The following is a 51,198-nucleotide window of genomic DNA, read 5'->3' as shown; positions in this document are numbered from 1 at the left end:
TAAAGGATATATTTACGATAAACATTAAAATAATACGATTTTTGCATAATAAACACCACTCAAACATCTTGGAATAAAACTATAATTCGCAACACGTGCCACTTAAATTTTACATGCATCGGATTCAGTATTAAATTACCTTTCCAGGGATGTGCACCAATATGTGCGCATTTGGAAGGAATTCCCAGCAGAACGCTTCAAAGATGGCGAATATGTTCGCTCCGATAGCTCAGTGGGTTAGCGCACGACTTCGTGAACGAAGAAGCTTCAAGAACACACGGTGCTGGTTCGACTCTTGGAATATGCGTTTGAGCAACGCATTCTAAGAACTGCTCTCCATTCAGCGGCACCTAATGGATGGAATAATTCCCAGCCAACACTTCAACAATCGGAAACTTCACTCTGTCAATCTCGGTTATCGGGCCTGCGTCAGTGATTCAAAGCCTCTACAAGTATGTTAAACAGCCAGGATTAAGCTCAGCAAGAAGCTTTCCCAGTCCGAGGATAAAGATCACATCAATCAATCAATCAATCAAAATCTAATAAATACTAACTAACTTTGATGAAACTTTAATATGGTCACCAAAATGATCTCCACACTTGAACCTTTAGCCTAAGCGATTTCAGGCTGTCCAAAAAATAAGTTTTAACCTGCGGCTTCACGATATTTCTGGCGTTGCTATCCCCAAGCAGCAGCATGTTAGGTTTCCCAACTGAAGATTTTGCGTGGAGAGTAGCACATTTTCGGTCTCCGACACTGCAAACATAACGAAGTGGCTTTGTCCTTTGTCCATGAAAGGATCTTCCATGGGGTGAACTGTATCGATGCATGACTTTCAAGCAAATTGGTAGAGAATACAAGTATGTATAGTGGTAGGCTACTGTAATTTCTTTATTTTACTGACAATCAACTAACCAGCAGGTTATTTTTAAAAGAAATAAATGTCGCTGTGTTAGTGTCGGTTAATATCACATTAAGCCAAAGACATTACGCTTAAAACTTATCAGAATTCTTATTGTAGGTTAGGCTACAAGGCTGTTAAAAACCAAAGCGTTTCGAAAATAATTAAAAACCTCAGTCACATTTTGTCAAAACATGCACAACAGTCCGATTAAACACAAGTTTACAGCTACGATCTAAAAAAAAGTCTACCTTTTTCCAAACTGAAAAGAATTTATAATTTATGAAACTAAACAATGATTATATGAGAGTAATTAAAGCATTATTAATTCATCCAAAAAACTTCCCATGCTTGACTAGCACACTATAAACCAAAAATTGGCGATAGCCTTACTAAGATTCTGCTGTTTAATAAATGTTGTTCAACAAAATGTGTTTAACAACTATACGACTAAACTAATTGACATTAAAAGTAGCCTACAACTCTGTCCATCAAATCTTAATAAATTTTAGAAACAAAACTGGTATTGCTTGCTTCATCAAAAACTAATTCTAGGATTTCAAGGAACACTATTTACGGCATAGGCCTACCAAGTTTGAAGTTAATGCAATTGTCCTTGAAAATATAAAGTCTAAAGTGCTGAAGCTGTAACGTTGGTGGGGTAGCAATGGAGTCTCAGTGACTGAAAACAAACACAGAGTTTTATTATACACAAATTCAACAAAGAAAAGAGTAAAACTGATGAAAAACGTGAGATTTCACAAAAGTAATCAGCAAATTAATGTAGGCATGGAAAAATGGACTAATAAAGACAACTTTTTTATAATGCACTTGAAAGAGTTTTACATCATCAAAAGATTTTGTAAAGCTTTCAAACTTATGAAGAACTTTGATAACGGTATGCTAATTCGTATATCAAAGCGCTGTCAATCAAGAAAAAAAAGCATACAACATCCTGGAATTTGGTATTCATTTCACCACATGCAAATTAACTTCTTAATTTATTTTTTATTTTTAAAAATATATCCTCTATTTTAAACCGTTATCTTGATCCATGGGGGAACTGCTTTAGATTACCTCTGCGCCGGTACTCGCTTCAATACGCCATATTGTGCAAGCTGGCGTCAGTGGTCTGATAGCGGAACAGTGGCGTATATTCAGGGTGTTCAAGGTGTGCACTGCACACCCCAAGAAATCCAGAAAAAAAGAAAATTTCCATCGGTTGTCGATGTTCTTTACTTTCATGATATTCTAACATCTTGCTGCATGCTGATTGCTTTCTTTTCAATTGCAAAACTCGTCCCCTTCTAATTTTAATACTCCAACGTTTGAGGTCATTGCCTTTAATTTTTTTCGGTCACTACCTTTAAGCTGGGTGTGCACTGACACCTTGGCGAGTGCTATTTAAAATAAACAATTAAGAAAAATGACGTCACAAGGCAGCGAAAACAGCAATGGTTTTAGGTCAGCCAGGCTGTGCACTCGCTGATCTGCACACCTTGGCGCGTCATTGGGGGAATCCCAGGCAATAGCAAGTTTTAGCTTGTTGGATTAGAGTTTGAGCTATGGTTTGAGGTGATCAGAGTTGGAAACAAGATAAGATAAAATGTTTTTTATGCACCAAGTGCCAGTAAATTAGGACTAGCTTGTCTGAATCTGCAACAAAGCTTAAGGCAACAGCCAATATCATTGATGCACCATTCTAAAATTATTACTTTTGTCAAAAGTGGAAGATTTGACGTTGCGTTTATTGCACATACACATTGTGCTATATCCAGAAATCCAGGTCATGTAGTACATAAGTAGCTGAAATACACCCACCAACTATAATTTTGATACCAATTTGTTTTCTAAGCAACATTATTAACCATCCAGTAGTAACAAGCCAAAAGGGAGGCTAAAAGTATAACTGACCCCACCCCCGTCAATGTTTTGCATGAAATCACAAAGATTTAAACAGGCTAATGGCAATGCTTGTTCAGTAACCTTATTTAGGCTGTTTTGGCCTGTCTAACACTAACCTTTCGTTATAGCACTGCATATGTTGGTGGTAAACGCAACGCCAAATCTTCCACTTTTGACAAAAGTAGCAATTTGCTGTTATCATATCTCACAAACCTGACGTGATGGGATAAATCTGAGGTCAGATTCGGATTCAGCACCCCAAAGTTACCCTAAATCAGTTCTCAAAGCCCATGCAAAAAACAAAATGTTTTTTTTGTTGACCAGTGTTATCGAGTTGCTTTGCTATTGTTTTTTATTTTAACTTTCACCTGTTTGTTTTTAATTCGCTTGTACATTTCTCAAGGTGTTGCAACTGAACTGAAGTATGTGACTTTAGAAATGCAACTTAATGTTTGATATTAAGTCTCATTCAATAGGCGCTGTCAAATAAATATCTATTTTGTATTCTTCTCCATTCCGACAACATTATTTTTGTCAATTCTGTTCATGTTCAGAAGTTGTGCTGAAAATACTCTCAGAACGCACCAAATTCAATGTTAATTTTAAAAATTTACTGAGGGAGGCCCCCCAGACCCCCCGCTGTTGCTTTGCCGTCACTGAACACCCTGTCAAAGTGGTCACGGTACGCCACTGTAGCGGAATGGTAATCACACTGGTCTAGCACACTGGAGATTCTTGGTTCGACTCCTCTCTAACGCGCTTGTAGGTTATCATTTCATTTATTTTGCAATTAGTTAATTTATGGTTAGCAACGTTTTTTAAAGGGGTCAAAGTTAAGGGGATATGATTAGAGTGTTAGAACGGGAGCAGGGGCTCCGAGAGGGGGGAAGTCGGTTTGAGTGGTGTTTATTATGCAAAAATTGTATTATTTTAATGTTTATCGTAAATATATCCTCCATCTTTGAAGCGTTCTGCTGGGAGTTCCTTCTAAATGCGCACCTATTGGTGCACATCCCTGGAAAGGTAATTTAATACTGAATCCGATGCATGTAAAATTTAAGTGGCACGTGTTGCGGATTATAGTTTTATTCCAAGATGTTTGAGTGGTGTTTATTATGCAAAAATCGTATTATTTTAATGTTTATCGTAAATATATCCTCCATCTTTGAAGCGTTCTGCTGGGAGTTCCTTCTAAATGCGCACCTATTGGTGCACATCCCTGGAAAGATAATTAAATACTGAATCCGATGCATGTAAAATTTAAGTGGCACGTGTTGCGGATTATAGTTTTATTCCAAGATGTTTGAGTGGTGTTTATTATGCAAAAATCGTATTATTTTAATGTTTATCGTAAATATATCTTCCATCTTTGAAGCGTTCTGCTGGGAGTTCTTTCCAAATGCGCACCTATTGGTGCACATCCCTGGAAAGGTAATTTAATACTGAATCCGATGCATGTAAAATTTAAGTGACACGTATTGCGGATTATAGTTTTATTTAAGATTTTTCGAATGTATGTCTAGTCGCATTTTATGCCTCGCACTTATTCACGGATAACTTTTTTTAGGCGGAAAGCTGAAAAATTATTCTGCCAGAATGACGGTGGTCAAATGTGCTGCAGTTTTCTCATTTCTAATCGGATTTTAACAATTTTGTTATCAAAAACAGAGTGAAACTGTCCACCAGGCATTTGATAATTGAAGTAACTTGCGTTCTTTCGGTGACTATAGGTGTAATTTTACTATCATTGGAAAGCACAATACTGCATCTACCCGATTATTGGTTGCAAGTTCCGGTTCCTTAGGCATTTTATTACTGTAATACCAAAACTTAGCCTACTCCTAATCTAATTTTATAACCTACCTTGCCTTATCAATATTACTCGGAGATCAAAACCAGTCATTGTGAAGTAAGACTTGAACTAAATTGCGCTGATTAGTGTAGAAGTAGGTACTCCCATCCATTCTTAGTGAAGAATTCACCTTTGTTACGCTAATTCAATGTCATCAATCGTTGAAGCAATGTAAAAATCCAAAGCTTTTCTGCTTACATGGAAGCTAAGGGATACCGTATTAACATTTTCTAGATGCACTCTAGAATGCGCTGGAAATTGTATTCTTCCAACAATTGTTCAATGTCAATGCTATGCAATGACGTCAGGGTTATAAATGTTTAAGCCAAGGATTCAACCTATTTCATCACCAAAACACTTCCTACCCCGATTTCGGGTCCACGTCTTTTAGGCGCAGACAGTTAGGCGCTGGTCAAATAGGCGCGTACACTGTGGCGTCTGGATATTTAGGTGTGGAGCACTGTGGCGCCCGTTCAGTTAGGTGTTATTCCTAGTAAAATCTGCAGATTGTATCAGCTTGGCAGGTAGGGCAATGCTTTTCACACAAAATTTTTACATTGAACAGAAAAATATTTTGTTTTGTTAATGCGCCTGTGGAGATGAGGTGCGAGACAACACTCTACTACTATTGATATTAGCACATCTCCACAGGACATTTGCTATGCATCCTGAACACAGGTTGCAGCCAGATGGAACCTTACTTATCTGTTATCTTTCGCAATTACTTCTACTCGGGATAGATTGGTCGTGTGGCGAGTATGTGTGAGACAACGCTCTACTACATGAATACATTTCTATAAGGCATATGAACCCTAGCTACAAGTTGCAAGCATAATGGTGCGACTTTGCTCGTTATTTAACCTAGTCGGGGTTTTGACGGAAAACTAAGTTACGGTACTCTTCACTCAAGCCTACCATCCGCTTGAATATAGGCTACGGTATATTTTTGACTGATGTTTAGTGTAGTTATATATTATTTGACTCACTAAAAGTGAACTCAGTCATGTTCGGAAGCTTGAATAATTTACTGATAAAGCTTTCGCTGACGCAAACCTGAACTAACAACAAATAAATGCCAAACATGCGCATTCAAATACAATATATATATTTTTCTGTTCAATGTAACATTTTGTCTGAAAAGCATTGCCCTACCTGCCAAGCTGATACAATCTGCAGACTTTACCAGAATTAGCACCTAAATGAACGAGTGCCACAGTACTCCGCACCTAAATATCCATATGCCACAGTGTGCGCGCCTATTTGACCGGCGCCTAAAATACTTGCTCCCCCGATTTCAGGGTACGAAATGGGGGTAGCCTACAAAGTGTTCAGGGGACGAAATAGGTTGCATCCAATAATCCCTAGGTGTATATAGATTGCTTACAGTATTCTTTAGCTCAGTCCGCCCCACGCAATAGCTCAGTTGGTTTAGAGAGTGACTTCGTGAACGAAGAAGCTTCAAGATCAAGCGACGCTGGTTCGACTGGGGTGCGTCATGGATTTCTCGTATTAGCATGCTACATTTTTAAAAGTGACAACGGCTTGCATTTTTGTACTATATAGACTAGCGGCTGAAGTAGCGATGCTACTTTTCCTAATGTAGTGGAGAAGTGCTACTTTTGCTTCAGTCGTATTTCCACTACCTGCTACTTTCCAATTTAAAGTGGAAAAGATGAATGATTTTTAGAGATGTTTGATGGAAACACTTGCTCTAGCCCAGGGGTACTCAACTGGCGGACCACGGTCCGAATTCAGACCTTCTGGGTGTTGATGGTGGACCTTGAGCTTTTGGAAGAATAACCTCATTGCCACGTTTCAGGGCTTCTTTAAACATATTTCTACTGGGACTTGGGAGACCACCGTCATTCTGGCAGAATAGTTTTTCCGCTTTCTGCCTAAAAAAGTTATCCGTGAATACGTGCGAGGCATACACTGCGACATGACATACTTTCGAAAAATCTTCGAATAAAACTTTATTCCGCAACACGTACCACTTAAATTTTGCATGCATCAGATTCTGTATTAAATTACCTTTCCAGAGATGTTCATCAATAGGTGGGCATTTGGGAGGAACATCCAGCAAAACGGTTCAAAGATGGAGGATATATTTACGATATTCAAGAAAATAATACGATTTTGCATAAAAACCACATCTCCAAACATCTTCAATAAAACTATATTCCGCAACACGTGCCACTTAAATTGTGCATGCATCGGATTCAGTATTAAATTACCTTTCCAGAGATGTGCATCAATAGGTGGGCATTTGGGAGGAACATCCAGCAGAATAGTTAAAACATGGAGGATATTCTTAAAATATACATGAAAATAATACGATTTTGCATAAAAAACACATCTCTAAACATTTTCGAATAGAACTATATTCCGCAACACGTGCCACTTAAATTTTGCATGCATCGGATTCAGTATTAAATTACCTTTCCAGAGATGTGCATCAATAGGTGGGCATTTGGGAGGAACGTCCAGCAGAACGGTTCAAATATGGAGAATATTTTTACGATATTCAAGAAAATAATACATTTTGCATAAAAAACACATCTCCGAACCGAACATCTTCGAATAGAACTATATTCCGCAACACGTGCCACTTAAATTTTGCATGCATCGGATTCAATATTAAATTACCTTTCCAGGGATGTGCATCAATAGGTGGGCATTTGGGAGGAACGTTCAGCAGAACGGTTCAAAAATGGAGGATTTTTTTACGATATTCAAAGAAATAATAGATTTTGCATAAAAACCACATCTCCAAACATCTTCGAATAGAACAACATTCCGCAACACGTGCCACTTAAATTTTGCATGCATCGGATTAAGTATTAAATTACCTTTCCAGAGATGTGCATCAATAGGTGGGCATTTAAAAGGAACGTCCAGCAGAACGGTTCAAAAATAGAGGATACATTTATAATATTTAAGAAAACAATACGATTTTTGCATAAAAAACACATCTCCAAACATCTTCAAATAAAACTTTATTCCGCAACACGTGCCACTTAAATTTTGCATGCATCGGATTCAGTATTATATTACCTTTCCAGAGATGTGCATCAATAAGTGGGCATTTGGGAGGAACGTCCAGAAGAATGGTTCAAAGATGGAGGATATATTTACGATATTCAAGAAAATAATAGATTTTGCATAAAAACACATCTCCAAACATCTTCGAATAGAACTATATTCCGCAACACGTGCCACTTAAATTTTGCATGCATCGGATTCAGTATTAAATTACCTTTCCAGGGATGTGCATCAATAGGTGGGCATTTGGGAGGAACGTCCAGCAGAACGGTTCAAATATGGAGAATATTTTTACGATATTCAAGAAAATAATAGATTTTGCATAAAAAACACATCTCCGAACCGAACATCTTCGAATAGAACTATATTCCGCAACACGTGCCACTTAAATTTTGCATGCATCGGATTCAATATTAAATTACCTTTCCAGGGATGTGCATCAATAGGTGGGCATTTGGGAGGAACGTTCAGCAGAACGGTTCAAAAATGGAGGATTTTTTTACGATATTCAAAAAAATAATAGATTTTGCATAAAGACCACATCTCCAAACATCTTCGAATAGAACAACATTCCGCAACACGTGCCACTTAAATTTTGCATGCATCGGATTAAGTATTAAATTACCTTTCCAGAGATGTGCATCAATAGGTGGGCATTTAAAAGGAACGTCCAGCAGAACGGTTCAAATATAGAGGATACATTTATAATATTTAAGAAAACAATACGATTTTGCATAAAAAACACATCTCCAAACATCTTCAAATAAAACTTTATTCCGCAACACGTGCCACTTAAATTTTGCATGCATCGGATTCAGTATTATATTACCTTTCCAGAGATGTGCATCAATAAGTGGGCATTTGGGAGGAACGTCCAGCAGAATGGTTCAAAGATGGAGGATATATTTACGATATTCAAGAAAATAATACATTTTGCATAAAAAACACATCTCCAAACATCTTCGAATAGAACTATATTCCGCAACACGTGCCACTTAAATTTTGCATGCATCGGATTCAGTATTAAATTACCTTTCCAAAGATGTGCATCAATAGGTGGGCATTTGGGAGGAACGTCCAGCAGAACGGTTCAAAGATGGACGATACATTTATAATATTCAAGAAAATAATACGATTTTTGCATAAAAAACACATCTCCGAACATCTTCGAATAGAACAACATTCCGCAACACGTGCCACTTAAATTTTGCATGCATCGGATTAAGTATTAAATTACCTTTCCAGGGATGTGCATCAATAGGTGGGCATTTGGGAGGAACGTTCAGCAGAACGGTTCAAAAATAGAAGATATTTTTACGATATTCATTGAAGCACTGTGACGTGACATCCATATCGAAATACGTCACATTTCGTTAGTGCATTTCTTGCGTGGCACAAAAAGTAGGCTTGATGAGAAAAGAAGCGAAGAAGTCTTACTAATGTTACCAATGTATGATTCTATTCAGGTGAATATTATTTGTTATAGCTTTATATTAAAACGTTTCTCAATAGTAAAGAACTCTCACTTTGTTATAATTGCAAAATGGTGATTCATACCAGAAATACAAATTTTTTACATTTACCCAAAGCTCTAGTTTTGTGTTTAGCTATAGAAACACTGGCCTGTGCAAATCCAAATAACAAAGACAAAAAATTTAACTCTTAAAGATGCACACGGACTTGAATATAACCATAAACTCGAAAGTGTCATTGCTTATTTAGATGAGGGAAAGGAGAATGGCCATCATATCAGCTATTGCATCGAAAAATACGCGGTTTGGAAATTCAATGACAAATTAGTTCGATCCATTTCATACAGTGATAAGGTAAAAAAAATACAAGGTTGCGAATAGGCCTACATGTATTTATATTATTTTCTTGAATATCGTAAAAATATCCTCTATTTTTAGGCCGTTCTGCTGGACGTTCCTCCCAAATGCCCACCTATTGATGCACATCTCTAGAAAGGTAATTTAATACTGAATCCGATGCATGCAAAATTTAAATAGCACGTGTTGCGGAATATAGTACTAATCGAAGATGTTTGGAAAAGTGTCAATTATGCAAAAGTCGTATTACTTTCTTGAATATCGTAAATATATCCTCCATCTTTGAACCGTTCTGCTAGACATTTCTCCCAAATACCCACCTATTGATGCACATCCCTGGAAAGGTAATTTGATACTGAATCCGATGCATGCAAAATTTAAGTGGCACGTGTTGCGAAATGTTGTTCTATTCGAAGATGTTCGGAGATGTGTTTTTTATGCAAAATCTATTATTTTCTTGAATATCGTAAAAAAATCCTCCATCTTTGAACCGTTCTGCTGGACGTTCCTCCCAAATGCCCACCTATTGATGCACATCTCTGGAAAGGTAGTTTAATACTGAATCCGATGCATGCAAAATTTAAGTGGCACGTGTTGCAGAATATAATTCTATTCGAAGATGTTTGGAGATGTGTTTTTTATGCAAAATGTATTATTTTCTTGAATGTCGTAAATATATCCTCCATCTTTGAACCATTCTGCTGGACGTTCCTCCCAAATGCCCACCTATTGATGCACATCCCTGGAAAGGTAATTTAATATTGAATCCGATGCATGCAAAATTTAAGTGGCACGTGTTGCGGAATATAGTTCTATTCGAAGATGTTCGGTTCGGAGATGTGTTTTTTATGCAAAAATCGTATTATTTTCTTGAATATCGTAAAAATATTCTCCATATTTGAAACGTTCTGCTGGACGTTCCTCCCAAATGCCCACCTATTGATGCACATCCCTGGAAAGGTAATTTAATACTAAATCCGATGCATGCAAAATTTAAGTGGCACGTGTTGCGGAATGTTGTTCTATTCGAAGATGTTTGGAGATGTGTTTTTTATGCAAAATGTATTATTTTCTTAAATATCGTAAAAAAATCCTCCATATTTGAACCGTTCTGCTGAACGTTCCTCCCAAATGCCCACCTATTGATGCACATCCCTGGAAAGGTAATTTAATATTGAATCCGATGCATGCAAAATTTAAGTGGCACGTGTTGCGGAATATAGTTCTATTCGAAGATGTTCGGTTCGGAGATGTGTTTTTTATGCAAAATCGTATTATTTTCTTGAATATCGTAAAAATATTCTCCATATTTGAAACGTTCTGCTGGACGTTCCTCCCAAATGCCCACCTATTGATGCACATCCCTGGAAAGGTAATTTAATACTAAATCCGATGCATGCAAAATTTAAGTGGCACGTGTTGCGGAATATAGTTCTATTCGAAGATGTTTGGAGATGTGGTTTTTATGCAAAATCTATTATTTTCTTGAATATCGCAAAAACATCCTCCATCTTTGAACCGTTCTGCTGGACGTTCCTCCCAAATGCCTACCTATTGATGCACATCCCTGGAAAGGTAATTTAATACTGTATCCGATGCATGCAAAATTTAATTGGCACGTGTTGCGGAATAAAGTTTTATTCGAAGATGTTTGGAGATGTGTTTTGTGTTTTTTATGCAAAATCGTATTATTTTCTTGAATATCGTAAAAATTTCCTCCATCTTTGAACCGTTCTGCTGGACGTTCCTCCCAAATGCCCACCTATTGATGCACATCCCTGGAAAGGTAATTCAATACTGAATCCGATGCATGCAAAATTTAAGTGGCACGTGTTGCGGAATATAGTTCTATTCGAAGATGTTCGGAGATGTGTTTTTTATGCAAAATCGTTTTATTTTCTTGAATATCGTAAAAATATCCTCCATCTTTGAACCGTTCTGCTGGATGTTCCTCCTAAATGCCCACCTATTGAAGCACATGCCTGGAAAGGTAATTTAATACTCTATCCGATGCATGCAAAATTTAAGTGGCACGTGTTGCGAAATATAGTTCTATTCGAAGAAGTTCGGAGATGTGTTTTTTATGCAAAATCTATTATTTTCTTGAATATCGTAAAAATATCCTCCATCTTTGAACCGTTCTGCTGGACGTTCCTTCCAAATGCCCACCTATTGATGCACATCCTTGGAAAGTTAATTTAATACTGAATCCGATGCATGCAAAATTTAAGTGGCACGTGTTGCGGAATATAGTTTTATTTAAGATTTTTCGATGGTATGTCGTGTCGCTCTTTATGACTCGCACTTATTCACGGATAACTTTTTTAGGTGGAAAGCGGAAAAACTATTCTGCCAGAATGATACCATTCTGGCAGAATAGTTTATAGAATGGTATAGAATGGTAAATGGTAATAGAGAATGGTAAAATATTCAACTTGTCAAACTGGACCTTTGTTAAGATTAGTTGAGTAACCCTGCTCTAGCCTAAACACTCACTGCTTTTGCCTGGAACTTGTTCTTTATAATTGCGTTAAAATAGCAGTGTAAATAAATGTACTGGAAGTTGATATCATTTGTTTTCATGGTTATATTGGCTTCACAATGTACTTGAATAGAGTTTTCTGGTAGCGCATAAATACTTTTTGTCTGAGTAGCAGTAGCATGTTACTTTTTATTGATTGGTAGGAGGTAGCAGGAGCGCGCTTATTTCAAAGTAGCAAATATCTACCTTTACTGCCAATAATGACTTGTTATGACACCTTTTGCAAGGTGCTCTATATTATAACTTCAGATTGGCCAGGCAGCAAATGAGGGAACAGGCAAGTTGGCTAATATCTCAAGCACCCTGTAAAGTGTAATTAGGTTTGAAATGTACATACTGTTGCTCTGGTTTTTCATATTAACATTTGTTTTAGGTTGATTTGTTTTATATGAGATTTATTTATACATATGAAATAATGAAATTTTAGTGTACTGGTAAGCACATAAAGAGAATAAATCTGTATTATATGGCTTTAAATTTCCCAAATTATTTCAGCTTGACTTTTAGGGCCATGAGTTGGGGGATCTGTGTTTTCAAACTGGTTCTATTGGTTACCTTGTGGAAAGGAGGTAAGAGTTTTATTTGTTTGGTGTTGTAAAAAAGTTTTTATTTAATGTCAGTGGTTGCTTTTTGCATTGCAATCAACCCGGCTTAGTTCAGGCTTTTTGTTTTGATTGATTGATTGAATCTTTATCCTCGGACTGGGAAAGCTTCTTGCAGAGCTTAATCCTAGCAGTTTCGCATACTTGTAGAGCAGGGGCGGGCAACTTCTCCAGTCGGCGGGCCTGATATGGGAAAATGAAGTACTTGGCGGGCCGGATTCATGAATCGCTACATTAATCGCGTATTTATCTACCTCATCATCATCATCATCGGCCATGCCTGAATAAGGCGTCGGCTACCGTGAGTCTCCACAACGATCGATTGTCTATACTTCTAATTAGGTTTTCAAAATTTTGGTTTGTCCATGTTGAAAGATTTTTGAAGATTTCCAAACGTGGACGTCCCCAGTGCCTCTGACCAGGAAATTGCCCCATCATTGCTGAGTGTTCAATTCCGTGTTTGCGGTAGACAACTAGACATACCCGATAAATGTCATTTGCCTTTTTTTGATAATTGTGATGAGGACACCAGGGGTGCACCCAGAGCGTCTCCACACTTCTTCGTTAGTGATTTTATCCATCCAGTTAACTCCCATCATTCTACGAATGAACCAAATTTTCAGCACTGTTGATCTTCTTCTCTATCTTCGGGCATACAGTCCAGGATTCACAGCCATATAGCAGAACTGACCAAATGTACACATGTAAAATTCTTATTCTAGTGTTTAGAGAGATTGAATTAGATTTCAGTATTTTGTCCATTTTGATACCGTAAGTCATTGAGAGTCATTGTGACAAGTCATTGAGACAATGTCAGTCTTCGAAATTAGCATATTTCTACTTCGGCAAAAACGTTGCCGAGGCCAAACGGCAAAAGTTGAAATTGCCTCGGCAATTGCTGTGAACGTTTATTATGAAAAAATTGTAGGCTACCACAACATGTAAAGCGAGAAGCGAAAAATATGATAGAGTAGTCTATCAAGACCGCATTGTTTGATTTGTTGTGATGTAATAATACCAAAAGTAGCGATAAAGCGAACAACGCGATACCCACGCTGTTACGATAATTCATGTTAAATAACTCACGGGGGGGGGGAAGTATGTTAATTTTGGGTTGATTTAATGTTCGAGTCGGCACAAATCGATTTAATTTTCCCGACCGGTTGTATTGCGTAACAACAATGACGACGACGACGGCGTCATTTCTTAAGACGCTTGAAGCTTAAGCTTGAAGATGCAAAACTGCTCGTTCATGAATGCGCGATGTCATATGATCGGAAGCATTACTTTTCTTTACTGCCGAAGTACCATTTATCCAATTTTGTACTACTTGTTTAACTGGGCCCCGTAGCTTTTCTAATTCCGATTTGTTTCCGTCATAAAATTCTTTACAATTTTGCAAAATACTACACTAACTTTTCCTGCTGTCCCCTCTGTTTCATAACCTAAAGCAGGTAAATTCCACTTTTTAACTGTATCTTCCTTTACCATGATTTATATTGGCAATGACAGTGGTAAAGAACAAGCATTCGATGAAAGAATAACTTATTGCGTAACAATTAAGCCAGTATTTATAAGGTTGCAAACTTTTTTTATAGTTCACATGAGCATTGTCAGCGCATAAAATTGCACCTATTGTTGTTGCGCAACCAGACATCTATCACAAACTGCAATTAACAAAGCTCACTCTAAAGGTTAACGCGTTAACCTATTACTTACATGTATTCGACGTCTGTTGATGTTGTGTGGTTTGTTGTGAAAGCGGCGCGATCGTTTCTGATACAGCTGGACGAGATAACGAAAAGCGAAGCGCGATAAGGAGTAAATGCTTACAATAATTTGACGTCTACTGGCGTTGAATCAATGCAAATAGGGTGATATTTCTATAAAAGATTCAATTCTTCCAGCTGGGCACGTGTCTAAGCGTCAGCGAAGTAGAAAGTAACCCAAATAAAAACATCAAGCAATAGTAAGATTGAATCAACCTCCTAGTCTGGTGTGGTCTAAGAAAATTAGGGTTATTTTTGTGATCTTGTGGTCCTTACAAGCGCTCGTGTGGCCTCGGCATTTTTATTGCCGAGGCTAATGTGCCATTCATGCATCTGCCTCGGCAGTTGCCGATTGCCGAGGCTAATTTCGAAGACTGCAATGTGGACTATGAAAGTCGTCAACAAGCTCTTTGCTGGACTCTGGCTGCATGTCTGACGTAGAAACCGTCAGCAAAGACTGCACGTGAACATCAGTAAGATTGGATCGCAGCGAGCTTTGTCTTGTTATAGTCACAGTGTAATGTTGTAATGTTTGCTCGCAAATGCATGTAGACCCGAACAGAACAAGTAATTTCATGGCCAATTGGCCTCAGGTTGGCAAGCTTGGACTCATTCAGTGATGCATAAAATTTGTCAATGCTTTTAGATTGGAATAGGCCTATCTCTTTCAGGGTAGAGTCACACTGCAAATCAATCAATTCCAGCTGTAGAGCTTGAGACTGGAAGAGATTCTTACAAAAGACAAAGAAAAAGGATGGAAGGACACGTTTATGACGAAACATAACATGCTTGTCACTTGACTAAAAACCGAAAACAAAGAATAACTAACAGTCACTATTATTTGACGTAGTAAACAAGTAGTGGGGGATTGCAGCAGAGTGTGGCCTCGGGCCACATTTTCATGCAAAGACTGGAAACTGTTTGCTGGCCGTGTCCGGGCCGTATGTTGCCCACCCCTGTTGTAGAGGCTTTGAATCACTGACGCAGGCCCGGTCACTGAGATTGACAGAGTGAAGTTTCCGATTGTTGAAGTCATGTTACCGGTGGATTTATTCCATTCATTAGATGCCACTGAATGGAGAGCAGTCCTTAACGTGTGTTTGTCAAGCGCACACCTCGAGAGTCGAACCAGCGCCGCTTGATCTTGAAGCTTCATCGTTCCAGAAGTGATGCGCTAATAGCCCTGATAGCTCAATTGGTTAGCGCGTCACTTCTGGAACAAAGAAACTTCAAGACGAAGCGGCGTTGGTTCGACTCTTGGAGTGTGGGCTTGAGCCATAGGCGCCGACTCCAGGGAGGCGGGGGGCGGTGCCCCCCCGTGAATTTGGCTCGGGGTGGCTGCCCCCCCGCAAATTATTTAAAAAAAATCCTAAATCAAATGTTTCTAAGTTCAGATTTGCGTTAATTTGACCTTCATTGCGGATCGATCTCAATTAAAAGATCTACCTGTTGCAACAAGAGCGCTGCTCCTAAGATAACAAAAGAAACAGAAGTACGGTAGCTGATAAACGATAGCATGGTGCCGTTGAAGCATAGTAATGATTGAAAAACGCTTTTCTTGATTTCTTCCGCTTTGTTTTTTTTGGGAGTGTCAATAACGAGGTGCGGTTTGCTGTTTGCTCAGTTTAGTATCTATGCGTATTAAGAGCTAAAGTTCAAAGTGACCAGCATATAATAATTTGAAGTAGCCTACAGGCCTCGAAATTCGTTTTTGTTGACGGCGGACAAACGTGTCCGGTCGGAGCAGCTATCTCGGCGGACAAATTAAGTCTCACGGCGGACAAACCAGTTTTAGCCGTCGATCGTCATGCTTAATCACTTTATCTTGATAATAATTCTTCGTCATTTCAGAACTATAACTACGGTTTTAGAAGGTTTTTTAAAAATTCAGTAAAGTCACTCTGAAAGGCTTTCATCAGCCAACGACTTGCGCTTGAAGAGTCAAAGCGTGGTGTAGCTGGTCAATACGTCACATAACTGCTTGACTTCCACCGAACGAGGTCGTGTGGCTTATTACGTCACAATGCTCTGGGCAGGAGTCGGAAAATTTCTACACCAACGCTACTATTTTCTGCTGTGCAAAGTTTCACAGGCTTTTTTCTTTTAAAAGTTTATTTTTGCGTGTCATGTGAGCAAAAGTGAATTTTCCTTGAGTCTTTTCTTTCTTACTGTAATACCCAAACTTAACAAATTTTATTGCATCTTGCTGTAATAGCCTACCGTATAATCTAATTTAGTATAACTAACCTTGCCTATAATTATTACTCGGAGATCAAAGCCAGACATTGCGATGTAAAACTTGAATTAAATTTAGCATGATTAGTGTAGAACTGTAGAAGTACCTGTACTCCTATCGATTCTTAGCGAAGAATTCACCTTTGTTACTCTGATTCAATGTCATCAATCGTTGAAGCAATGTAAAAATCGAAAGTTTTTCTCCTTGAATGGAAGCTAAGGGATACAGTATTCACATTTTCTCGATGCGCGCTAGAATGCGCTGGAAAATAAATCATCGCAAAAATTGTTCATGCTATGCAATGACGATTTGTATCGCTAGTTCCTGTGTTATTTCTCGGCGAACAAATATGACCGATCTAGATGGTAGTTCCCGCGGACATCACATGCTGTGACGGTGGACATGTCCGATGTCCGCCGTGAATTTCGAGACCTGAGCCTACATTATAAAGCTTGGCGATATATATACAATGGCAGATAGACGCAAACAAACATCAATGCTGACAAACAAACATCAGCATTTTGAATGTAACCAATCAGTCGGCTAGAAAGTTTGCCCCCCCGGCAATTTTCAAAACCCGGCGCCTATGGCTTGAGCAACGCATTCTAAGGACTGCTTTCCATTCAGCTTTTCATTTAATGGATGGAATAGTTCCCCCGGCAACATGACTTCAACAATCGGAAACTTTACTGTCAATATCAGTGACCGGGCCTGCGTCAGTGATTCAAAGCCTCTACAAGTATGCGAAACTGCCAGGATTAAGCTCTGCATTGAAGCTTTCCCAGTCCGAGGATAAAAATTCAATCAATCAACCAACTGAGCTATCGGGGCGGGGCTATTGTTTCCAATGTGGTGCATTTAAGCCTGGAGCACAAATTTTTATAAATTTTGTTTTATTTTTATTACGTAACTAACTAACTATATATATTTAATTGGAGAACACCAGTTGTTTAATGTCAGTTGCCCTTAGATTCTCATCTATATTGTTAAGTGCTAAGCTAGTCAGAAGTACTGAGCAGTTTTTTCTTTCTTTTTGATAAATCGAATATTTAACCGCTGTATTTTGTTCAGATGTAGATAAAATTACTGTATTATATAATTCAATTGTTATTCTTGAAGAGGATATCATATGATGTCGAAAACGTTCGATGTGAAATTTGTTTCAATGTAATTTTCGTTTTCTGAAAATGTTAAAATGCATGTAAATATGATGAATCCGGCTGCGTTACTCTGCTTCATGCGCTTAAGCCTAAGGTTTTTTTATTGGTCATTTATCGGTCATTGACCAATTTTTTAGCAAACTGTCCGAAAAAATAAAGTCAATTCGGTCAAAATGTCTGAAAAAAACGTTTCTCAGCAAACCTTAATGTTGTAGCTAGTCAGGAAGTGCAAATTTTGGTTTGTATCAGCTACTTGAAAGGAAATATTTTCATCAGAAAAAATTGACCGAAATAAATGAAAAATGACCGAGTTTTTTCAAGTCATTTTGGACAAATGACCGAAAAGTCTCAGCAAAAAAAAAAACCCAGGCTTAAGCTACATAATAATGACCAATTGATAATATTCCATAAGGATTGCAGGACTGCACGTCATTACCATCTTGCTTACATGCCTTCAATTAATATTTCACTGTCAGTGGGTGGGACAATGTCAGGAAGTTATTGACTTGATAGCTTCCTGAATGCTTATTTTCATTCTCTATATATATATCATTGGTTCTCAACGGGGGCGGTACCGCTCCCCAGGGGGCGTTTTGATTTTTTAGGGGGGCGGTATCAAGCCTTAAAGCAGCCGGCGGCCATGACCGCTAAGTAGTGTTTGAATGACCGCCGGTGCTACCTCCTCAGTCGGCCAATTTGGCCGCCGGTTTCTTCTAGCCAATTATTTAATTGGCTAGGGGATTAACTGTCGAAAATATGTAGTATCAAAGAGTGGTGCAGGGAACAAGTCTTTTAGGCGCAGACAGTTAGACGCGGGTCAAATAGGCGCGCACACTGTGGCGTCAGGATATTTAGGTGCGAAGCACTGTGACGCTCGTTCATTTAGGTGCTATTCCTAGTAAAGTCTGCAGATTGTATCAGCTTGGCAGGTAGGGCAATGCTTTTCACACAAATTGTTATATTGAACAAAAAATATGTTGTTTTGTTAATGCGCGACTGCGCGTGCATTTACTTGTTGTTAGTGTTGGCTTCAATGAGTGAAGCTGCTTTGTCCGGTAATGCTTTTCACACAAAATGTTATATTGAACAGAAAAATATACATATTGTTTTTTTAATGGGCGTGTTCGGCATTTACTTATTGTTAGTCCAGGTTTGCGTCGGCGACAGCTTTATCAATAAATTATTCAAGTTTCCGAACATGACTGAGTTCACTTTCAGTTAAGTCAAATAATAACTACACTAAACAGTAAACATCAGTAAAAAATATGCCGTAGCCTATATTCAAGCGGGTGGTAGGCTTGAGTGAAGACTGAAGAGTAACTTAGTTTTCCGTCAAAACCCCAACTAGGTTTTGCCAAAGCTGAGTTGATACTATCTGCAGACTTTACTAGGAATAGCACCTAAATGAACGGGCGCCACAGTGCTCCGCACCTAAATATCCTGACGCCACAGTGTGCGCGCCTATTTGACCGGCGCCTAACTGTCTGCGCCTAAAAGACGTGGACCCGTGGTGCAGAATTAGGTCAGCGCGTCATAGTCACCACTGTTGTATTGTGCGGAAACATTTGCTATTGCATGCAAAATATCCAGCTGCGATCACCAGCTATAAGTCTTGTTTGCAATTCCCGACGTTTATTTTAACAAAGTGTTAATCTGAAGTGCTAATTTACATCGGCTGGCAATATTGTCGTTTTTATGTCGATTCAATGTTGTCGGACATTGAATCGTTGGTAAAAAGGAGAACTACCCAGACAACAAAACTCGTCATTTTTACCCTGATTTAACGACTGCAAACGTAGAATCAATGTAAAAATTACGGATTTTGTTGTCTGGGTTAGGTTAGTTGACATCCGAGGAGAAAACACGTGTCTTCAGAGTTGAGAAATGTTTCTGCTGTGGGTTAGTGACTTCACACTCTCAATGGTGACATCATAATGGCAGGCCTCGAAATTCGTTTTTGTTGACGGCGGACAAACGTGTCCGGTCTGAGCAGCTATCTCGGCGGACAAATTAAATCTCACGGCGGACACACCAGTTTTAATGTCAATCGTAATGCTTAATCACTTTATCTTGATATTTCTTCGCCATTTGAGAAGTATAACTAATAGCTATACGGTTTTAGAAGGCTTTTTAAAAAATCAGTAAAGTCACTCTGAAAGGCTTTCATCAGACCAACGACGTATGCTTGAAGAGTCAAAGCGCCGTGTATCTGATTAACTTCCATCAAACGAGGTCGTGTGGCAGACTGTGGTTGTATAAAAAAAAACAATGCTCTGGGCACGAGTCGGGAAACTTCTACACTAACGCTACTATTTTCTGCTGTGCAAAGTTTCACTAGGCTTTTTTTAGGTTTATTTTTGCGTGTCATGTGAGCGAAAGTGAAATTTCCCTGGGCTTTTTCTAAGTTGTAATACCAAAACTTAACAAATTTTGCTGCATCTTGTTGTCAACTCTTGTTGAAAATCTTGTTGACATCTTGTCAACATCTTGTTGAAACTTGTTTTAAAGGTATGTACATTGTACAGTCTGTGGATGTCAAAGAAACAAGCAGTATAGTGCAGATATGATAAGCCTATAAAATTTTGGTACTTTGTTCAGGAGAGAAAGAAAGAGATCCTGTGTTCATGCTATTAAGCATCAGCCATGTCCTGGACGACAAGACTGCTGAGTGACTGGTGATTTCCTGCCCTCCAATCTATCTTGAAAAGATCTGCTCATATGCCGATGATGAGCATCAGCCATGAACAAAATCATGTTGGGGTGCATTTTCATGAAGGAGGAAACAAAAATTTTGAAGATTTGGGTGGATGTGGAACGGCTGGGCTTTTGAACAAGACACTCACAGCTTGCATTCAGTCCATGGGAGCAGTAGTTGAACTTGCCACCTACCTTCAAACCAATCATGGTATTGATTATCTGCTTTCAGGAAGATTGTGTGCAAGTGTTCTAAGTGCAAGTGATGTATAATCGCCAAGTCAGGTTTTTCATTTTAAGAAAAAAAAATTTTTTGTTTCAAAGTTCTAAAGATCCACATTTTCAACTGCTTCAAATTTTTATTTTTTGTCCTGAAAACACCAGGAATGGCATTTTAGAGCATATAAAAGTGCAAAATTTTCTGGGGGGGCATGCCCCCAGACCCCCCTAGAAGGCTCGCGCCTTCGGCGCTCGTCCGTTCCTGCCACTCTATGACGTCACATTTAACATCATTATTTGCAGCACCCCCATGAGCAAAAGGCACGAGCCGCCACTGGTAATAGCCTACTCATATTTCTAATTTTGTAACAAACCTTTCCTTATTAATATTACTCGTCGGAGATCAAAGCCAGACATTGTGACATAAGACTTGAACTAAGTGGCGCATGATTAGTGTAGAAGTACCGGTACTCCCATTTGTTACGATGATTCAATGTCATCAATCGTTGAAGCAACGTAAAAATCGAAAGTTTTCCTGCTTGAATGGAAGCTGAGGGATACAATACGGTATTCACATTTTCTAGATGCGTGCTAGAATGCGAGAGAAATTGTATTCTCGCAACAATTGTTCGTGCTATGCAATGACGATTTGCATCGCTAGCTCTTGTGTTATTTCTGGCGGACAAATATGACCGATCTAGAGGGTACTTCGCGCGGACATCACATGCTGTGACGGCGGACATGTCCGCGGTGTCCGCCGTGAATTTCGAGGCCTGTAATGGTATAAATGGTCAAGTTTTACGAAAGACGGTATGCAGTTGAAACAATTCACTAAGCAGCGAGCAGTTGAAACAATTTAGGGTCGTTAGTTAATTCCGCAATACTGGATTACAATCCCGATAAAGCAGTTATTGCGTGGTACAACGATTCTATAGCAGGACCTCGCCTAGACTTCAACAACACTAAGTAATCATTTTGGCATTGTAGCAAGTTTAATTCTATTTACTTGTGCTATCGTTATTTGTATTTTGGCCTCCAAGCGTGCCAATTTGGTCGCCGAGAAGGAGCTCTCGGTAGGCCACGATGGCTGCCGGAAAAAAACACGAGTTTTAAGGCCTGCGGTATGATTACCTCGGCTTAAGGGGGGGGGGGCGTTTTGATCATTAGGAGGCATTTTTTAACCCATCTACCGCCCAGCGTAACAATTTCGTCAAAGAGATCGTATCTTCGTGATAGCATTTCCTGATGGAAAAGGGATTCAGCTGTGTTGTTCTGCTACATACCAAACAGCGAAACCCACTTGACATATCCATAAGAGGTGATCTTCGAATGTTTCTCACTGGCTTTACACCGGATGTGAAGAAATTGGCACTTTCTCACCAAGCCCATGGTTCACACTGACTACCGCTAGGCCTATACTGTTTTCATGCTTGCAAATATATGTTTGCTTTTCATCAAATATAGTTACAACAGGGGGATCATCAGAAGGTCCTTAAGTAGCTATATTAGATGTAATTCGCTCTGCTTGACTTTTTGCTTGGCATTGAGCACTTTTTGTAGTATTAATAGCATTTATTGTTTTATATTCGCTTTTCGTAATGAATCGTTATTGTTGGGGGGGCGGTAAAATTTTGCCAGTTCATGAAAGGGGCGTCGGGCCAAAAAAGGTTGAGAAACACTGCTCTATGTTGATGTAGTGGCAATGTATAAACAAAATGAAAAATACAACTATTTTAATTTGTAATACATTTCTTGTTTGCTGAAGTCACTAATTTTCACAGCATCATGTAAGTAGGCTAAATGGGTTATAGAGCGATCCCTTTTCAGTTCAACTCGAGGCTACAATTTTAGCTTTATTTAAGTTGGGGCTTGCAAACCAAAAACCAAGTTTTGTTTTTCTTTCACTTCTTTGTTTGAACTTTCTTTGCTACTCCCGGGGTCGAGGAGCTCTGCCTTTTACTACCCTTGGGCAGTGGCGGAGACTCCGTCTAGATGTTTGGTGTCGAGCAGGTGTCGAGCAGTCACTGAATTGATTAGTCATCCGGTTCACATAGACCACTCACACCATTTGGCGCAGCTACAAAAGGTGTTGTCTGCAGTTTGTTCTTCCTTGCCACCCTCACAGATCGCGGATGAGCCATCTCCATATTTGTGCATGGAGCGGAATAGTTCGTAGCCAGTATGCAGGTGGTTGAGTCGCACCCAGGCCTTCCTTGGCAAATGCATTTTGGTTGGGTGGAGGCCGGTGTGAGAGATGAAACTAGGGATGGTAGACTGTCCCTAGATGAAACTTTGAAGTCTTGAGTTCTTCTTCCACCTCGAGCTCCATTGGTGGTCTGCCCAGGTAGCTGCACTGATGGATCGGTCTTCAGTGGTTTTCATCAGGAGTTATGCGGCACATACAAATACAGTACATGTCTCGATATCAGTAGCCGGGTTTGCTCGCTTACAGACTCTCATAGAGACTTGAGTGGAGAAAGTATTTGGGGTTCGTAGCGTGGCGAGAAAGAGACAGGATGGCTTCTGAGACAGGATAGCTTCTTCGTGACGAAGCTCAGCTGGTTGGATGCCTGCAAGGACAGGGAGATTGTCCGAATGTCCGATGGTGTCGGATGTAGGTCACAGGCATCCTGTTTATGGCAGTGCCAATCTGATGGCAGTGGGCACTGCGGCTCAACAGGGGCACGGTTCCTTTCACTTGTCTTAGTGTGCAGTGATATTGACCATGACGAATCGCAAAATGAAAACTTAGTGATATGGTAGATTGGTCGTGGGAGAAGTTACTGTATAGCCTCGTATGGAACGGAAACCTCAAGAATGTTGTGAAGCCATCGCATAGTTTTGGTTGAAATTCTATACATTGTGACAACTCCAGTGTAGCTGATCATTCTAATTCTAAGTATGGCAAAAATCATGTGCAATATGCATTTTAACCACCTTTGTCACTTTTATAAGCCGTTTCTTTTATTTAACTGACTAATTGCTGACTTAATTAACAGAATTCACTGACTAATTGCAACATTGGAATTTAACCCATCTGTCACTTTGTGCATACCGTATGTGTAGCTTGTACTCACTCTTTCATTATTCTTATACCAATCCATGTTATGTTTTATGTGTATGTTATTGTATATTTTAAATATCAGTTTTGCGTTTATTTTTGTGATTGTTTCATCCGTTCATTGACGTTATTAACCACAAACCTTTCACTTCAGCTAAAGAAGTGCAAAAATATTTTAACTTGAAAAGTTCGGTTTTTACAACATGACATATGTGGCATGTCACTACCAACCATGCGATGACATTAGTCACTTTTAGTATTTGTGTGCTGGCATGACTGAAGTGAATTGCTGAGTTTGTAAAACATCTCACCATTGACTAAAGATTAACAACGAAAGAATTCTAATTATAATTATATTTTTGATTTTTAGTGCTTTTTTCGAAAGCCCTCTTGTAGTGACTAGTGGGTGACCATCAACCAATCTTCTATTTCAGGACATTGCGGCCGGGAGCAGCAGGTACTGGCACCCAAGTACATAGTGTCAGGGGAGTCTGTCGAGCTGCCTTGCACCCTTCCTGCCATCAACGATCTCTTGAAGTGGAAGTTTCAAGCAAACGGATCAAATATTGTTGTTGATGTCGCCCAGTACTTCCCGGGAGGTCTCACTACCATATTCGGCCAATTCGATCTCCCACCGTAAGCACGAGATTGTTGTTTTACCTCAAGGCTTGATAACTTTTTGGTTTTGTTAGTTTGGCAGTCATCATGGTTACAGACTGTCACTGTCGCACTTCATTGATGGTTATGATCATCTTCAGCATGGAGCATTATGACGCTTTGGTGAATGCTAAACTTTACTTGAACGCATTTTTAAAGATGTCATTATCTTTTTAGTTGTTGCTGTGTATAACTAGATACACCAATGCACGGTGTGTCAATGAAAAAGTGAAATACAAATAAAAGAATAGCTTCAATATCTTAGACTTTAATTTTCACTCATCGTTTATGCAATCTCTAGTCGCTAGAGACTATATATAATATACATAAACGATGAAGCAGCTGCAATTGCGCATGACGTCACGCAAATTAGAAACAAGACTATAGTCTTGTTTAGAAGCAAGACCTAGACTCTAGTCTAGTGCAACATTTTTATTTCTAATTTGCAGAGTCTAGCGCAACATTTTTGTTTCTAATTTGCGTGACATCATCCGCAATTGTACTTGTAGCTGCTTTCAACCAGCAGGTTGTTTGAGGCCGTGGCCATTGACCGTGACGATCCAGTTCACAGTGGTATCTCTCTCTTTCGTTCTCTGTATGTCACGCCATTAATTCTTTTGTGATGACGTCATTCAAGGCTTTGTTGTTCACTTAGTTGGTGAAATGTTGTTTCGTCTTTGGCTCATGTGGTTGTGTGAAATACAAGATCTTGTTCCTGTGCTATGGAGGGCTATGTGCAATTGTGCGCCTTCACAATTAGTTTTGTTACATCACAATCCATGTCTTTATAACAAATCCTGGCATCAATGTATCAAACTCAGGCACATTGTGGTCAGAGTGAGAGCAAAAGCAAAGGGTGGTTGTTTTTTGTTCATACAAGTTGGCATGCTCATTTAAAAGATCAATGTAGTGTCCAACAAGTCGCTGGTGAATATAATGAATTATATTATAAGAAACAACCTCACACGGTCAATCTCTAGACCTACGTCAGTGGTTTTAGCTTCCACAAGTATGCAAAACTGGCCAGGATTAAGCCCTCAGTGGTGCTTGCGCAGTTAGAGGATAAAGATACCAACATTTTAACTTAGGTGTTTCAAGGTTTCGTTTCCAGTTTCTCACATGCAGAGCCTGCCATGGCTAAGTATGCGCATGTTCACTCGGTGTTGGCGAACCTGCGGCTAATCTTAAGGTTTGCGTGCCTAGTAATGTGAGATTTTAATATGCAACGTCTATTGTCTTGGAGTTGAAAGTAAACACAAGTGAAGAAGAAGACCTTTTCTCCTCACATTAATTGTCATATAAGGTCAATGCGTGGGCTTAGTGACTGGTTGTTCAGTGCACACATCATAGTCCACACCCCTGCTGGTTGAATGTCGTTGTGTAAAACTTTGCAGTTGTTTACGCTTCATCAAACACTGAAAGGTTTGTAATTACAGGCCTGGTTAGCCTGAAGGTCCATTGGTGATGGTCGGTGGCCGCCATGTTGCGCAGGAATTGTCGTCTAATTGTTCGACGCCCCGCATTGCCCAAGGAAAATTTTTCTGCTCATTATGCTGACATCTCACAACTCAGACAGCAAATCAATCGTTTTTTACATTGATTCAACGTCTGCAATGTAAAAACGATTGATTCGCTATCTAATGGCTGCTCCTATCCTACGCTGATTTCTTGTTGTTTGAAGGTAACTGCACCTTCTTTGTGTCCAGCTTTCACCTGCTGTTGTGGCAAAAGCGTTTGTTTGCATCGAATCAATGGTCCACAACGTCATAACCTCATCTTGACGTTTTATGGTTCCGTTATGGTTGAAAAATGTGAGCAAGATGGCGACTAAGTTGAATCTGTCGGTAGCCACTTTAACAAGTCGAAATTCTGCCACTGAAATTGATTAGAATGCAACCGCCAACCAATCAGAACATGTTATAAGAGGCTACCGTCCAATTGTGATCCTTCTCGCACTCATCCAGAGAGTTAATGCTTGTTTTAAACTTTATTTGGTAATTACAGAAGAAAAAGAGCAATAGCAGTAGTGGGAATCGAACCCGCGTCAATGAAATGACTACTTTCTAGCCCTAACCCTAACCCCTAAGCCAACCAGCTGACAAAAAATCCATCACTTAATTTGCTTTCTATCATCTTCTTTTCGCCATTTTTTACGTCACTTAAACCGTAGCTTGTGATTGGTTGGCGGTTTCATTCTACTCGGTCACCCACGATTGATTCAACGTTTTCAAACGCCAAAGCAATATCAAAATAATTTGTTTTGCTAGCCAGAGAAGAGCACTGATGAAGGATGATGCAAGCAACATTTTGCAAAACTAATCTCATTTTGCTCCTAAGCAAATTGTTTGTCATCGTCTCTTTGATTTAGTGATTGATATGACGTCATAGCCAGGAGGGTTATATGAAGCATCGGTCTGTTGTCATTTTGACAGATGACATCACAAACATCGCGGCTATAGCGATTCATGAAATAGTAGCCTGCTGGTTGCTTGAGAGGTTTTGGGGTGAACCACGTTCGCTTGGAGTTAAGTTACACACTGGATGGTCAGACTATGTGCTGGTTGTTTTGTGATGTTTGCGGCTGAGTTGATATTTATTACTTTTAAATTCGACTTTTTGATTCCATCTGACACTCTAACTCAGTGGTTCTTAAACTGGGGGGCGCGCCCCCCTTGGGGGGCGTGTGAAGCTCACAAGGGGGGCGCAAAAACTTGAAAAAACTCTGCATGAATTATGACTAAACATGTCTTCACAACTACGCAGGAAAGTCGATTGTTGAAGATGAAACTTTGTGTTCCAGTGGTAGCCTACCCCTACAGTGTTTGTAGAGCGTGTTGTTGTCACATCTCGCATTCTTTGTGATGTTTTAGACGTTGCTAAATGTTTCTGCGACACCTTAACTCTCGTAACACAACGGTTTCCTGATACAGCAGCCTCGAGCTTTAGTTGTAATGATAATGGCAACGACGGACCAACAAGTGACAGAGGCTAGAAGTACAGCAGTAGCCTATCCCCAATTCTACAATAATACCATGCGTAAACTTTTTTTTTTAATTTTAGCATTGATTTAATTAGGTTTATTATTAATTAATCAGTTCTATTGACATTAATAGAGTGGGGAAAAAAGAGAAAGTATGACGAAAATTATCTGAAGTTTGGCTTTATAGATGACTTAGTAAATGACCAAGTTGTACCACAATGCGTCATATGTCTTTAAAATCTGAGCAACGACGGTTTGAGACCAACTCGTTCGCAGCGTCATCTTGAAAAAACAAAACACCTTGACCACCAAAGTACACCTTTAGCTTATTTCCAATGCAAGAAAGACTCTTTTACAAAAAATGAAGATTGCAAGTAGCAAGTGCTTTCGCCAATCGTCGTCGGCAGAAGTTGTAGAAGCGTCTTTTGGAATTTGGCCCGTCGAGTTGGCCTACCTCGTGGACATTTTTGAAGCCCTTAATAATTTAAATCTGCTTCTGCAGGGCAAAAATACTCATTACTCATAGCATTAAAGACTATGATGCCATCCATGCTTTCATAGCAAAACTAGGGCTGTGGCATCGTCGAGTTAAAAAAAGAAACGCAGCTTGATTTTCCAACCTTGATACTCGAGAAAAACCAAATTGAACTGAACTGAAGGGCGAGCTAAATTTCGAAGTGAATTGCCATCGTCAACTTTTAAAACAAGAATTTGAACGCTATTTTCCAGACTTGGGTGACACCGAACGTCCAGAATGGCAGATGACAAGGAATCCTTTTCCTCTAAATGAGAAATTATTTCCGGCAATTTACAAGAGGAATTCTTGAAGCTAAAATGAAATTATATTGAAAGCTAAAAGTGATAACCTTGAAGCAATGCCACTAACTGAGTTCTGGGTGAAATATGTGCACATTTACAAGAGTGTGGACTGTGGGTGCTGTGGCACACTTCTTCCACTTTCATCCACTTACTTGTGCGCAAATGGTTTTTCTACTCTCGTGAACATAAAGACAAAATCTAGAAACAAACTTGACCGTGAAGTCGATCTGAGCTGTGCATTATATCTGCTACTAATCCCCAAATTAAACATTTGGTATCCAAAAAAAGTTACATCTTTCACATTAATGCAACTTACCTGGAAATGAATTGCTGTCCTAAATAGTGTTTTTTTGATTTTGAAACAAGGTGGGGCGCGAATTTTGTTAGAATTGTAAAAGGGAGGCGTGTCTCAAAAAGTTTAAGAACCGTTGCTCTAACTGATCACAATGCTTGCTCTCGCTACAAGTTAATACGAGATGGATCCAGAACCCTTCTGGTGTCCGCGTGGGATGAAACCGCTTCGTCTTCATTTCATATCGGGTCATCTTGCGCGGTTGCTGCAGGAATGTCAAATTTATTGTTGTTCAGAACTTCAGTAGATTGAGTTTTGCTTTCAACAGCGTTTGCACTAGCTTTCTGAACACAGTTCCCTAGTCATGTGCTATGACGAATGGTGTTGAATGAAGCCAGTGAGTCGTTGTTTCACGCGATTCTTTTGTTTGGCTTGAGGCTGCTGTCTGATGAGTTGATGTATGGTCGGGCATTATGAATTTAGCCGTGCTGTAATTTTTTCTTGTCGAATCAGTTGATCAATAGATCAGTTGTGGTTTTTCGGCACGGTTGTTGATCTTTGAACTCTGTCAACTTGAACTCTGTCTAGTGTCTACTTATGAAAATGGCCTCTTTGAAGCACAATTGTACCGCGTCGTTCTCTCTGGCAATGATTGTAAATTCAAAGTCGGCGAGGCGTTGTTGTTGATGATCAAAGACCGAACTTTTATCTGAGCTAAGGTGTTCTTTCAGGCGGGATTGGAGTGGACGTCATAGGCGCCGGGTTTTGAAAATTGCCGGGGGGGCAAACTTTCTAGCCGACTGATTGGTTACATTCAAAATGCTGATGTTTGTTTGTCAGCATTGATGTTTGTTTGTGTCTATCTGCCATTGTATATCGCCAAGCTTTATAATGCAGGCTCAGGTCTCGAAATTCACGGCGGACATCGGACATGTCCACCGTCACAGCATGTGATGTCCGCGGGAACTACCATCTAGATCGGTCATATTTGTTTGCCGAGAAATAACACAGGAACTAGCGATACAAATCGTCATTGCATAGCACGAACAATTTTTGCGATGATATATTTTCCAGCGCATTCTAGCGCGCATCGAGAAAATGTGAATACTGTATCCCTTAGCTTCCATTCAAGGAGAAAAACTTTCGATTTTTACATTGCTTCAACGATTGATGACATTGAATCAGCGTAACAAAGGTGAAGTCTTCGCTAAGAATCGATAGGAGTACAGGTACTTCTACACTAATCACGCTAAATTTAATTCAAGTTTTACATCGCAATGTCTGGCTTTGATCTCCGAGTAATAATTATAGGCAAGGTTGGTTGTACTAAATTAGATTATACGGGTAGGCTATTACAGCAAGATGCAATAAAATTTGTTAAGTTTGGGTATTACAGTAAGAAAGAAAAGACCCAAGGAAAATTCACTTTTGCTCACATGACACGCAAAAATAAACTTAAAGAAAAAAGCCTGTGAAACTTTGCACATCAGAAAATAGTAGCGTTGGTGTAGAAATTTTCCGACTCCTGCCAGAGCACTGTGACGCAATAAGCCACACGACCTCGTTCGGTGGAAGTTAATCAGTTATGTGACGTATTGACCAGCTACACCACGCTTTGACTCTTCAAGCGCAAGTCGTTGGCTGATGAAAGCCTTTCAGAGTGACTTTACTGAATTTTTAAAAAACCTTCTAAAACCGTAGTTATAGTTCTGAAATGACGAAGAATTATTATCAAGATAAAGTGATTAAGCATGACGATCGACGGCTAAAACTGGTTTGTCCGCCGTGAGACTTAATTTGTCGAGAGATAGCTGCTCCGACCGGACACGTTTGTCCGCCGTCAACAAAAACGAATTTCGAGGCCTGTAGACTACTTTGAATTATTATATGCTGGTCACTTTGAACTTTAGCTCTTAATACGCGTAGATACTAAACTGAGCAAACCGCACCTCCTTATTGACACTCCCAAAAAAAACAAAGCGGAAGAAATCAAGAAAAGCGTTTTTCAATCATTACTATGCTTCAACGGCACCATGCTATCGTTTATCAGCTACCGTACGTCTGTTTCTTTTGTTATCTTAGGAGCAGCGCTCTTGCTGCAACAGGTAGATCTTTTAATTGAGATCGATCTGCAATGAAGGTCAAACTAACGCAAATCTGAACTTAAAAACATTTGATTTAGGATTTTTTTTAAATAATTTGCGGGGGGGCAGCCACCCCGAGCTAATTTCACGGGGAGGCGCCGCCCCCCTGGAGTCGGCGCCTATGGTGGACGTATCGTGCTGCCTATGTAACTTCTTGCATATGATCTTGTAGACACAGTTCTTGGTGGTACACAATTTAGGCTGGCCCCTTTTTGGGTGATTTTGGAAATTGATTAGGCCTGGGTGTTAAATTTTTGCTTTGACCCAAAAAAATGAGATTCCCAAAATTTTTTTGGATTTGAACCATGTCTAGACCCTGCCCCGGGCCCCGGTCCGTATCGCCAGTTGACGAAATTTAAAACAGCTGTAACTTTTACAATATTCATGTTAATGATGTCATGTAAGTACTCATTTTCATTGGTTTTTCATGGAGAACAAGAATCTAAAGGTTTTTGATACATATGGCATGATTTAGAAATCTTGTTTTTTTGTAATTATTTGAAAAATTACTGTTATTACGCTTATTAGCCTTATTTTGCATAGCAATGTCTGAAACAACTGCCTTTGTGTTTACTGTATTTATTCTCTTGATTTCAGCATAGTATTGTAAGGTTTGTCAAATTTTTAATATGGATGAGAGAAAAAGAAGAAAAATTGCAAAAGATCCGCTTGATATTGGTATGTACCAACCCATGAGTCAGTCAATGCTTCCGCTTAAGCTAGATGTCCTGAGGCATTATCTGTATTTGCGAAATATTAAGTACACAAATGATGTAGGACAAACTGTGCTCTACAATGAAGTTTATGACTGCATTTGTAAAATCTACACAGCTGCATCGTAAAATCTACATCAGCTCATTTTTTTCTTTAGCCGTGCCCCAGAAATATTTCCATCATTCACCATCATGCACATTTGATAAAGATATTTTGCATCTGTTGACAAACTATTTTCGACTTCTTTGCTTAGCAATGGAAATTCTGCAAGCTTGAGAGGATCAAACTTCTGGCAAGGCTGCTGCCAGCTGACCAATTGGTCCAGAAAAGCTACTTGGGCCTGTTGTTGAACCATCAAGTTTTTCAAACAGCTTGCGTAGTGGCAGTTCACAATGATACAACATGCCTACTACTCGTTGACACGGTCTTGCCAGCCTTTGTTCAATGCATGCCATTGAACCCCCTTTCAACCCAGTGTTGCAGCTTGTTCCGTCACAGCCTAACACACAGATATCCCCAGCATCAACCTCCAATGATTCCAAGAAGTCCAAGGTGCTATCAGCTACACATTTACCTGTTGAGAAAAGTGTCATTGTTAGAAATATCCATCCAAGAACAGAAGCAGTCTTTCATAGGCTACTTTAGTTCACTTTGTATCATGTGTACTGTAGTAGTCCAGTTTTAATCCGGTGATGTCCCCGTTACCGAGGGTGGCCGGATTCACCTCCAAGTGCCGCAATCGTCTTCACACCCTGCCTCCACATCGAACTGTCTAGCGCGTCCTCTCTTGTCAAGCCCACCTTGCTGCTTTCTTCCTCAACTTGCTTTTTCCATGTTTTCTTTGGTCTTCCTTGTTTTCTACGACCCTCCACTCGCAACTCCAGCGCTCTTCTCAAAACATCATCTTCATCCCTTCTCAAAACATGCCCATACCACCTCACTCCATTCGCTTTTGCCAACTTATCAACACTCTCATTCAACCCAAGCAAGCTCATAAGTTCTTCGGTATTCCCTTTGTCCATCAGCTTTACACCACACATTGCTCTCACTAGTTATGCTTTATATGGCTATCCAGCTCCTTTAGTTCAACAGATAATATAAAATCATATGCATTACATACCAGTCCCACTTTCAGGGCTGCAAAATCCCAGATAAGTATCGTCAGGCTGTGAAACAACAGAGTAGTTAAAAACTAGCTTAGCACCATACCAAACATACCATATACAGCATTTTGTCTCATTTCACTTATCTGTTGTCTCCGTGCTTTTTCCCTCTGACCAAAAACTTACTTTCTCGTTACCACTGCTTGGTAACCAATGTCTTGGTTATAAGCAGTTAAAATTTTCGCTACCTGCTCTTCACCAACATTGATCTGCGCTGCAACAACAGCTGTGTTTTGCAGTGATTGTGTGAAGTATGAAGAGCTAGAAGCTGACTGGTGTTCCTGACAAGTTTCTTCTTCCCATAGTTCGGAGCTACTTGCACTGCTCTTTTCAGATCCGCTTCCTCGACAAGAGCTGCTCTCTTCGTGGCATTCCAACGTTGATAGTTCCGGTTGAAGACTGGTCAGCTGGAGTTGATTTCTGAGTTTACGCTGATATTTAGCAGTTTGTTGTTTGTCAACAGAGAAGGAATTCATCATTTTCCTGTCAGTGCACTGGTCATTGTAAAATTCTCTCTCTGGTATTGGTACATCAGTTGTATATACTTTTAAGAATAGAGAAAATCAAACTTAGATGATCTGTGAAGTCAAGAATTCGTTTGGGATTCTTTCTTTTGTTAACTTCCTTCCTCATTTTTTCTAGGTCTTGCATTTCGGCTATTATTCTTACTTTTTGTTGCTGGAATGGATGTAGATTTTACAGATGCAGTCATAAACTTCATTGTAGAGCACAGTTTGTCCTACATCATTTGTGTACTTAATATTTCGCAAATACAGATAATGCCTCAGGACATCTAGCTTAAGCGGAAGCATTGACTGACTCATGGGTTGGTACATACCAATATCAAGCGGATCTTTTGCAATTTTTCTTCTTTTTCTCTCATCCATATTAAAAATTTGACAAACCTTACAATACTATGCTGAAATCAAGAGAATAAATACAGTAAACACAAAGGCAGTTGTTTCAGACATTGCTATGCAAAATAAGGCTAATAAGCGTAATAACAGTAATTTTTCAAATAATTACAAAAAAACAAGATTTCTAAATCATGCCATATGTATCAAAAACCTTTAGATTCTTGTTCTCCATGAAAAACCAATGAAAATGAGTACTTACATGACATTATTAACATGAATATTGTAAAAGTTACAGCTGTTTTAAATTTCGTCAACTGGCGATACGGACCGGGGCCCGGGGCAGGGTCTAGACATGGTTCAAATCCAAAAAAATTTTGGGAATCTCATTTTTTTGGGTCAAAGCAAAAATTTAACACCCAGGCCTAATCAATTTCCAAAATTACCCAAAAAGGGGCCAGCCTACACATGTCGTCATTCCGTAGTTGGCAGTTTTGTAGCCGGCAAGGTTCGGATTTTTGTGGTTTTTGAAGGGCGTTTCGGAGGGTTCCTGAGCGTCAAAAGAGGCAGACTGGCAAATCTAGGTCTTTGCAAACTTTTTTCTTCCGCGTCATCGCTCATCAAAGGAAATTCAAAATGTATTGGGTTGTAATGGTGTTTGTGGGGTTTGTCTATTTTGCTGGTGTCGTCGTCTGAGAGGTTGCTGAAGAAAGTCCTTGGGGTGTTGCTCTGGTGGGTGAGGAACATCTGTCCTATCTTCTCTGTATTTCGTTTTTAAGAGTATGGTCTTCTTGATACTTGTGGGCAGGGTCGAGTCAAAGTATGAGAGTAGTTTTGCCTTTGCCTTTTTCTGGTAGAACTCGTGGTGGATTGTGCCATCTCTGTCGATCTTTATGGTGAAGTCCGTTAGTGAGATGGCGTTGTTTGCTGTTGGTAGTTCTATTTCAAAGTTAATAGCTGGGTGCGCTTGATTGAGGGGTCTGCTACTATTCGGCGAGTCCGATTCGGCTAGTCTGATTCAGCGAGTTCCCTATTCGGCGAGGGCCTTTTTCGGCGAGTTTTTGAAAAATACGAACTGTTAGGCTGATTGGGTTGTTTGAATGCTACATCACCTTCTGTATGCAAACTTAGAATATATATATTAGTTATTTTTGTCATGAAATTTCCTAGCCTAACTATATATATGTTTAGAAGTAGTGCTGCCAGACCTTATTATTTTTTGTACTAAAATTCGTATCATCAAAACTACTTTACTTCTGTAGCTTTAATGTTTTATACAATTTTATACTGCGAATGTTTCTCAGTTTCAACGTATCCTAGTCAGCAAAAGCTCTCTTTTCTATTCGATTTCAACGTTTAGCGACGTTAAAACGATGTAAAAACGGCAATTTTTGCTGGTCGGGATAACTAGGCTACGGTACCCGATAATTTCCTTTCAATCCAAGCTGTAGGCCACACATTTGGTTAGCCTTTTCATTCTGTTACTACAATGTAAAAATGAACTGTTAGACTAACTGGCAAGAGTACCTTTTTCTACACGATTTCAACGTTTAGCAATGTTAAAACGATAGGCCACACATTTCGTTAGTCTTATAAAATGAACTGTTAGGCACCCGATAATTTAAGCCACCCTTCAATCCAAGCTGTTTTATTTTTTACTGCACGATTTCAACGTTGAGCGACGTTAAAACGATGTAGAAACGGCAATGATAACCTTTCAAAAATTTCAAAAAATTGCCCGATAACTTCCTTTCAAAAATTTCAAAAACTCGCCGAATAGGGCACTCGCCGAAAAACGCTCTCGCCGAATAGAGAACTCGCCGAAACGGGCCATTCCGTTGATTGAGAGCGTTTTGGATGGCTCAGGTTTCCCTGTCGTTGACTGTCAGCAAGAATGTGTGGTCAATGTATCGTCTGTAGCTTTCGCAGTGTCTACTTTTCAAGGGTGTCCATGTAGAGGATGGCGCGGACTCCAGATACGACGTTCCCCATTGGTGGACCGTCAACTTTGCTATAAGAGCTTCTTGAATGTGAAGACGTTGTTTTGAAGGACAATCTCGAGGAGGGAACCGATCTCTTCAGGGTGGAACGGGCTGCAGATTTGTGTTCTTCCTGTCGACAGTTTTTGGATCGCGTTGTTGATCGCTTCCTTAGGAGGGACGGAGGTGTACATTGCTGTCACATCCAGGCTGAAGGGGAAGTTGAATTTTCTCAGGGTGTTTCCTGGCATGTCTCTGAGTTAGTTGAGTAGTTCTTGACTGTTTGTGAGGTGTGCCAGAACGTCTTTCCGTAAGGGGTTGAGCAAGGTGAAGACTAGGTGGGACAGTTTGGCGGCTGGCCCGTTTGTACTTGGGACGATGGACGAATCTTGATGTCAGGTCCTTCTTTGTGAGTCTTGATCAGGTGGTAGAATCGTGGCATACTTGAGTTGGTGATGTAAGATCTGGTCATGTGATGTGGTAGTTGAGCTCTGGTGGCTATAATCCACTACGTGCTGTTTAGTTTCCATTCTATGGTTTGCGCTTTTTTGATCCTTGTAGTTTCAATTGTACTGTATATACACTTTTACGTCGCTCAGGTGTTGTTGGGCGGCTGCATCGTAACGTTCCGTTGCGATCATACAAAATTCACCGCCCTTGTCGCTGAGAAGATAGGTCATGTCCTTTGATTTTAAGTTTTTGATGGTCAATAAGTCCTTCTTTGAGAGGTTGCTGCGGGTGTTTGTGACGGAAGATGTTTTCAGAATGTGCGCAAACATCCCTGGTAGTTTCAAATTTTCGAGTGTCTTTGGGTAGGTGGCTCTTGACTTCCAGCTTTTCAAATACCAGATTTGAGCATATTATTTATTGATTTTTTGACAGATTTTATTGTTGTATATAACTGATATGACGTCACAGGGCCCGGTCGACGCTGATTGGAGGGTTCTTGACCATCACAAATGTTGCCGTCCCAGACGAGGGGCAATATTGGTGCGAGATTGTCCAGCCCGGAGAACCTACACTTCTCAGTGACAAGTACCCCATAGTGGTGTGGGTGACCCCTAGGACCCCTACTATCATTCCAGAAGGAAATGGCACAGTGTTGGAATACACCAAAACATCGGTGGCCCGGTGCAGCAGCTCGGTGAGTGCCGTGAGTGTTCAACACCATCAAGTCCATAAGTTGTTCCTGTTTTTCATCTTGATTATTAAATTTTTTGCTCTCATGGAACAAGCGATGGCGAGCACAACGCGTCATAGACAGCATTCTGTCTTGCTGTATCACCATGGCAGCAATGCACAGTCATCAAAGTTTCTTCTGATAAATTTCTTTTGGCGTCATTTTAATCATTTAGTATTTGTGATGTGCATTGTAGTACGTTGTACAAACATAAGAAACTGATCATTCACAGGGAGGAAAGCCAGTGTCTCAACTATCGTGGTGGAACGGTAGCGAACCCCTCCCAAGCAGCGCCGTGCCTGTGGTGTCCAAGAATCCCTTTAGTGACAAGCTGTGGGACGTGACGTTGGACTTGGTGCTGGAGTATCCGACCAGATTCGACCACAAACGCAACTTTACCTGTCTTGTTGAACACCCCGCTTACAAAGGAACACCGAAATCACTCAACCATTCAGTCAAGGTTCTATGTAAGTAGCTAGTGGTTGATTTTTTGTGTTTTTGCATATGTCTCCGTACTTTGAAAGGGTTAAAGCTAAATGTTTGGTCTAACCCCCCCCCCTATTGGTAGCTGGTCGTTGTATGACTTGCCTGTAATTAGGGGGGGGGGAGTAATCGGCTTATATTTTCAAACCCAACTTTAACTATAGTTTTAGAATACAGCAGGATATTCTAGGGTCCACGTCTTTTAGGCGCTGACAGTTAGGCGCTGGTCTAATAGGCGCGCACACTGTGGCGTCTGGATATTTATGTGCGGAGCACTGTGGCGCCCGTTCATTTAGGTGCTATTCCTAGTAAAGTCTGTAGATTGTATCAGCTTAGCAGGTAGGGGCGTAGGGCAATGCTTTTCACACAAAATATTATATTGAACAGGAAAATATATTGTTTTGTTAATGCGTGTGCGTTGTTGGTCATGGCTTCAGTGAGTGAAGTTGCTTAAACCGCCAATGCTTTTTCACACAAAATGTTATATTCAACAGAAAAAATATATGGGTGAAGCTGCTTAAACCGGGAATGATTTTCACACAAATTGTTATATCGAAGGGAAAAATATGTCATGGCTTCAGTGGGTGAAGCTGCTTAAACCGGCAATGATTTTCACACAAAATGTTATATTGAACAGAAAAATATGTTATGGCTTCCGTGAGTGAAGCTGCTTAAACCGGCAATGATTTTCACATTAAATGTTATATTGAACAGAAAAATATGTTGTTTTTTTAATGCGCGTGTTCAGCATTTATTTCTTGTTAGTCCAGGTTTGCGTCGGCGAAAGCTTTATCAATAAATTATTCAAGTTTCCGAACATGTATGAGTTCACTTTTAGTTAGGTCAAATAATAACTACACTAAACATCAGTAAAAAATGTACCGTAGCCTGTATTCAACCGGGCGGTAGGCTTAAGTGAAGAGTAATTTAGTTTTCCGTCAAAACCCCGACTAGGTTTAATAACGAGCGAAGTCCCACCATTATGCTTGCAACTTGTAGCCAAGGTGTAGCCTATATGCCCTGTAGAAATGTATTCATGTGAACAGTAGTAGAGCGTCTTACGCGTTCTCGTCACATGGCCAATCCATCTCGAACAGAAGTTATTGCGAAAGATAACAGATTAAGTAAAGTTCCATCTGGCTGCAACTTGTGTTCAGGATGCATTGCAAATGTCCTGTAGAAATGTGCTAATATCAAGAGTAGTAGAGCGTTTTCACGCACCTCAACTCCACACGATCTATCCGTCTCAAGTAGAAGTAATTATTAAAGGTAACAGATTGCACAAAGCTGCGCCTTTAAATCGGCAACTTCTACTCCAGAAGTACGTGTCCTGTGGAGATCAGGTGGTCTGCTGGTCTAATTGCCCTGCATATAAGCCGATGTTGGATCTGAGCACTTCATTTGCACCGAAAAGTTTGGTAAGTTTGCCACATCATAAAGCAAAGATTGATATGGCAGCTTCGACTATTTCAACTTCGAAAAAATTACTGCTGATGGCTTCATGTATACGTTGCAGTGTTTGATTGCGCATTTTTCGTATTTATTAATTGTTTAATAAAAATCTTCATCCTTTCCACCTCGTGTAGCCTACCTTCTCAAACAAAAGAGCTTGCTGTGGCTTCTTTGCTGTAGCCTAGGCTACTTGCAAAGTCAGGCACTGCACACTAAAATTTTAACCACCCGCTTCAATATAGACTAAGGTATGATTTTTTTACTGATGTTTAGTGTAGTTATTATTTGACTTAACTCTTTCGCAACCACCGAGGTCAAGACGTTTAATCTAAATAACCAGACATTTTTCACACAAATCTGTTGTATTTACGCCGTAAAAACATCTCATGTGATCGACGTAGACGCACAATCTTGACATCAAATGAAAGCATACATCTTCAGCTATCCGAAGATGCAAAGCTTTGCAATAAAATTTAAAACATTCAATGTACGACTAGCAACTTTCCATACGGTGTTTTTTCTAATTTCTAAAAAAATTAAAAATTGGCAGAAAAGTGTACTTCATTATAATCTTTACTACCCAAGCATGATAAAATAATTTGAAAATATATGTAGTTTAATCGAATGCCAAAACAATTCTGCACATGAGAAAAATTTTACTTCATTTCTGCGCGCAATGCTTTAGGAGGTACAGCAGAATAATTATGGAGAAAATTTGGAAAATTTTAAGCAAAAAGTTTACGTAATTTAGCCTACAGTCTTTTTGATCGAGAAACATTTTGTGTGAAAAGCATTGCCGGTTTAAGCAGCTTCACTCACGGAAGCCATGATATAATTTTCTGGCAAGCTGCCATGCTGATACAATCTACATACTTTACTAGGAATAGCACCTAAATGAACGGGCGCCACAGTGCTCCGCACATAAATATCCAGACGCCACAGTGTGCGCGCCTATTAGACCAGCGCCTAACTGTCAGCGCCTAAAAGACTTGCTCCCATATTCTAAGACCTCTAGAATTTTTTTTTTTGAAATTTTCGTCCAAAACCTCCCCTTCCATGAAAATTACTTTTTGCGTTTAATTTCCTAATGTTGTATGGACGCCACTTTTTGTTTATGGCATTTAAACTACTAATATTATTTGCTACTGTACTAAAACACAAGCCAAATATGGAGAGCTTTAGCACCACGGTTTTTGGTTAACCTGTACACCAGTGGAAGTCCAGCCAGCTTGACCCAATATAGCTCAGCATGCCATGAATATTGACCACTTTGACCTTATATCAATAAATGCACATTTGACTTGTTTCATTATAACAAGTAGGCGGTTGCCATCACTATCTGTTCTAGCAATAGTAGCAACCATCACTAATTTACATTCATTAGGCTTACTCCTGGACAAGTGGACATGGCCGACAACGGATCTTGTTATTTGGAGGGAAATTTCAAATAAAAATTTCAGAGGTTTTAGAATGTCCTGTTGTATCCTAAAAGACCCCCCCCCACCCCCTGGCCCCTACTGTAATACTGGGAGCAAGCCGCATAGTTTGTGGATCAGATAATTCCTTCTACTGCAATGGCGGTTCTTATTAACCTTTTTTCTATCACGTTTCCCTTCAGCCATGGCCAGTTGGCCACAGTCTTTGCGCCTCGCGATTTTGCACAACCGCAGCAATTTTGTTTCCTCACAAAGATATGTGAAACAAAGCGCTGTTAGCATTTCAAGATCATGATTTCAAACAAGTGGATAAATTAATGACATAATTGGCCTTGAACGTTGTAAAGCTACAGATTGAAAAATGATTGTATAAGGCACCAATGTTTGAATCTCTGACCATTTGTATAAAGCATCGCGATAACTACAAGGAGTACTACACTGCTAACACTAATTTCTTTCACTTATGAAGCCAGATTGTAGACCAAGCAGAGCATAACTTCAATTTCACCAAAGTTACTTCAAAAAACTTTTGACGCATTATCACATATTATGAAAACATTATGACGTATATCGGGCTGACAATACAGGAATCACCACAAAAAGATGAAATATCATTGTAGGGTTTGCGCACCCCTCCATGAGAATTGGTTGACGCTCCTAGACGCCCTATGGGGAGCACGGCTCCCAGGTTAAGAACCACTGCTCTAGTGTCTAGTTGATTTGTCGACCTTTCCTTGTGTCATGATTAACTGAGCATCTCTCCCCCCAGATCACCCGGTGAATGCGCGGATATGGGCCAACTTGACCACATTGTTCGTCTATTGTGAGGCAGACGGGTACAAAGCCCCCAAGTACGACTGGGTGAGTGTGTGGTCGGTAATTTATTAATTATTCCGCTTGGACATGATTTGTGCATTCATATGAAACATGATAATTTATGCCGTCATCGATCTGGACAGTTTGAAGTTGTTGTTTGTTGGTCATTTCTCGTTTGATGTCGACAACGAAGTAGGAGCCATAGACGGGCGTGGTGAATCAATCGCTTTGAACTGACCTGCAGTATCGGTTACACCTTGCTCCCCCGAGACACAATTAAAGATGAAGAATCAGTGCAGCGACAACAAGTGACAGCATCCTCATTCCACAGGTGATTCCTGGCGACTTGGAATACTACGACACCCCCGACTTGTACATGTCCGATCTCTACAGCTTACCCGGGTACGAATACTTCGAGTGCAAGGCAGACAACGGTGTGCCCCCCGCCGCCGTGGCACGCATCATGGTGGACGACCTGAGGTGGCCCAACGGAAGTGAGGATTGCCTTCAATTTACGTCTGATGATGATTTGTTGACAATTTGTTTTCATCGTGATAGACTTTGAAGTCCGTCCATTAATGTCCCAGACCGCAAGATCCGTCGTTCTTGCAAACGCTTCTTGAGCTGAATTGAATGTGACGTCACATTTGTAAATCAGCGATCTGCTAGTTTGTATTGTAACAGGGGATCTCCCTGGGACGCGACACTACCTTTATGTTTCTGGCATGTCACTGACAGTTTGACATCTATCGTAGCAAGCAGGACGTTGTTGGTTAAATCTTGATGATGATTTGATTCACAGAGCCGATACCCATGTTTGCTGGCCTGGCCTGGTATATATGGGCCGCTATTGGAGGAGGCCTGTTACTCGTCATCATCATCGCTATCATTGCCCTGTGCTGCTACTGCAAGAAGAAGAAGAAAAATGTTGGATACAACACAAAGAAGACCGGGTGAGTAAGCGCGGGCAGACGCGTTTCACTTCTTGCATTGTCGTTCACTTTCGTGTGTACCTCTAATGCAATGAACACGTTTAATTGGATGTGGACGGAGTTTTATTTCTTGTGTTGACACTTTGAAGCATGTGGGTTGTCGTTATGTTGTTTCAACGTAATTGTAGTTTTGCTTCTTTAACTGAATTCAGCTGAATGCGCCACTTTGTATTCATCTTCCGCGGATGAATATTTTTGAAACAATTTTAATTAGTTATGACCTCATTCAGGGTAAAAGCAAAGTACCAGCCGGCGATGACGTCATCGACCGCTCGCCACTCCCAGTCCAGCTTGTTGGATTCTATGAGGACACCTGATGGAAGGGAGTCCAGCTTACCGCCAGCCAGTGATTACAACCCATCGAAGGCGAGCATGGCAAGGTGGGGCTAAAGAGCGTAGTTTCCTTACTTTTATTTCCTTCATTCCCATCTGGTTGCCATGAACTGAAATGTTCTTGGAAAACCAGCCAGCCACGCACGTCATATGACGTGTCGATCTCCATAGCAACAACGATTTGGTGTTGCAGGTCGTACTCCCTGGAGCACCTAGTGGATGAGAAGTACCCCGGTCAGGCCAGAGACAGCGTCACATTAATCCCCCTCAACCACATGCAACGGGGGGAGCTCTACAATGACTCCAGTCTACGTCGGAGGGCGTCTTGTGAGGAGATTGATAAGGTTGGTAGCGACTTGTGTGATTTGTTGTCCCCATCCATCACTGACACATGGTGTCGCTGTTGAACATGTTGATACATCCGGGATTGTTCCAGGTCGCCGACCACATCGAGGTCCTCAACAAGAGCTGGGACAACTTGGCGAGGTCACGTGAAGACTTGAACAGGTCACGTGAGCAGCTTCGGGTCGATCTACCGCCGCGGTACCAATCACGTGAGGAGCTTCATGATCAACAAGCGTCTCACGTGAGTGCGCATTTTGTGATAAGTTTGTGAATAGGCGTTTTGTTGATTTCATTATGAACACTCCCCCCCGTCACTGCCTCAATATAACCTGATTGTTACTCAACAGAGCCGCGCGGACGAAAAGAGCAGCTACCCGTACATGGACGACGCCACCGACCCCCACCACGACCGGTGAGTTACTTTGCGTTTGCTTCACAATGGTCGTCACGAGAAAGCGCTACCCCTGCGAGGATGGCATGTAGTTTGTTAACTCCGTTAGTTGTCGCTGATAGTGGGCGTAGGTTGCTGTGCCTCAACTGCGCCCGTCTTCATGATCCGACTCAGTGCATGCCCTGTGTCCTCACCATGGCGCATATGACGTCATATGCTGCTTTGTCCACCACATAACAAAAGTTTTGTTTCAGTTACAACGTTGGTTACCAAGGCAACCAGAACAACTACCAGCATGGTGGATCTGGTGACAACTACGACCAGCGCGGTTACTATGACGACCAGTACACCGACCAGCAGCAGCAGCAGCAGCAGCCATACAGCGATGGCAACTACCAGCAGCAATATGGCGACCGGAACAGGAATGCGAGTTACGGGGACAGCGAGTTTGATGACGACAACGGTAACTATGGCGACCGCAACTACGACTCCCGTGGTTACCAACCATCCAGCATGATATGAACAATGTTCATGCTTGAATTGTGACGTTGCTACGCATGAGCGAACAATAACAGCTGTATTCACAGCGATTGGTGCTCTTTACCGCCCTTTATCGTGTTTGGTGACAATTGAGTCGATTCTTCCTTTCCGCTTCACTGACTCTAGATGGCGCATTGTGTTTTCAACCCAGAGATGAAAGTATCTTACTTTGCTCCTCCCCAATTCATGTTTCAGGCGCCACCTGCGTGACATCTGTTGTCACTGATTCCCTTGTTTCCGCCCCTTTGTTTGCCCACTGGTTGAACCTTCTCTGCTCCTGTACATATGACGTAGAAAATTGTTACGTAATTCCTTATCTTGCTGTGCATCGTGTGTCATCGTTGAAAGTGAGTTAATGATGACGTCACGACAGATATGGAAGTGACGTCACGCATAGTGTCTGTCGATGTTTGCGTCGTTCATGTATTTTTAATTATGTTTTTTTACTTTTAATTCTGCCGAGGTGGCGCATGGAACAAGTTTGTTGTTTTGAATCAATATTTCAGGGCGCCTTGAGGTTTCTCACCCAGACCCATTCAACTGGTTTTATAATCAAATTTTATAAACATGAATCATTGTGAACTTTTTTAGCAGTGACGTCGTTGTGCGATAATACACTTGAATCGTTGTGATCACACTGTGTGTGGATGTGGCGGACAGACCAGCCTCTGGAATATCTTTCATTCCATGCAACACTGGCTGCTGAATTTGTGATTGCGCCCTTTTCGGCCATTATTGGCTGCAGTATACAAACACTAAATAAATGAAATATATTTGAAAAAGTACAATTTGGAACATTGTGCTCATCACTGGTAAGGCACCACTGAAAAGCTGATTGTTTTTTAGTTATGTGTGTTTCTGGCAGAATTGAGTTTACAGATTTAAACTAAACATGTGCAAGAAAAGATAATACTGTCGCCTTAAAACGATTTGTATAGTGTTGTAAAAATCTAAAGCATATCTTGGTACAAAGAAACGCAGTCACGTTAAGACATTAAATTTTTTTTTTTGTAGCTGATCTCTTATGAACTGCATCAGGGACATCTCTCATCAAACCTCAACAGTAATCTGCCATCATGTTGCAGTTCGGTCAACTTTGGTAACGTTCTTCCATCACTTTGATGTCCTGATGGAAACGCTTGCCCTGCTCCTCACTTACGTCGCTAAGGTTCTCTGGAAACTCGTTCAGATGGCTGTGCAAGTAGTGAACTTTGTTCATTCTACTCCCAAGTTCGTGCAGGCTGATGATAAGCTCCTGCACCATCTCTCTGTAATTGTCAGCTTTCTTATTCCCAAGGAAGTTATGAACCACATAAGCAAATGCATTCCAAGCTCGAGCCTCGATGGTGGCCATGGTAGTCACGAAGTGCTGGTCCTTAGCAACGTTCTAATCTGAGGCCCATCAAATATCCCTGCTTTTTTCTTCTCATAGCTAAGGCCTGGCAATTTTGAGCATATGTAGCCAAAACAGTCCCCAGAACGATCAAGTGCTTCAACAAACTGCTTCATTAGTCCAAGTTTGATGTGCAATGGTGGTAGAGTGATTTTTTCCCGATTAACCAACGGGTTGTTTATGATATTCTTATCTCCAGGTGTCATCGTATTTCTTGGTGGCCATTCTTTTCTTACCCAATGTTCTTCGTTGGCTCTACTATCCCAACAGCATAAAAAGCAAGGATACTTTGTGTGACCTCCTTGTTCCAATAGGAAATTTACCATTTTAAGATCCACGCAGATCAAACGAATTATTATTACTTGTTTGCGACCTACTTACTTCATTTCTATTGTAATGTCTAAAAATACAACAACTAGTGATTGCAGTATGTTAATCTTTCTAGCACAACCTTGATGTTTGCATAATTCTCCTTCAGAGAGCTAGTGTGCCCTATAGGTATGGATCCCATAATAGAACAAGACACGTTTTAGACTTTTTTTCAAGCTATCAATAAAAGTCTCCAGTCACTTCAATGATATGTAGGTAAGCCCATAAAAAGAAGAAACCCTTCCACATCTGTGCAGTAAATAAGTTGGCCGTTCGATTGAAAGTACTTTCTCAGTTTGGCCTCTCTGTCCATTCAACGTCTGCAGACGTTGAATCAATATAAAAATGACGGATTTTGCTGTCTGGGAAGTCAGTTTAAACGCTTCTTCCTATAGCACGTGCTCCATCAATACCGAGAAAAAACATTCAAATTTTCTTGGTTTCTTTTTTTTACAAACACAATAATGTCTTGAAGATCTAATGAAGTGTCTTCACATTTTATGAACTGCTTTCTTTGAGACACTCGGCTGCCGAAAGGAAGATCCTCTATAAGGATGGAGATGAGCTCATGGAAACTCTTTCCCGCCAATTGCACCCTCACTGCAGTGGCATCTATATTCTATAGCCTACAGCCTCCCAATTGCCCAATTATGTCACCAAGATGTGAAAAGGCAAGTTCTGCATCACCGATTGTAAGCTCAAAATTTATCTCGGGTTTAAATTTATGATTTATACCCTGAACCACCCTGCCTACTGGTTGCCAATATCCAACATCCTTTCACGAGCTTTTACTGTTGCATAAAGGCTGCATCGAACGCACTATCAAATTAAATTTTCTAAGAAAACAAAACTACCGTAGGCGTTACTGCACCCTACACAAGCAGCACAGATTCACTGATTTCATTGATTCGGTGTGGCCATGCCAAATGATCCACAACACAAAACTGTTTGGCGCGATGTAAGCTTAAATATGCAGCTTGAGTAAGAGCCTATTATTTTCTTAAGAACCAGTCCAGTGGTGGGCACAAGTTACTTTCAAAGTAACTGAGTTACAGTTACTTGGCTCAAAAAGTAACTAGTTACAGTTACTTTTTAAAGAAAATGGATGTGTATACTGATCTACAACTACTCTTCTTCACATGAAGTACAAGGTGAAAAATACATGGTAAAGGAAAAAATGATACTCTGTTCATAGCTGTTGCCTAACCAAAAAACAGCAACCACTCTGCTAGCTGTCCACATACTATAATGCTTCCAAACATCCATAATAATCTAAGCCCAAAACGTCTGCCTACCCAATATAAAAGAATAAAAAATTTATAATAAACGACATGCACAGGACACTCCGTATAGCCTACAAGCAGTAGCCAGCAGGGCGTGTCAATGTTTTTATACGGGTCTCTAAAATGAGCGAAGAGGCACAACATCAATTTCCTTTCAGAAACATCAGCATTTCAAAATGTTGATCGCTAAGTCCAGCTCGCTTTGGCTTCAAAATGTCCTTTCCAAGGGAGAACAGTCTTTTAACAGCAGCACTGGAAAGGATAGGGGTATTATATTGCAAGAACAAACGCCTCATGGCGTCATTGGAGAATGCATCAGACGTAACCGTCTTTGTTGGTTTACGTTTGAGAAATTCATTTAGAATTTTTGCGTCACTCGCTTCCTTTTTTTATTGTTTTTAAATAACGGAGCAAAAAAGTCATCTGTTTCATGCCTGTCAACACCAGTGTCGCTGCTGCTTGCGGCATCGTCGATGCTGAAATTGCTGCGGTTCTGTAAGATTAACTACTGTATTGTGAGATGTAGGCCTCCAGAGCCGTCTTAATTTCTTCAGCCTTGTCAAGCCAAGAAAGTCTGAATTGTAGGTGAAACGCAGCAGCTAGCTGGCAGTCACTATTATTAACAACATGACCAAATCTGTTTTCCAAAGATTCCAACAATCGGGTAAGTAATGGCAGGCAGACAGCCAACTTGTTGCGGTCCCAAAGTTCTTGTAGTCTTTTCCGCGTCATGCCCAGTAGCAGTATACCCATATATTCCTTTATCATTACCAGTGGGGTTTGTTTCAGTCTCAGATACTTTAGAGTTAGACAGCAACTTACCCATTTCGACTACTGAGCACTGACTACCTTGTTTACCTATTTTCAAAGCTATATAACCACAATCTACAAAAAAAATCGCTTTACAAAACGAGAGAACGTGAAATTTCTAAAAACAGACAGCTTAGTAGGACAACGCATAAAATCACAAACGAAGATGTAGCCTACTATCTAAAATACATAGCCTAGCAACATGGAAATTCTACAAACAATTAAATGAAGAAAATTAAAATATTTTGGCCACATGATTCGCAATGATTCTATTCAAAGACGACTACTAGAAGGAAAAATGAACGGCAAACAAAATAGGGGCAGACCACCAAGAATTTGGACTAATGATATTGAAGACTGGTCAGGACTTAATTACAAAACTGCAGTAAAAAAATCTCACGACAGAGAAACTTGCCGCCTCATTGCCTCCAACTCTCAACGAGAAGAAGTAACTTAATGAATAAAGTAAGGAGACAAACAAAAGGTTGTGGCGTCACAAACATCAATCCGTATAGAACACTGCGAAATCCTACCTCGCAGTTTACACGGCCTCCTTTCTGTCGCTGGTGCACGTAAAATCCCACCTCGCAGTTTACACGGCCTCCTTTCTGTCGCTGGTGCACGTAAAATCCTATCTCGCTGTTTACACAGCTCCTCTTACACATAACCTCACTTCTTGTCGCCGAACGCCTGTAATCTCTTCCAAACAAATAATTATTTGACCACTAAGAAAAAACTGCCATAAACTGAAATACAAACGACCCATTGTTGTTTGGGAAATTAAGTAACTGTAACTTGTAACTGTTGAAAAACGCTAAAATAGTAGCTAGTTACTGCTTATCGTTACTTTTTCAAAAAAGTAACGAAGTTACAGTTACTCAAAAAGTAACTAGTTATGTAACTAGTTACTGCCCACCTTTGAGAACCACTGCCCTAAACAGAGGTTGGCCCTTAGCTGGGGTGTGCAAAGGTTTAAAAGGCCTTGCGTGATGTCATTTGTTAAAGTTAGAACTTTTTTGGAAATATTTCCACTTCTCTTTCAGTTAGCCAAACAATATTTCACACGTAAGTGAGCTCTCTAGCCAGGTGCATTTCCATAAAGTAGCGCTAAGGCTTCGATGGCAGCACTTTGGTTGTCAATACAAAGTAATCGTTTTAAAATATACGAGAAACATTGTAGTCCCTGCCAGTTCACAACGGCAATAAGACGAAAGGAAACGTAAAAAAAGCCTCAGAAGCTACAGGGCACATTGGTGCATTTGTAAAAGCGACCACTAGCGGTCTCAATAAGCACCAGGTAATTGATTTGGAAGTGCTGCCCGCGTTATGCCACTGTGACATCACACATCTGCAATTGCACTTTCGCGGCACATAGCGCCAATGAGAAGGTGACATTCCTGCCGAACGATTCCAAGGACAGCCCGAGGGGGTGTTTCAACATCGCCACCTCGTGTTTGTTTGACTTCCAGATTGCGATGGAAACCACAACATGAAATTCTATCCAACGAAAATATTAATCAAATTCTTAACATTTTTATTTGTGGTTTTAAACATCATGCGCGGTGTGAACATTCCATCAAATGCGCTTGAACCAGTTACCACGTTACTGCATTGTTTTTGTTTGCAATCGACTAGATGCTGTTCACCAATCAGGCGCACAAGCAAGATTGATCAATTGTGTTTTTCGCAACGGTCCCAGACGACCACTTTGTCTGGTCAGATTCGCGTTTCACCTGGTGGCGATTCAATCACTTCTAGGGTTAGCTAGTGGACACATACGTCTACTTTTCCGTCGTCAGCTTGGACCGGTATCGAACCAGGGTTGTTGGTACTGTAATGATTCTTCTTGTTCCAAAGATCAAGAGAACGTGTTGATTTTGTGACGTAGAGCGACGTCAAGCAAAGAATCGTTGACGTCACTCCAAATCCTAGCATGATATCATATGACGTGGAAAGAAGAAGCATTAACGAAGCTAGAAAGAAAAATGTTGGGAGGGCAAAAGAAATGCGTTGGGAGGGAAAATGTCATCCAACAGGAATTATAATGATTTAAATCGTTGTGATAACATTGAAACACAATTTGTTTGAGGAGCAAGTTAAAATTTTGGAGATGCCCTCCCGTGGCTACGTCCCTGGCAACTTGTCAAGTGGCATCGATGCGTCAAGCGGAAAGTACCGAAAGAAGAACCGTCAGCATTGCGTTTGTTGTTCTGAGACATTTCCCTTAGAAGTTTCCACCCACATTCCACAGCGTTGTTTCCACAACTTTGAAGTTTCATCGACAATCAAGGAATTGAATTCTTCTGAATTTTCAAGAGTTCTTGTTGTCGTGACGTTTAGCTTTGGATTTAATCGTCTCCTGCTAAACAAACGAAAACGCGGTTTCAATACTCTCGCTAAGGAAGGAACGACAATTGAATACGTAAATTCAAAAAGGACCCAAGTCCATTTTTTTCAAATTTTAGTTTTTGTGCTATTCCGATTCCATTCAGTATCTTCTAACTAATCTAAATGACACATAAAAAACGGCCAATTTTTTCAAGCATCAACATAAAAAATGCCCCATCAATAATGGAAATGATTTAAAAAGGGCTCAACTCCAGCAATTATGCTTCAACTTCTCCATAGTCTCTCTACAAAATCTTTAAGAAGTGAAACGCACAGACACGATCTTTCTTACCGGTATGTCCACTCAGAGGCTGCAGCTGCTCTTCAAGTTCCATTGCAAAGCAAATAACCAAAACAAGTAGAACACATTTATCTCAAAACACCTTTGTAAACATTGGGTAATTCTTGAATTTACGCATTCAATTGCAGGGTTGCCAGATCCAAAATAGCTTTGCCTGCCAAATGTTTCATAAAAACCGCCAAAAACTGCCAAATTTTTCGGAGTTTCAAAATAAACTGCCAAAAAAAATGCCAAACTGTTAGTGTTAATAGTTACTTGTCCTGTTAATCAGAAAGGTCATACACCATACTATTTGGTGCTACATATGGCTCTGTCTGATGGTATATTGTCTTAATTTAACTTGGTAGACCACTTAGTATGAATAATGAAACACAAACTGCATGTATCAAGCTAAATTAAAACAAACTTTCAAAGATTGTACGCAGCCACATAGTTGGAGCTATCAAGCATCAACCAAGCGCAATCAGAAAAAGGTGATAAAGACCAACTGGCCTTGTAGTGTATGTTTTTACAAGTGGATGTGGAGCTATTCTGGCATCCGATAGGTTTTCACATGCATTCATAATATCAAACAGCTATCTGAAACTTTTGCATCGCAAATATTCTGTTTGAATAAGCTTAACTGAAGGTGATTTACAGTGGCGTAGCTAGGGGGGGGGGGGACCGCCCCGGGCGGCACTTGCAGACTACAATTTTAGATTTTGATTATAATCTGATAAAAAAACGCATTTCATTTTAACATGCTTTTTCACATGCCATAGGCTATATAATAGACTGCATGTACGGTACTGGTGAGGAACTTCTGGTACCAATTCAGCAGCTCAAGTTAACGAAATTCCTGGTAGGCTGCACAGTGACCGTGTGCTCTTCGAGACAGTAGCCTCCCGTATAGGTTTATAGCCTACCTGTATGTCATTGTCAACGTGTTCAGCCCAGCCAGCCATTCATACCGGTAGGCCAAATACGTTCCGGTTCAAATTTCTACAAGACCTCTGGCCTAAAGACCCTAAGCTATGCTTTCAACTCAAACGGTGCGACTGCGCATCATTAACCATACCCTGTTAACACTTACTATTGGCAAGCCGCAAGAAAATAAATGTCAAAACCGCATGCCTCCACCTGCCCAGTCCAACTCCAACTTTGGTTGGTGACTGGTGTGACTGGCCTCTGGTCTGAAGCTTCCATTTCAATAAATTAAGAATTCAGAGTTTCTAGTCCATAAATTAAAGTTTTTTGATGGACTTTCATTAATAAAAGTTTTTGAAAAAACT

General features: G+C 40.3%; 1 protein-coding gene across 1 annotated transcript; it reads left to right on the top strand.

The window, feature by feature from the left end:
* Positions 1-12,341: 12,341 nt before the first annotated feature.
* LOC145778072 (uncharacterized) lies at positions 12,342-44,018 on the top strand. Its single transcript, XM_082589481.1, has 12 exons — positions 12,342-12,641; positions 24,248-24,449; positions 36,334-36,559; positions 36,828-37,062; positions 40,736-40,827; positions 41,114-41,276; positions 41,585-41,735; positions 42,005-42,154; positions 42,301-42,451; positions 42,544-42,693; positions 42,800-42,864; positions 43,098-44,018. The coding sequence occupies exons 1-12, from the start codon at positions 12,539-12,541 to the stop codon at positions 43,363-43,365; spliced, it is 1,956 nt and encodes a 651-aa protein (XP_082445607.1). The 5' UTR covers positions 12,342-12,538; the 3' UTR covers positions 43,366-44,018.
* The last annotated feature ends 7,180 nt before the right edge of the window (positions 44,019-51,198 follow it).

This window comes from Aplidium turbinatum, chromosome 10 (genome assembly GCF_918807975.1).
Source record: "Aplidium turbinatum chromosome 10, kaAplTurb1.1, whole genome shotgun sequence".
NCBI lineage: Eukaryota > Metazoa > Chordata > Ascidiacea > Aplousobranchia > Polyclinidae > Aplidium > Aplidium turbinatum.
The sequence above is the reverse complement of the archived record's forward strand: the minus strand, read 5'-3'. Positions and strand labels throughout refer to the sequence as shown.

Excerpts from the sequence above, each read along its gene's own strand:
- LOC145778072 (XM_082589481.1), top strand. The coding sequence starts at position 12,539 with ATGGCTTTAAATTTCCCAAATTATTTCAGCTTGACTTTTAGGGCCATG. Across the intron at positions 12,642-24,247 it reads GGTTACCTTGTGGAAAGGAG|GACATTGCGGCCGGGAGCAG; the intron begins GTAAGAGTTTTA and ends CTTCTATTTCAG. Across the intron at positions 36,560-36,827 it reads TGGCCCGGTGCAGCAGCTCG|GGAGGAAAGCCAGTGTCTCA; the intron begins GTGAGTGCCGTG and ends GATCATTCACAG.